Raw genomic sequence first — 72,089 nt, 5'->3', positions numbered from 1 at the left:
AGAATTCACTTTAAGGTCGAGGATGGGTGTTTGCTTTCACAAAGACAAGACCATATCGTGCAGTTTATGACGTTGCAATATTATTTGTGTTCCTGTTTTGGTCAATGTTGTAAACCTATAAAAACAAACATGGGTGCAAGCCGGTGAGCGCAGCGCTGCTGGGCAGGACACATCCTCCTTTAGGAAGGAAAGGGATTTGGCGGAGAGAGCAAACAAAGATATCAACAGTTTCTTTAACCCCACATTGAACCACAGACCTGCAGTACAATCTGGTAGGCCAACATCCCAATAACTTCCTTTTACCCCTGAGTGACATTTCGCCTCTAGACTCACCTTGTCTGTGTGCAAGAACATAGATTGCATGGCAAAAAAAGATGTCTGAAACTTTCCAACATGATATTTGCTAACATCTCCACAAAGTACCATAAAAGACAAAGTGCTCAGCAGGTCTAAGAATTATTTAGTTAATTTGTTATTTTGTTACCTTTTTGAGTCTTTAACAATCCATATCAACGAATAACAAGTAGTGTGTCATTGCAGGAGGCAGATTTTAAAGAGCAGTCTCATGTGATTCGACAGAGCTAAAACCCCTATTGAAGGATCTAGGGCAGGTTACAGCTGTCAGTAATGAATTTTTCATTTGGGCATATGATAATGTGTCGCGCATACGTTTTGACATCTGCTGGAGTATCTCCTAATAATTTAGTCAATTTAACTTATTAAAAATCATATGTATCTGCAAAAAAATTTGGTGATCGAATATATTATTTTGCACTATAAAATAATGTTTCAATGGCTAGGATGGCGTCCAGTTGTATCTGTTAAAAAAGTGCTCGAATAACACAATTAGGTGGTCAGGTAGTGATTTCCTAGTCAACACTACTATTGATCAACTCTGCAAGTGGTTGCCTATACTAAACACGAGAGAAACACTATTGGATGCTGTTGACCGCTTTCTAAAGGAAATAATAAATTGTGAATTGAAAACGCTAGTGATGTCATACACAGATTAACCAGTAAGGTTTACAATCTACATTTATTAACAGTGTGAATCATATGATCTTGTCTTTTCAATTAATTGAAAAGATGAATTTTTGTTTTAAGAAAGTAGATGATTAAATATAGAAATAAAATTTATGGAAGTGTATCTTGATCGTCCTTTAAATATATGAATAAGAAATAATCATTTCAAAAGAATATAAGACTTCCGGATTTCGTGATCTAAAGAAATTCCATTTGTTTGTAACTTCCTGTGTGTAATCTTCATTTAAAAACAATTGCAGCTGATCAAAAAAGTTTTTACGTAAAGTTTACCGTCACTAACGAAAAAACATGCAAACCAGTAGAGACCAGTAAACATGCCATTTAACCAAATTATATGGTTTCTAAGGTAAAATTGGGGATACTTAAATAAGAGATGGTTTATTTTGTACAGTGTAATTCGTTAACCTTCTAATATCCAAAACACGGGCTATATTACAATAACATTTTCTAATTTCTATTGTACGCAGGCCAATACCATTGCCAAACTCATATGGCAACATCTAATATGAATTTAATGATTATTATGCCTCTGTTGTTTTCTGTTAGTAAGTAGTTTTCATCAACTAACCAACGTCTCAGGTTGAATCTTTGTTTCTTTGGACAACATGACTAGGCTGTTATACTATTTTCTACAAACGCCTTCTGTTGTTCTGAACTTTTAGGCTACTCCAGTTTCCCCCTGACTTTTTTTGCTCTACCTGCTGATGTTTCACGCCTCAAAGTGAGGCTTGTACCCGTCAAAGCAATGCAGCGCATCGCATCTCCTGTAGCAATCCAGACGTCCTCTATTGATTTGTGTGGTCAAACTCTTCTTTAGACAGAAATCCTAATCGACAGATGCTGTTCATCCGTGAATAACAAGTGCTGGACGCTGTGTTCACTGTCTTGTGAGACTGGGTAGGATATTGCCAAGTATCCATAGCCCTTACATTTAATAAAAATTAAGGAATTATTACTAGTCAGCTGGACGGGGACGACAAGCAAGGGGCTATGCAAAAGCAGTATTTTGCATCAGTTACTTTTGCATTTCAACTGTATCTCGAAGTTTTGCATTGCCTGTTTCAACATTTCATTTAAAAACACAAGACACGCCAGTGAGCCGGACTTACTGTTAGTTGATATCTGAGATAAGCGGAGTTTTAATACGACTCGTACACCAAATGACTTCCTGGTAACCTTTACAATAGAGAGCTTTTGCAGGTCAGCACAGGTCACGCAGACCCACTAATCCAAAACGTTTTTAGTTTATTGCTTAACCAGGCTGTGCTAGATGTTTTTGTGAGTATTTATTTAGCAATTCTATAAATAAATATTATGGAAAAATTCAAGGCATTAAAACATAGAAATTATGATTTACAACACCAATACAAAACAGCCTACCTAACGAACAACTTCTCTAAATGCTCTTCTACTGAAACTTAAAAAAAATCTTTGATGTGGGCGAAAAAAATGCAATTATTCTTTATCATTCTCGAACAATAATCACTGTCATTCTCGATAAACGGAACAAAAACACGTCAAACTACAATAGCAGGGCATGTCCCATTTAAATATGCTGGTTTCGCTCGTGTAATTTTTCAGTCACTTGACTCCTTGTCAAATGAAGGACGAGGAAAAGGCTTATGTTAAACACGCCACGTTAGACAGTAGGCTATAAGAAAAGACAGGCAACATTTTGCATCAAGCACTGTGTTCACTGAACGCTTGTATGCTAAAACTTGAGCCGAACAATATTTTAAAAAATAAGAACAACGAAGATAATTTATAAAAGAAACTGGGAAATGTTTGTTGATGTGATTTATATCATTTTAATTTACGCTGGTTATTTTAGGTGAACTAGAATTGCTTGTTTCAACCTCAGCAAGTCTCTCAAGGTTTATTTCTAAACCTAATGCTACTTTCACAGTGAAGTGACAATCTGAGATGTAAGATAAACGCAATTTACACCAAAATGCCCTTATGCATAAATCAATCACCCATAACAAATTATCATAACGACAAATTAAACAGGCCTAATATCCAAGTTGTATGATGATTTAAAAATAAATAAATAAATGTAACACCTAAACATAACTAAAAGAATTTCACCTAAATAAAAAATATAAATCATGAATGACTGAGGTGGAATGAACGTAGAGATTCATGAATGGACCTGCCCTTTCAGCTTGAGCTCAACTGAAGCGGTAATAATTTGCCCTTGTTGACGATTTGCTCCAGATTCTGTTGTCTTATAAGTACAGATCCGTGACGATTAATTTAGAAATATCTGATGGTAAATAAAATGATTCGAACATTGACAGTTTACAAGCTTCTGAAATATGCCCGGCAGCGGTGTTGTATTGATAGTTGTGTCATTTTAGACCTGACACACTTAACAAAACAACGGATATGGTTACGCTTACAACGCAAAGTACGACCATAGCCCACCTGATTTAAAGACAGCAGGGTGTATGTAAATCCTCTCTAACCACGTCTTATTCCTTAAGTTCTTAAACCAATCAACCTATGCTCTATCATATAGCCTACTATTTTCATTTCAAACTATTTATTTCGATAATTCTCCGAAAATGATGTAGTAATATTTTTTAAGATGGTGTTATCCAAATATATACGCAAGAAGGTTATAAAACAAATCATTAAGTGCCAAGTTAGCAGTGCAATAATTATAAATAATTGTTATAACTAACTCAAAGACTTATTAATTAAAGTATCATAATGGTCTGCTAAAGCATGCAGCGTCACAGCACAGTTATAGTATACAAATAGTTTTTAATTATGTAATAACTAATTATTTTACTTTCTACATGTTAAAAAAAACTTTTTGACGTGCCTTTTAAGTCTAATATTGTAATGTATCTTAGGTCAGTGCTATTTTATATTTTAAACATTCAAAGCCATATAGTCTGTATAGCACAGGTCTTGTTTTGTTCGAAGACCTGACCCTTAATTCAGCCTTTGGAAGTTTTTTTTACCTAAAAATAATCTAAAAAAGCAATATGATCTTTTTCTAGCGGAGGATCATTTTTTAAATAATAAATTGTATTATCGTCATTGTTATTAACATAATTTGAAGTAGATTTTTAGAAAACAGTCAGTTAAGACATAACGTGGCGTTAATATGAATTGTGCCTTGTGGCACAGGTCATTAAACACTTGGAAAAATTGAATTTTAAATGGGGAAATGTGGGGAAAATTTTTTATGGTCAATCCTGGGTGTGCTGGGTGACTACAGTAGCCTAAATGTGGTTGTATGTCGAAGACTGGCTGGAAGCGTTATCACCCCCAGGGTAAGGATATGATGGTTTGTCTCAAGTAGCAGGTCCTGAAAGTCGATTAAAGCAAAAACATGAATACAACGTAGATTACTTTTACTATGAACATATATTGGTAATTCACCCGACCTCCCAAAATACCAGTGCACATGCTCTCTAACCACACACACCATGCGGTTTTGGCCCAAACCAAAGTTCTAAAAAAAACCGGAAGAAAGAGGGCCTGCAGTTCCAGGCGTCCGGATCCATTCACTAGCAAAACCTCCAATGGCTTCATTAGAAGTAACGAGTTGACACAAGGTAAATCTAACATTGAAGCGCCATTCACTTGGTTCTCAGAGTACCCTCATTAAATGTCGCTAACAAGCCGTGCAAATGCAGTGATTGGACAGCTCCCGTATAACTCCGCAGACTTAGCAGGATGCCCACTTAATGAGACCACACAAAAAATGGAGGGGAGGGGGCATCTCTACATTTCTTCTGTTGAAAAGTGCACGCCTATATAGCTCCTTCCCACAAAAAAAAAGGGGAAAAAGGAACATTTTAAACTTGGGTACAGGAACTCGTAACTAATAACTTATTCGCAATCCTATTACAACATTGTCGCTGTAACAATATATACATATATCTCACTAATAAGTATATTTGATATTATTTAGGCAGAGAAATAAACAAATAAAAATGACTTCATTGTGCTACCTTCATCTAACAAGTCCAGCAGAATCAAAAACAGCCGAGGTTAAGACCCAGGGCTGAGAGAGAATAGAAAGAGACATTTGCGCCCCGTTACGACGGCCCCACAACGCTGCAAGCTGCACTGCTCCCATGATTTACGGACTGGAGCAGCAGTGTCCCAGTAAAAGATGATAACTTTACAAGCGAAAAGATGGAAATATGCATGCACCTGTCTAATCGAGAGTCTTCGCTTTTATTATCTCCAACTGTAACATTCTTAAAAACCTGACCAGCTTTCTGGTGAGTCTCTTAACAAATGTTTTAAATAAAGAACTTAATTCAGACTTACAGGATGCCGAGACGTCCGCCTTTGTACACGCAAAACATAGGCTACCTCATGGTTCGTTTTGGATCCATACGAAATGCTGCGGTAGAATCAGAAACAGCAAGATTATTTCTTAACCGAAGGCAACCGAGAAAACAATTAATCAACAAGACGCTCAAAGCAAATATCTGCGAAAGAGAGAAAAGTGTAAGTAATGGGTCAAAATAGATAGAAATACATACAGTTTTACTACAATGCATAAGTGACGTAGTTAAATCTAATTGAAAGGGGAAAAGGGAAAAGACTCAAACCACAGTTCTCCCGAGAAGAGGTCTCTTGACATTAACTAAATTCCGCAGCCGTCACCGGAGACCGTTTTCCTGTTTGGCATGAAGTGAATATGTTAAAACAGAAGACGAAATAAAATAAAGTTTAACCAGAAAATACACTGTCCCCTGCCCTTTCCTCCTCAAACCTTTCTGACTCGCCGCACAATGCCAATGCACAAAATTATTCATGCATGTAGAAGCTTACTTGCTAGGGTTGGTGAGAGGATGGGAGGACACATTTTCGTGTGCTGATGATAACGAGCAAGCTTGAATAGAGAACTAAGAAATGGTACACTTGTCATCGAGTTCTTCATAATGATTCTCACATGCTGTGACGAAATGTAGGTTTATTCAAGCTATATTGCACTGGAAACTATGTGTGAAGTTTGAAACCTCTTATCACTCCTCCCAAAAGCACTAAATTATTATAGAAATACAGGTTTAAATTATTTATGTGGTGTTTGTCATAAAATCCACAGTCTAATAAAATATTGTATTATATAAACGTTCATCTGAATCTGTTAAAGAGCTGCTCCCCGCTGTTTATCCACATAAAACAGAGCAATAAAAGCTTGGGGATAAACAGGCGATTAGACCAGGTGAATGAACTTGTTTGGGATGCTAATGACATGCTTAACGAAAACAAAGGCTATGTTAAATAAAGTGATTTTACGAAATCTTTCTGTAAATTTCATCGCCCATAAGCCATTTCCACCATTACATGCAATGCCTTTTTGCAAATCATATTTGAATCATGTCATGCAGTTATGCCCCCAAAATGTGGTTCATTTAAACACGCCAGAGAACAAGCACTGCATAAAATCAAATGCTTTTTCAAACCAGCTTGACCAAAGGATTAGTAATACGGTTAAACATGAAATAACCTAGATTATTTCCAGTCCAAAAAGGAGCATTTCAAGTGCCACTTGAAATTACTTCAAGTTCCCTGCGACAGAAGAACGAACTTGATTCTAGAGACACAACCTGACCCAATACTTCTAAGATATCGTTCCTCCCCTTAACCACAACAACTTGCATTACAGTTTTCCAAATCTACTATAAGGGTGGATAGTGATAAACTAATGAGAGAGGGAAATTTCTAAAATAATTTACAAATAAATTCTCACAGAACATATTATCCTGTTAATAAGTAAAATTCTTTGAAAACATTCCTTAACATTTCTGGAATTTTTACATATTTTAAGCGGAGGCTAATTCGACTTAATTCGACATTTAATACGATTTGCTTTGGCATCTGTGACGTTGCTGTTAGGGGCGGAGTTAGGGTGGGGTTTTGTTATTGTTTTTTATGATAATCCTATGTTTTTGTACAATTCACTTCGTAGGTACGGATTATCCAGATATCAGGCTGAATATGTGTTTTCACAATATGGTTGTTCTCTACCAAGAAGGCGGGTATTTATTTTTACAAAAAAATGAATAAATCTATGCAGTATAAATTCCCTGATGCAAGTCATGAAACCCATACAAACAGTCCGAATCTCGTGACATATAGATGATGTCCTCTATTTTTGTGAAACATGCAATAGACTTTCACATTTAAAACACTTTAAATAGCTTATAATATAATGAAAACATTTGAGCAAAATTAACTTAAAGAGCATATCAATTATTATGTGCATTTACACGTCAGTTTGTCAACATTCATTGAGCAGTGGGCTATAGTCTTTAGTCTCCAAGCAAAGCTTCGCCACAGCCAGGGATGCGCGTCCACTGTTAAACCAGTAAACGGTTGTCACCATCCGTCAGACACGATAGAACCGCCTGTGCGCGCATAGCAGTCGGTTTGTAGCCAAATTTTATCGAAATGCGCCAAAAGTTGCCTTTGGGTTTCAACGTGGAATAAAAATAAACAAAACAAGTTCATCTTTTATAAATATAAATGCTACCGTTTCGAAAAATCATTTGAAAACCAGCGTAGCATCGTCTCCACAAACGTATTCTCATACGAGGAGCAAAAGGATGAAATAGCATATCTGTGCATCCTGTAGATTCCGTTTTAGGGCTTCATTTAAATGCGCATTCCCGCTTCCGTGACTGTCACTCGGAGACCCCACCCCTGCCTTCTCTCCCTACATATCTTCTTAACTTTAACGAGCCTCGTTAAGATCACAATAATATTCCACCCACTAATTGCTCATTCCATTCAACAAATAGGCGAGCCTCCGCTTCGACTTCACACGAGTCAGGGGAGGGAGAGAGGCTGCTGTTGAGATTGGAGTTCCTGATAACCCCCCGTGCGTGCAGCACAAGTGGTGAAAGCCTCTACGTACTGGCTAATGATTGGCACGCTTGACAGTGATTGGCAGGGCTGCCATGACAACCCTACAACGACACCAAGAAGACCAATAGAAAAGCGAAACAAAATATTTCAATGCTACACTCACGGTGGATTTAGGGGGAGATATTATGAGGCTGGTGTCATTAGGCGATAGCCATTGAATCATTCAATCTGAAATCGTCGTTCTTTTTCCTTCGCAAATTTCATTCTCTCTCAGGTCATTTCCATGGTTTTCAGATCGCCTTTAGAGCTTTACCCCTCTCATTTCTTCCTGCCAAACTTTGCTGATCGCTCTCTGCTCTTGGCGAGCAGCGCGCCCAGCACCAGGTCTCCTGAAGACTTGTCAATGTTTCAGCTACCGACGCTAAACTTCTCTCCAGAGCAAGTGGCGAGCGTCTGCGAGACGCTAGAGGAGACCGGGGACATCGAGCGGTTGGGTCGCTTCCTATGGTCGCTTCCAGTGGCGCCGGGCGCTTGCGAAGCGATCAACAAGCATGAATCCATTCTACGCGCCCGAGCCGTGGTTGCTTTTCATACAGGCAATTTTCGCGATCTCTACCACATTTTGGAGAACCACAAGTTTACGAAGGACTCGCACGGCAAACTACAGGCAATGTGGCTAGAGGCGCACTATCAGGAGGCCGAGAAACTACGCGGGCGTCCCCTAGGACCGGTTGATAAGTATAGGGTGCGAAAGAAGTTTCCCCTGCCTAGAACCATCTGGGACGGTGAGCAGAAAACGCATTGTTTCAAAGAGCGGACGCGGAGTCTCTTACGGGAGTGGTACCTTCAGGACCCCTACCCAAACCCTAGCAAGAAAAGGGAACTGGCGCAAGCCACTGGACTCACTCCTACACAGGTCGGAAATTGGTTTAAAAATCGGAGACAACGAGACAGGGCAGCAGCAGCAAAAAACAGGTCGGTCACGTTGGTTTATAAAATGTATAAAGAAACATAAATGCAAAAATAAATAGATTTAGGTAGAGAGCTGAAAAGCTGCAATTAATTTTAGAAAATTAAAAGAAAGGTAGGAAAGAACGACGACATTTTTTTGCCACGTGTATATCGTGTCGCAACTAGAGCATAAAATGTGTAGTTATAAGCATAATTTTATAAGCATAAGAAAAAAGAAAACAAATGTGAATATTTTTTCTAGGAAAATTGTATAGAAAAATTCTAAAATTGCTTAACAAAACATAATGTAAACAGAAGTGTATTTTGCACAGCAAAAATGTCCATTGTTTTTGTCGCCATTAACACAGCAAGTGTTACATCTTAATTTGTACTGATCATAAATTTCTAATGTTTTATTTAGATACTTAATAAAATATAGTAGCCTATAAATAACACACAACTAAAAAATTGTATGAACCCTGCATGTGTGTCATTTCTCACTGGCTATATTTAAAAATAAACAACATCCCAAAGTATTTTATCATACACGTGTTTACACCCATACAGGTTTTTACCTGTTTTTACACCCAACATGAGATTGTAAATGAAAAAAGTTATAATCCTATTCTGCTGACACACATGTAGGGAGAATAATAATTATTGTAAATTATTCTGAACACTTAAGGTGGTCAGTATTTTCTTGTAATATCATTGGAATTTATATATTGTTTGCTCACAGTGGGAAATTTTAAATTCTATTATTTCTTTTAAAAACGTTTATCCTAAGATTAATTTAGTAGTAGTTAAATAGTACCTAAATGGTGTTTCAGATCTTAAATGTATGAACCACCTAAACACTAGATAGTATTGTGTTGGTATCTAAACAACAGTAAAGTTAAAGCAAGTTAATGTAACTGACTTATTATTTCTACCCTATCTCGGATGATTTGATATCGTTGTGTCAATATCATTTTTGATCATACTGCATACTGGCGCTGTGACCATTTACTGACGTCACCTAATTTGATAATTTGATCATTTAAGTAAAAACAATGTTTTCATTACAAAATAAATATCCCCCTAGAAGTGAATCAGATATAGAGGACAGACTTTGGTCTGCAGACGTAAACATTGTAGCGATAGTGCTTTATGTACTACTTTTTTAGGAATAGCTGCAGTTTTCACTTTATATTCCTGCATATGTTATTAGCTTTAGTACATTCGTTTGGAGTTGAGTGGTTTGATAATGTCCAAAGAAGTTAAAGTGTGTTTTATAGTTAATAATACCGAGTGTGGAAATCGGACTGTATAGTCTAATAACAACATACAATTCTCTTACTGTTTTGTTATAGGCTCCAGCACCAAGCAATAGGGCAGAACGGCATGCGGTCCCTTTCAGAAACCGGCTGTACCCCACGCAGTTCGGCCGAATCGCCATCAACTGCGGCAAGTCCAACTACCAGTGTCTCCAGTATGACAGAGAGAGTCGACACGGGCACGTCAATTCTTTCAGTAACATCAAGTGACTCGGAATGCGACGTATGATACGCAAAAAGAGAAATATATACAGGGAATATGGACCTGAATAAACTTTATGAATTGTCAGGAAATGAAAAGGACCAACTGATATTACTATTATGAAAAGGAAAAACAAACAAAACAAAAAAGCACGTCTTTTTCAAGCGCTTTCAATGGACCCCACACTTTCCCTCCACCCCATGACTTGCATGACATATATATCTATATATCTATATATTTTTCTTTTTTTGTATACGGGGGAAATGTCCCACGTTTGTTGTGTCTACCAGGACCACCGCAGAGAGGGAATTACCAGAAACCGGTGTCCATCGCCTTTTTCTGTTTTAGTCCGAGAGACGACAAGCAGCCAGGATACAATCCTCTTTTCCTTTATGTTCATCAGACAATCATTTAAGTCGTAAGCACCTTTTTACTACAATTCTGTCACTGCCTGTGTGGGGTACTGGTCAAATGTGGAACTGAATCGTTATGACTGTATCAGATTTTTATTTTTATTTTGAGATTTTATATTGAATTATGTATATCTTAAATAATGCGATCATTCTTTAAGTCTGTAATATATGTGTAGAAATACGCCTGTAAATAATATTGCTCTACCGCCTTCATTCTTTTTTCTATCCCTGTTCACTTTTCTTGACTTGGTGCCCCTATACCTAACTATTCGTCCAAACGTGACTATTAAGTGCTCTAGGCGTTGTTTGTCTGTTTTTATACCATGCAAGAACGCTGCTGACCATGAATTATCAGTCGGGATTAATGCAAAAGAAAATACTGGACTTCATTATCGACTGACCAAGTCTATTTCATGTTTCTAGTTCAGCGCTTATTATTCAACGTTACTTTCTTGCGTGTTTCTGTTAATGTATACGTTTCTAAATTGAAAATACAGTATTCAATTTTGTTATAAAACTGCATTAAGTGTGTCATTTCCACAAATCATTTTCAATGCAATAACATTCAAATAATTTTCACCATCATTTGCTTCTAGCAGGAAGTAAAACATTGTAGTAAGCTATGTGACGTAAGGTCACTAAACAAAACACTTTGCAACAGTTCTGTAGGATTTCAAATTACGGTAAATCTTTTTTCTTTTCGTATATATTAGTATGAATAATATAGGGACTGCACAGTATATAAATATATTTTTTTTATAAAATAAGTGAAGGCGACTAATCATAGCGGACTCCTCCCCTGGCCCTGTGTGTCCCATTCTAACCAACGAAATAGCTTTTCATTCAAAACTGCAAGGAGAAAGCTCCCTTTAGACGAGCAACACCAGCGCATATGAACCAAAAGAAAACCATATCGTCTTAACTACTTTAAACCTTTTCAAGCTTTCTTGAACAAACATAAACAGGTTATTATTGCGATTAGATTATCAGTTAAAATTATTTTTCATAAGTTAAAGTTTCTTTAAAATGCTTTACTATTGAATTCACATTTAGTTTGAGTTGTTTTAACATTTATTTATATTGCGCTTTTTAATTTGTTATTTTATTTTTTATATATGTTATAGTGTCCGGATGACACTAGTGATTTTTTGCCAAAAATTAAAAGGAAAAAATGCTGTTGTGAATTGCATTTTGTGATTAGCCCAAGACTAAAGACAATTAGCTATATCTAAATTATATCTGGTAAACGAAAATGTATTTTATTTTTTGTTCATAGCTATTATGTTCGACGGATTACTTAAAGACTTTGGACGAGGTCTATATTTTAGGTCCCACACCCAGGATTCAGGAATACTGTTTCCTGAATAAAAGGCTAAGGCTAAAATATAAGACTGTTTATAATTTCATCTTCTTCGCTCAAAATTGTGTAGGTTTAATATGTATGCCTTGTTTGGATACTGTTGGGTCAAAATCTGTGCGACCATAAGGAAATAGTCATCGATCATACAGACACGTAACTACACTAAAATAAAGACACGACTGCGACTACATTTTACCTTTGAAATCTGCAGTGGGCATATATGGGCTATTACTGGACGATGGAGCTCTACAATAACTTCATGCTGATCTTTGTCATTATATCATTTTAGACTATCCGTGTATTAGGTACTCATCATGTTAAGGACAAAAAATTGTAATAGCCTATGCTTAAAAATGCAATACCAAAACCACTGTGTGGTGGTTAGAAGAAGATAAACAGGTGGAAAACAAATCGTTAACAATTTGAATGTAGTAGATGGAATATATTTGTGTTAATAGCACACTGCATTACATCGAACATCACTAAGAAATCCATAATTTGACAGTAACGCATCTTGAAGTTCCCAGAATTAAATATTGCCAGTAAAAATTATGGTTGAAAGAAACCCATAAAGGATATGCTACACTGTTTGTGTAGCCTACCTTATAATGATTATTAATAAATCTATATGTGCCTGACAATTTAATGACAGATATCGTAAAAAACTTATCTTTTTCTTGTATAATGTGTAAGATGAAATAGGTAACTAGTCAGTGGACAAACAACGTATAACGCATTCATGCATTTCCAGTCTCCAAGGCATGTGTGTATTATCAATCACAAGGGTGTCAAAAAGGCAGAATAGATTTTTTGTCCTGTTCCCATAACCTTAACAAATGAGTGCATTTGGACCGCAGACGGCAATAAGAAAAGATTGTACGGCCATGTTTTTTCTCTGATTTCATCGGTTAACTGAACACAACTTTTCTATTCGTGTGTATTCATGCAGTTCTCAATGAGCGTCAGTTCCCTCTGACCCGGATTGAACGCGTAGAGCCTCAGCACAGCCTGTCAGTGCAACCACTCTTGGCAAGATTGGGCCGTTTCCCCTCCCGAAACAGTCCCATTCTCACAAACAGACAGAGAGAAAGGTATAGTCGTGGCCCTAAAACTTGCAATGTAAATCCTTACACTGTTGCGATTGTGTCTCTGCATTAAGGGGAAAGTGAGTATGGAGGAAATTATAGAACTCATTAAATAACTGAAATGAATGAGCAAAATATAACTTAATAAGCCGGAAACTACTCAGTTAATGTTGATTTTCATACTATGAAATTAGTAACGGTCAACTGTTTGCATGCATATAGACCTGATACAATTATGTTCGATATGTGTAACGTCATGTCAATGTAGCCTATTGATTGACATATTATGTTTATTTAGTCATATCACATTTTTGATATCTTAAAAAAACTTTTACATTTTTCTTGTCACATTTTTAAGTTATCAGATGACTCATAATAACTTATCAATTAGGCTACTTCCACTTAGTGTATGTAAAATACACTTAGTATAAACTGACTGCAGAAGTGAGACTTTTAAAATGTTTCATTGCTGATGGTAGGCTGAAAGGTTTGTTGGACATATAAACTTTTCACCTAAAAAATATGTGACGTGACATTGGCTCAGAAATCATAATTCACAGGTAGGCCTAAATGAATGCTAGGCATAGGCTAGTCTTTTACAGCCTGCACGTTAGTTCAGTTCACTGCATAAAAGGTTAGCAAAAGCTTATGTTGGGTCGTAAAGCCGTTTAATGTATTGTTAGTAATTTCTCTTCGCTGGTGTGGCCGACACTTACTTTTCTCTAACTCTAACTTTAAGAGTGATAATGGCAACTACGCCAAGTACTGGCAGTTTTGCTGTTTTCTCCCCGTGTATTTAATGTTTAACCTGACATATCTATGGCACTTTCTTTTTAATTTAATTTTACGAAGATAGGCTAATCAGCTACCAGGATCATTGCTATTTGGACGTTCGGTTGTGGTTTACGAAGAACTGATTCTCTGTTCTTTGGACTACTGTAAAAAGTTTAAATGACTAATTACATCAAACATCTACTTGACATGTAAAACTACTTGATTTTACATGAAACATGCGTAGCCTAATTTTGTGACTGTCAAGATGTATTCGAGTTACAAATTACTTTTTTAGATCTTTTGAAAGATCAATAATTACCTATCTCATAAAGACATTGACACAGGCTGCCCTGCAAGTGTTATTCGCGTTTTGGGAAACCGGGATTAAAACAATTCTATTAAAGTAATTCAAGGGTCACAAAAGGCAATGATACAGGATCAGCAGTGTATGTGTCCGTTTGAACTTTAATTCGATTTGATATCCTGTGATTTATCAAAAATGAGTGGGGAAATGCTAAAAATATTTATGCTGCAAGGACTCGAAACGATCTCTTACTTTAATGCACACCCACTCTGGTGGTAGGTGTTGAGCGAGCAGACCTGTGCTCCTTGCACGTACCGGAGACAGACAGCTCAATGACTGCAAGGCTGGGCACCTGCATTTACTATGTTCTAACTAAAAACAAGTAGAATGATAGGTCTTAGTTCATAATAAATAAAAAATACAGAAATACATTTTAGTCATGTAATTTCTATTTAATATTACGCTGCGTGGTAAGTTATATGCAGTAAATAGACAAAGAAAATGTTGTAATATAATAATAGGCGATGGCAAATACAAGTCTTACAATTGCTATTTAATTAACACAACACAATCAATAGTGTCGTGAACAAAACACGAATAGTTTATCTTTTACAATAATAACAATAATAATAATAATAATAATAGGTATTAATAATAACTGTTGCGATCCTAAATTCATAAATCAATACTAACATGCTACGTATACGCACAAATATAAAATGATTAATATATATATTAAGTAATTATATATATATATATATATATATATATATATATATATATATATATATATATATATATATATTAATCTTTTATTGTTGACTCTTTAGTGTTGGACAAGGATCCATTTCTGAGGGAACAAGAGTGAGGTTAGGGAGAGAGAAGTTTTGGTCTCATATTTTATACATCTAACAATGTGCTCAGCTCAAAGAATTGTGCCCTGCCCCAGCTCTTCGCGCTCCCGTGCTCTACTGGCCCGCCTCGGCTCAGCCTCCTCAATTAGCGCCGCTCCTACTGAAGCCCCGCTGCGCGCCAGAGCTCGACCTCACAGCCTCCAATAGTCCTAACCGCCTCCTACGGCGATTCCGCTCAACAATCATGAAACCATTTAGCAATTGACTCATTCTGTAAATAATCTTTGACGCACTAACAAAGACACCATTCGAGAAGAGTTTATTAGCATGAAAGCATTTAAACAGATGTCATGTTAGCTGCTGGTGTCTTAGTGGCACATCATTTAGAACGACTTCAACTGGCATTTTTCATCCTCCAGTGGATTAAACCAAATTTTTTTTTTTTTTTTTTGGAAATGTTTTGTGTAGAAGCTTGAGAACTTTTTTAGTCTCGTTAGAATACCAAAATCATTTCTAAAATGTCTACCAAACTTCTGTAAAAAGACAAGGGCCATACACTTTTTATAGCATTATAGTAATTCACAAGATTTACACGAATCATACACAAATCACATTTGCTGGTACTGTTTTCTCCTGATTAAATTTGTAAAATTTTAGCTTACTTCTGAGAATTTTTGAAGAATTTCAAAATCTTCGTTTGTTTAAAAACATAGAGCTCAGATCCAAAACCCTTTGAGTGCGTCATGTTTTCATATAAATTAGCTTTCATTTATAAAACTCTTAATGGATTCTGCCAATAAACCGGTAGGCCTAGTTTTGAATGGCCTAGAGGCGGGATTAAACTGATTTGGAGCAAAATTATATTGATGATGTGTGCCAAGAGCATTCATTTAATAGCCCATCATTCTCATTTTTGACGGAGGTGGCGTTTAGCGCCTTTTGTATCTAAGCTCATATTTTCTTCATTGCATCAGTACTATAATGCTTCAATGGGATAATGTAACAGTAGTTATTTTCATAACGTTTAACAACATAACAAAATCAATAATGTGATAGAATTTCAAACTTAAAAAGCTTTGTTATATTTTACGCATAGTCTACTTATACAGTCCTACCATTTAGCCTAATCAAAAAAATGGGAGCAATAAAGTGTTTTTTGATCTTATCAATTTAACGCCTGCAGCAGTAGAAGAGAGTATACGTAAAAGCTACTCATGCAATCACAAACCACGCTCAACAGCGTCCCATATCAAATGTTCAAGAGGACGGAGTCTTTTTGCTTTTGCTTGTCTGATATGCGCGTTTCGCCATCTTGTGGATAAAGAGTGGAAGCTTTTATTGTGGCGAAAAAACAGCATCGGGAAGGCTAAACTCCATGCAGTCATTTTTTAAACTTTTTTTCCTAAAAAAATGCATGCTTGAATTATTTTTTTATATTTGTAATGTAATGTTTAGGCTTTACTTTGTGTTTTAAAAGTTTATGCTTAACACCGGGAGATGACGCTGAACAGACATTAATGTTTTATCAAATAAAAGTCAAATGATAGTTGAACACTGAACTGCATTTCCATTTGTGCTACATCTAGTTTTTTACATCACAAAAACATAATTGATTTTCAGGATATAAAAAATATTTTAATAGACCGACTGTCCAGGTTAAAGAGCTGCAAAGTTTAGTTTGTCGGTTATGTAAGTATGCCACCTACTGATGAAACACGTGAAGCAGACATTGCCACTATTATAATAAACTTATGCATGCAGCCTTCAATTTTGAGTTTTAGAATGCCCTTAAAATGGGGTTGTTAAACAAAAACAAAATTTAGCAATTTGATCACTGTTTTGAAGTTAAGATAAAGTTACATTTACACATGTCATCTTTTGATTTGTATCTTCACGGCTAGCATATGAAGGACAGGCCGCACACGCAGTAAAAACAAATGGTGCTAAATAGCACTAAAAGTGGTTCTTAATCACAGAGGAACCTTTTTAAGTGCCATATTACACCGATGAAGAAACTGTGTAGCACCTGTCTAGAACCATATATTGGTGCTGTGTAGAACCATATCTGGTTCTACAGTGGTGCTTTATGACCCCCATATGGTTTTTCATAGGTGCTTTACAGGTGCTATATAGCACTAAAAAGGTCCCTCTATGATTACGAGCCAAGAACCACTTTTAGTGCTATTTAGCACTGTTTGTTTTTAGAGTGTATTACATACATTCATCGACCTTTTGGTCTGCGTTCTTTTGTAATTGGTGCCTTTGAACCATTTCATAATAAAATTAAGATCATCATCAAATGATTTCAACAAACAGCTTTGTTGCCTGTTGTAATGATAAGTGCTAACAATTTTGAATTAAGTATTTTTCATTACATTGATGGTTTACCTTTGATTTGTTAGTAAAAGTCACATGTTAATACACTTTCTTATTGGTCTCAACGGACTTAACCTGTTTTGTTGTTGTTGTTGTTGTTGTTAATTGTCATTTTTATCAGTGTCAAATCAAAGCTGTGATCTCTAATGTCCACAAAAAGATGTCCCAAATATCCACAAAAAGACCTTTTAAACCTTGTGTTGACATTTTGTTTGTTTCCACGAGGAAATCGGTTTGTAAATCATATAGTAGCTTACTAAATAATGGTTATTAACTAGTATTTATAAATTAATATAAATGATTTGCCTACAGACAATAGTTGGGAAAATAACGTTTCGTAAATTTACTTACAACTTCTGCACATTTGCGTATATTTTACGACTTTGTAGATTGATTTGAAATAGAAAAGCTATTTCCAGTGCATTATTTGATTGATTTTTGTAGCCAATTTTGACTCGAATCTTTTGTATTGCAATTACATGTGCTTGACCAGCAGATGTCCTCGGCGTTGTGAGTTTGAAACAATCAATTTCATTGAAACATATTCCAGGTTTTACTTTTGCTAATTAAAATGTTTTAAACTAAACAAAAATGTATCATTTTGTGACGTTGTTGTATCCGTCTACTGGAAGCTGTGACCCTAAACAAATTCCTTATATGTGTAACATACTTGTTGGCAATAAAGCTCTTTCTGAGTCTGAATTATATGCGTCTCAGTTTCAATTTCCATTTTGTCAGTCATCTAACGTGGCTTATACATTATTTTAAACTAATACATGGATCCTTTATAACATTAGGAAAAAAATACATTATTTATTTATACATCATTGACGAGGCAGCAGCAGCAATTCCTTTGCCATCTGAAAAATACTTTATGAAACTTCTCTTGTTAATTTATTGTATATTCTATATACTTTATACATTCTGAGACTATGTTTGGCTGTTTCAGCAAACATTTCCCCACAGGGGATTATATCTGCCCACCTGCAACCGTCCAACCTCTTTAAGTGAGCATGTAAATACTTCTACAACACAAGGATATTCAGATAACTAATGACACGTCTTATCATCAGTTGTGTAAAGTCAGACTACATGCATATAACGTATAATGCAACGCCTTTTTAGCTTTATTTTCCACTAATACAAGTTACTGTTTATCTTTGCAGCTTTGCCCATTGAATGGAGTTGACACTGTCTACCACATGGGGGCGTAAGTCATTAAATGTTGCACAGAGTCATAAAGCTTAAACGTAGACAATTGTTTAAGATTTAATGTTAATCCCACAAGAACATAAGAGTTACATGAATGAAATTCTTTATTGTGAGTAATTCGTGTTTTACACAATAGTTTTATGATATTTTTAACGGGTTTAATTAAAAAAGTGTGTTATATTTTGCATGATAGACTACTTAAATGTAGTCACCACTGATTTAATCACCATGAATGTCTGTTTCATCATTTGTTTTTTCAGAATTTTAGGATGTTTCTGTTACAGAATGGTTCCAAAAAGCATTGTTATCATCATACACTCAAAAACGTTGGTGCTAAATAGCACAAAAAGTTTGTAATCATAGGGGAACCATTTTTAGTGCTATATAGCAGCTGTATAGCACTTATATAGCACCTATAATGAACCATACGGGGGTGATATAGCACCACATATGGTTCTACATAGCACATTATGGTTCTGCGCAGGTGCTACACAGGTACTACATAGGTGCTATATGGCCTTTTAGTGCTATTTAGCACAGTTTGTTTTTTGAGTGTATATCATGCATAAATTAATAAGAACTTACCTCTTGCAAGGTACATATTCACAGAGGGTGCATTACAGTAACAGTGACGATGGGTATATCGTTTCAAAAATACAGACTATCAGTATAAAACAAAGATTTAATATAACCATTCATTGTTCTTCGTTGGCATCGTGTTTTTTTTTTTTTTTTTGAGAATGTAAAGTATAATACTGTAGGGCCCTTAAGAACTCCTGCCCTAGATATTCATTATCACAAGTTATGAGCCATATAGAAAGGGGTTTATCTTACAATTTGTCTAAAAAATGTGATGTAGTACAAACTATACATAGTATAGTGGATGTCTGTTTTTTTCTGTCTGAAACACTTATTGTAAAATCACTGCTTTGCCTTAAATCATTGCCCAGCTTCCCTCATTATCATACCATATTCTGTCCATTCCTCTTATTTTTTTCTGTCTCTTAGATTATGCTTAAATGTGACACTGTTTATTTTGAGATTCTGATGGGTCACAATTTTTCTACCTTGTGTTTGCCTGTGAAGAACTGTGTGTTAAATCATACTTTTAACTATGTTGAGTGCTTAAACATTCTAAATAAGAATCTGGCAAACCCGTGATAGAACTGTAATATTAATTTGATGTTTTGTTAATTTCCAGGAATTTCCCATTGAGCCATTTAGAAAAGCTTTCATTTTTATTTAATTTTCTGTACACATGTATGCCACTTACATTATACTATTATAAGCGTGATGGGTCAATTCCAAGGATTTCAAGACCAACACTGATGTTGATTGATTTACAATAAAAACTTACCAATAGCATAATGATTTAGTTTTTAATTAATTTGTTATTAAAATTTTTCCTACAAGTGATTGCTTAACTTCCATGAAATGGCTCTTACTGATAATGTAGAGCAAACTGAATCACACAGTTTTGTTGAGAATTCATAAAATATAGCTATACATTCGTTTTAGCTCTCAGCTTCTCTAAAACAAACATTGTACTCATCTCTCCCGAAAGCGTCCAGTCTGTGGTCTGCTTGTGGTCTGTGAAAGCCACTCCTTCCCTGGATGCTCAGCAGTTATTCCAGTGAATGGCAAACACACTCTTAAAAATAAAGGTGCTGTAAAGGTTTTGATGCCATAGAAGACATTTTTGGTTTTGCAAAAAAATGTCTGCATGGCTGCCCGATAGTGAAGTAAAAGTGATTTCTTATGCAATATGCAATACAATAATGCTTTAACTTATAATGCATTTAAAATCAATTTAGATTTTAAAACAGCAACCCATTCTCACCAAAAGCGTACAAATGACACGCAGTGTGATTATCGTGCAATAGATACGCCAAATTCCGATTTTGCGTGCATATGATACGCCAGTCCTTCCCATTCACTTATATGGCGAATCGTTTCGTGACGTTTTATTTATTGTTTTCTCATTTGTTTTCTGTTTTTTTTTTACCATTTTCGCTTGGGTTTAGGGTTAGAACAACTTTTTGTTATATAAAAATGACATCCTAACCCAAACCCCAACTCTAACCCCAACTCCAAGCGACCATGGCTTAAATATAGATAAAAACTTAGAGAAACCTGTATATTAAATAACCTGCTTAAACAAATGTGAAATCTAACCCTAAACCCAAGCGAAAATGGTTTAAAAAACAGAAAACAAATGAGAAAACAATAAATAAAACGTCACGAAACGATTCGCCATATAAGTGAATGGGAAGGACTGGCGTATCATATGCACGCAAAATCGGAATTTGGCGTATCTATTGCACGATAATCACACTGCGTGTCATTTGTACGCATCTTGGTGAGCATAACCACCCATACATTTAACTAACATTCTCTCTTCCATGCCTCTCTGCTATCTGCATCAACCAAAAACTTTTACTATAATTTTTTGAAGTGTATTAAAATCATGCACTGCAAACCATTTTGATATACATTGTGATACACACTTTTGTAATTGAAATCTTGCAGTCCTAGTCTACAGAACCTAAACAGAAAGATTATGTAGATGTTAAAATTCTTTATAAAACCCATTGAGCCAAAAAGGAACCTTCTCCAGTTCCTCATTAATTTTTATTTATTTTATGTTGTTATTAACTTTTTGTTTTGTACTGTATGTGCTACGGAATATTATTAGAGCAACAACATTTATTTCAACTTTAAAAAAAAACAATTGGCCTTTTGCTGTGTCATTTATTTTACAGTTGATTAATATCAATCATATTTTATCAAACTGAAATATGACCTGTAATGAGCTTTTAGTTAAGTAGTATCTACGCTGATTACAATCAGAGAATCTGATTGAACCCCTGGCTCGAGCCTTTATCCCATGCAAGGTTTTTTCTCCACTACAAATACCTTATGATGATTTTGTTTCCTTGCCACAATTGCATTTGTCCTGCTCACTGAAGTCTATAGATATATATATATTTTCTTAATGTTATTTAAAATTGCTCATTGAGGAACGTAAAGACATATGCACAGTTTAAAATGCAAAATAGTACCTTTTAACATTACACTGACACTATGTTTACAGTGTACTAACAGATGAGAACTAGCTGCGCTTTTTGAATTCTTTAATAGCACTATTATTAATTATATGGAACTAATAACAATTTACAAATAAAAGCATTGTATAAATTACTACCAACCTAATAGTAATAACTACAAAAATACAACCAAAACTAAAATGAATTATTTTAAATGCAAATACTTTTCTTATGATTATTCTAAATTTATATGGTCTTGAATGAACCTATGTAACATATAGGATTATATAGTTTAGATAAACCATAATTTTATCAAATTATCTTTATCAACATGATATATAACACATATATTTGGATTTTTGACAAGAAAGATCCTAAAGTTTGTCTATTTCCTTGTTTTAACCTAAACAGGTAGCATACCATTTTATTGAGGCTGTTACTTCACTATTAATAACCGTAGGTTAAATAATAAATGAATGACACAGTCAGAAATCATCTAGTTTGTCTGTTACATTGCGTTATTTACTGTTTTAGTGAAAACAGTTTTGTCAAAAAGCCTCACTGCAACCACTAATTCAGTCACTAGAGGGTGACAATGTCTATTGCAAACACATAAGAGTTATCTACGCGTACGCAAGCACACACACACACACACACACACACACGTTTTAAGGCTTTGGCCACCTGATTTACTTACCTAGTATATAGTTATCATTCTGAGAAAACCTGGAACTAACCTGAGTGCCAGTTAGATTCAGGATGTAGAGTTTTTTTAGGATACCTGTTTAGTGTTTATGCAAAGCATTGAAGGCATTGAAGCTGCTCTTTCTTAAGGGCAACATGATAATAGGTCATTTGGAGGCTTAAAAAGGTCAACATTCACATTCATGCAATTTTGACATTGGTCAGTATGTTTCTTTCAAATGCGTTACCGTACGGAGACCTCTGAGATAAGTAAAATATATAAATAGACATTGTATAACTTCACATTCATATTTAGTGCAAGTATTTAAAAAAAATTCCATGATGGTTGCGACTACGCTAGACTATTGTAACATCAAATTCTTATGATTTTAGTTTGGTCACAACACCGTAAAAAATCTTTGGTGTAAATACATTTTAAAGTTTAATCAACTTGAACTCATTTCAACCATCTTGACTATTAAGCAGTTTCTATAAATTATTTAAAAAAATTTTTTGAATTGGGTTAAATTATTTTAACTTTATTTTTTATAATTTATAGTAACTCATCACTAGTCAAAAAAGTTTAAATTAATTGTAGTTTCCAATTGATTAAACTTAAAAATGCAACAAAAAAGTGCAACAAGCAATTTTAAAAGTGTACAACGCCATTAGCCTTATTTCGATAAATGCAATATTTTGTGATTCTTTTATGCTGAGGTTATGAACAGATATGTTCGTAAAATAAACGAAACTGTTAGTTTATGTTGCAGCATTTAATTTATAATAGATCAAATTAATACTGCATTAATAAACAGTAACAAAATTACAAAAATACAAGACGACGGATTCATGTTCTCCCATGGTCATGACATCCCGGGTGCAATTGTTCAGTCTTGTCAAAATTATAAAGCAGTTTTTAAATGCAGTCGAATAGCTTCACACAATATCTAATTCTCATTCATTAAATTACATATTTACATATAGTACCGATTTGTTGACTGTATTCTAGAATTATATGGAAAACTAAGCATATCATTTGATATCACTAAGCATAAACTTATAGGCATAGGATAAAAAGTTGATCAAATGGAATTGCATAATTACGAATAGCTGTAAAAAAGTTTTATCAAGGACATTTTTATTCAAACATCCTCCTCAATTGCAGAAATGTATGTGTGTGCAATTGAGATAGCAGTTATAAAATAATTGTAAAAATTTGTATAGTGACATGAATTTTAATTATATATGTTTATCTACATTGTACCCAATCTCTATAATTGTTCGTTGATTAAATTATTAGTGTATAAAGTGCGGACGCCGTTTGTCAGGGATGCATGCTGTGCAGCTTCTGATTTTGCCTATACCGGTTTTAATAAATATAATGATGCCCCCCAAAAAAATGTTTTTACGCCGCTTCATCCACATAGGTCCACTAAAAATAATTTTGAAGCAGGTATTAAGCTCCATCAAAAAGTTGAATGTAACACCAATGAAAACAAACAATCGGTTTTAGTCCCTTTAAACAAAACAAAAAATAATCAAGGGCAAGAACAGAGTTGTCTAATTAAAATACACACCCAGGAACAATTCACACAAAACAGACACACATGCTGTTGCATTGGCTGTTCTGTGCACACTGTTGCAGTTTTGTCGAGACTGCGGATAGAATTCAATTAATGCAGAATCGAAAGCTTGTTAACAGTCATCCACTGGTTTTGATCTGTTGAGTCATCTCCCCATTAACATGTTTTCCAGCATTAACTTAGGCTATTAGATTGCATTTATAACAAGAGAACGCTTGGACTCACTTAGAGCTTTTCTTTACATCTTATGCCCGATATTTTACGACTTCTCCGCCCCTTACAAAAGCACATTAAGACCCAATAACACATTACAGCGTTACATACAATTGTTATGATTTAGAAAATGACACCCGACAATGTTATCTGCACTTTTAAATTTACGTAGGCTTTTAAATCCTACAGTTGCCACTTTGTTTGAAGTAAGTCTTACTTTATTTAAAATAAAAAAGATTTTGATAATACAATTTTTTTTAATACATGACCACGAGGCGATTGCTATTACAAACATAATTAAAAGTACGAGATCCAAGATTTTACGCTAACAAATTTTCAAGAAAAAAACTCGATGAAATAAGAATATGCGGTAAAGCGACAAATAAAAGCTCACTTTAGATCATTTCATTACAGTGTGTGAATTTAAAACTGAATCTATTATTTATTGCACATGTGGAGCCAAACTGATATAATAAACACACTGGATGTATATGGGGCCACATCAAAACAATGGTGAAAACTGACTTCTGAATATTTCATCAAGCTAATAATAATATGCATTATAATAATACTGTTTAATAATGTTTTTATCATAATGGCACGTTAAATATGTTTAGCAAATTAAAGCACACTTTTTATTTTGTACTGTGCATTGTGTGGCAACGTTGAAACATCTTTTCTCATAGATTATAGGTCTAATAAAGTACCAGAAGTTGAAGTATAATATAAGATCAGTTACAGGCCAGTTTTTTGTTCACGCATACACTGTCAAGTTTCTTAACGGCAGAAAATAACACAAATGATAATACTGGCATCCCTTATGTTTGTGCTCTGAATTCGAATATAACAACCTAAGCAAAAATCTGGTCAAATATCATATTTCAGGTTTCGGGGGTTTAGTGGTGCCATTTCAGTGATCAAATACTTTATGACCAGTCACATGACCTCCAGTAACTTGAACCACATCCTCGCATTCGCTGTTATAATTCAATGTCCAAATGCTTAAAGTTGTAATCGATATCACAGTCTGCAATTGTTCTTAAACATTACGAGAAATATTTATCACATACCCACTCAATGAAATCAAGACACCTGCACAACAAATTATGGCAGATCAAAACCATTCAAACATTTTCTTTGCTCAGTAAATGCATCTTATTTTATTGTAAAGGGTATATGAAACTATGGTGGGTTGAGTTTATAGTTTATTACTGATCCCAAAGTTTACATGCAGTCGCTTTCCAAAAGTAAACAAATGCAAACAAATGAAAACGAAAAGATTATGTTTTATACTTGATTGAAAAATTCTGCGTTTGTAATAAAAACATTTCATAAAACGAAATCCCAAACTATTTATGGCCTCTTTAAAGAAAATGTAAACAAACGGAATATGCGACTGAGTCATGGATCAATCTAAAATAACGATTTAAAAAATGTTGATATCAACAATTAAGACGTTTGTTAGCATGTTTATTATCAATAAACCATCGCATTACATTCTAGAAAAATACCTCTCTCAAGGCCCTCCATATCAGCTTTGCATGTAGGCCTAGGTCAGCCGATAAACATCCACAACTCTTTTTGTCCATTCCTTAACTTTTCATCGCATTTTAAGTGTCTGGAGATGTTTTACGCTAATCGTCCATGTACAAGCCTCCTTTAAAGTGTCCATATGCTTAAGAGCCAAGGTCGACCAAGTTTGATGACATAGGGTTCAGTATAGTGTCGTGTAATGAGTGGTGGTGATGCACCGAATCTGCACTAGGCACTGGTATGGCGCTGGGACCAGGTGGAGGTGCGAGGCCGTGAAGGGACTGCATCCCAGGGTTTGACGTGAGGAGCAAGGCCGGACTTGACGAGGTGTGATCTGGTGTACCAGACGGCGTTTTATCGTCGTCCGAGCTTCCTAACATAGTTTTACTTCCATTCATGGATGTCAAAGGGTTGTGACTGTTTGTGTTCGAGTTTTCGTTGTTCTCCCTGTGAGAAATTATAATTAAGGGGTTAGACCAACATCTGGCAAAAATAAATAAACAAATACAAAAATGTATCATTTATGAATATCTATCTAAATATACATTTTTTGTTTTATAAATACATCTTTAAATGTATAATATTATTACTAATAATAGTATTGCATGTAGGCCTTCCTGCTACCAGTGGCTACATAAAGATAGATTTAGATGTAGTTAAATAGCAGAAAGTGTAAATAAATAAATTTATTGTAAGCTTAAATGTTTGTCCTGGTAGTTTGTCAATGTGAAATATTTAAAGTAATTACACACTGTGATTGTGTTTTAATCCAGATCTCTTAAGTGTAGGCCTGTATATAAATCATTAATACCTTCGATTCTGTTCCTGTAAAATATTATAAAAATTTGAAGGATCTATTTTTAATGTTTGTACCAATCCATTGACAAAATACGGAATTTTTATTACAACTTGCATTAAATAGATAGTAATTATATAAATAGTAAATGTTTACATCATTGTATGCCTGTACTGTGTATCCATTTCAATCGTCTCCTGTTGATTCGTGTCAACATTAAGACATTTTACTGCATATTAGCGCGTTAATAACATGCCAGAAAACATGATCCATGTAACTCTAATTATGTATATTAGTATTTTTGAAAATAGCCTAAAGTAAAAATTACTCTGTGACCGACTGCTTTCTCTGTATTTTCAATCAAAACATGTCAAGTACACGTTCTTTCATAAAGTAATAATTAAGCATAAAGTTAGGAAAACGTACGAGCTAACATAATGGTTTACACTGGTTACAGCGTGCGACTAATCTCGCCCGCGGGCAACACAAGACACACTTTTTAAAAAACACTACATTCAAATGCACATTTTTAAATATTTATGCATATAGACAACTCTTAAAAGTCATAAGACTCTCGCATTAAATGATCAGACTCCGAATTAGGGTTAAAAAGCTCTTAAAAAACGTCTGCTAAATGCCTAAATGTTCATGTAAAATAGATTTATTATTAAACGTATAGTCAAATCAGGACAGTAGTCAAAAACGGGACTATTATAAAATTTACATTAACAAAGATTTATACAAATGACAAATACAGAACTAGAAAAACATATTTGCCTATTTAATAAAAATGTCATTTCTGTGTGCGACTGGGCCCATTTGTGCTCACCTCTGACTTAACTTTGAGTACATAGTGCCATTTACTAATGCATTTCAATTTTAAACCGATAATCCATCTTGTTATTACTAGATTATAGACTTTTACCTTTCTTTAGCCTCCGCTGCTCGGTCTCGTTGACGTCTGTTTTTAAACCAGTTACTGACTTGTGTTGTTGTTAGCCCAGTTGCCTCTGCTAGTTCTCTCTTCTCCCGCGGGGAAGGGTATGGATTATGGGTGTACCATTCCCGCAGCACGCTCCTGCTTTTTTCCTTAAAGCAGTAACTGGTCTCCTCGCCGTCCCAAATGGACCGGGGCAGTGGAAACTTTCTTCGGACGCGGTACTTCCCAACAGCCCCGAGAGGGCGGCCACGGAGCTTTTCTGCCTCGATGTAATGCGCTTTGAGCCACAGCTGCTGGAGTTTCGGATGGTTGTGCGGAGAGAACTGGTGGCTCTCGAGAATCTTATAAAGCTCTCTGAAATTTCCTCTGTGAAAAGCGACCACGGCTTTTGCTTTGAGCACACTCTCGTTCTTGTGGAGATGTTCGCAGGCCGGCAGCGACCACAAAAAGCGCCCGAGACGTTCAATGTTACCACCCTGCTGAAGGACTTCACAGACGCACGCCACTTGCTCTTGAGTAAAGCCGAATGTTGGAAGCATAGACATGGTTTCTCTAGAATAAACGTCCACTTTTTGTCAATGTATAACTAACTTCACAGAAACGTACAAGTTCTTCAATGTATGTAAAGCGCTAAACGTTTTTATTTTTTAGTTGATCAAAACAAATCCCACTCCCGGTGAAGCGAAGCGTAAAACTTTAGATCCGTTCAAGCATACATAATACACCGTATATCCATCTAAAGCACACGAGAGAAAGTTGTTCCTCCTGCGCGAGTCGCTCACCACCTCTTCTATGTCGTTTCAGCATAACGCACTCCCGAAGACGGACCTCGCTTGCTTGTTTTAATAATATTATTCTAAGCTGGCAAGAAAAGCGATTATGTGAACTGTGATTGGTTGGTTATCTGACCCGGGGATGGTGAGGATAAGACAATAGTTTTAGTCAAATTATTTGCCATGGTTACGCTGTCATTCAAGGTAACCTGATATGCTTTGAGGTGGCTCCTCGGGCCGACTGACTGATTATTCCCCTTCGTTTAAAGCCCGCCCACTGACACAGAAATATAGCCTTGATTTTCCCTGTATAATACATTTTTACCCTGAGTTTGACAGACACTTCCAGCAGCCAAAGAGCGCAGATCTGTGAGGTAGTGAGGTAGCAGCAGTCGAGATGAGAGCGCTGAGCAGAAGGCGCACCAGACGCTCTCCAAACCCCAAACTCAGTGTGAGTGGCCATAAGCAAAATCCACCCTTCCTATGCAACCTAAGCAAACGTTTAACTTTGTAAATAGTTAACAGCATCAAAAAATTATATGTTTGGTAAACTTTCTGAAACTTTACACAAAGTTTTTTTTTTTACCGTAAATTGTTATTGGTGATAAAATAGTATTAGTTATGTCGGAGGTAAAACAGCTTGTGTTGCAAGTGTGTTATCTTTTAGTTTTATCTTCTTTTACAATTTAGTGGGCATTTAATCGGACCAGTTGTCCTGTGCCATGCATTATTGAGCAGTTGTTGAGAATAAACGAGGTGTATGTTTCTTCAAGCGCGCACTCCTGGAACTCATACATTTGGGCACTGGAGTGAAGCAGGGTTGGAAGTCGTTTTTAGAGGTTTCAGAGGATATTAGAATGAACGGCGATTGAGTATCACACCATAAGTAGACACAGGGACCCTACTCACTCCGAGGGACGTTTACTGCTGGTAAGACAACTCAGAGTGATTGCAGTTGATGTCAAAATAACTTCAAAATATTTTCATACTTTTTTTTGTTGTACATTTCTATACATGTAAACCTAGCCTATGTATTTCGATTAGTGTACGTTTCTTATTAAATACATAAAGCGCGCCGTTATTTTAACTAATTAGCCACGAAATAATCCATAGGGCGAACTTTATTCAGCTTCTACAGAGAAAAATAAACAATGTTATACTTTCACTCTGAGTTCAACTAAATTAATCGGAGACCACAAGAACTTCTAGGAAAAGACATTATTAAAATCATCATCAAATCTTATTCAAATAAAATTAAATAAAGTCTGACTCAGTGCCAGCTTTGTTAAGGCGTAACAAAGTTGCTTAAGATCTTGTATAGTGCAAGACAGTCCATCACTTTTTATAATTATAATGTAAAAATTTAAATAATTTATTTTTTTAAATTCTACCTCTTTGGATACAAACTATTGTATGTTTAACTAATTCTGCAATACTGTGCGTCTGTAAAACGCTATCTGATCTAAATACACCCTTATGTGTCTAAATCTTCACTACCAGAAAAAGAAGATCAATGTTTTTGACTTTGAATTATTAAAAAAGACACATTGTGACATGGCATAACTCAAATAATAAAAATCGATTAAGGATTTAATAATAATTATTATTATTATGTCTTTTTACAACTACAAACATTATGTACATTAATGCGAACTGTGTATATATTGCTCTTATGATTCATAAAATATGAATGAACAATTAATTTATCTCTTCAGCAGCTTCCCTGAAATAAGATATTGTATGTCGCCTAAATTGCTGTAAGTAAACATTTCACGGATTACTTTAATCTCTTTAATTTATTATGTTTTCCCTTGACATTAGTGATCCAGATTATATCAACAAGTATGTAATTTGCAGGATAGTTGATAACAGCGAAGGCAAGCCTACGAACTACAGCATCAATTGATTCAGATTTACATTATGATAAACTAAATGCAATTACTAAAGCAGCCAAAGGTTATATAAAGTGAGTGAATCCATTGTTAGTCGTATACCAACATACACACATTTTTTGAGCATCGTAGGACCAGTGCTGCTCGTCTGTATGGTGATTATTACAATGCTGATGAATGGGGATCGCGTTTCGTCTAATAGCCGCCCCCTGTTTTGACAACCTCCCACAGCTAACCGGAGAGCGCGCAGCCGCGACCTCCACTAATTGGACTGATTATTGCAAGATGTTTTTTCCTCTCTAAAAAGCGCAGGGTGGCGGCAGTGCGCGGCTTGCCCCATAAGACCTGATGAGTTACATTCTTGCAGGCATGTCATGTTAAGCGAGAAGTGAAAGAATTAAACCCAGACGTTTGGTGTCAATGTGTGGTTTAGTGGAAGACAAACGAGACATCGTAATTAAATATTGAGATGTACCAACATCTCCACATGAATAGGTAATACGTTGTATTTAAATGAAGTCTCCTGGTAACGACATTTGAATGATATATGAACATATAGAATACTTTTTTTTAAAATAAATTTGTTTTAGTTCCCAAATAATTTGCTAATGTATACCATGCTAATAACGAATCTCTTAATAAAAAACGATGATGCCCTTCAGACAACAAGTGCGTTTCTGAAAATCTGGGTTTGCTGGCGGTGTAACCGATTATCCGTGATGTTCAACACATTATAGGACAGATAGGACTCATGTACTTTCTGTATACCAAGCTATTAGATAAAGATCTGTTTATTGTTACGTGCTTGACTTTTGCTCTCCCAGGGGAAGGGGATTGCGCGTGACATGTAGCATGTCTGCTGTACAGTAGGCTATATTGCACTCTCAATACTGTCTGAAGGCAATATTTCTATTCTGTTATCTTGAGTTAATGTAGGCTGTAAGTCTCATACGAATCAATAGATTCAGAGATGCACATGAAGCATTAGCTCATAACGCTGCTAATGCTAAGCGTAATTCGTAAAAATAATAACTGTTGCACCAATAAACGGAGATTAAACTTTTTTTTTACTTTTCTTATAATCACGAAATCAAAATATTTAAATTCTCTATAATTATAGAGAAAAAAAATAAAAGTGAAATTTAAAAACGAAAAACTACCAAGAAATGTTAAATGCTTCATTTTAACCCAAAATTGCAGTTCTGGCATAAAAGAAAAACTAAAATACACTCTTCCTGTCAATTTCATTCAATTGGTTTGAGGCTTGAAAATAAGTTTAAATGTACAGTTAAAGTTGTAAGTATATGTGTACACAGTTAATGGACACAGAAGTTGACATCTGTTTTCCTTAGGATCATTACTATAATTGCTGTCATATGACAGTGACTAATATTAAGCCTAAAACAAACGAACATTTAACAGGTTGTGCAGATTTACTGTACAAGTGTGATCAAAACATGAATACCTTTTTAGGTCTACCAGACTGCATCAATAGTGTAATAAATAATGTGACATTAGTGTCCAGATTATGTGCGTGTTATAAACGTTTATATTAAAACTATACAATTGTTTTAGTTCAGTTAGGACATTGAAAATTAGCTTGTGCAACTATATGTTCTGTCCCAAAGGCCATCCCAGATCACAAGTGTCTTTAGCAACATTTAAAAAGCAATAATTTAACTTATAACTACAAGAAGGCGATATGAAACCACATTTTAAAGATTATGTGAATTGTTTGCATTTTAGATAGATGTGTGTATAAATGTTTACATAAATACATATTCTCAGGTTAAAGAAATATATTAACATTTCAAAATTTTAAAATGAATATTTCATACAATATTAAAATTTTAAGCTTTTAAGTTTACACATTCACATGTAATGTAAAATGGATTGTTATTAATAAGATCGACCAAAATAATTTCAAAGAAGTGTTTATTACTTATTGCATATGACTTATCAATATGTCAGCTAAGATTTGAATGGATTCAATCTTTAAAAATTGACTGCTGGTTGATTAGTTATGTTGGGAGGAGAGGCTTTTTCCACCAAGAGCTTTTTCTATTTGAACATAAATGGTTTTGAAAAGTAGGAACATGTGTTCACATTACTTGCCTTAGATTTTTTTCTTGCCTTTGCACTTCTCCAGGTCAGCATTAGTTTCCATCAACACCAAGGTGACCGAGAGCGCGAAATTTTTGATGGTTGGGCTGTTTTGCACTTGTAGACAAAATATGTCAAAGTAGTGAGAGTATTCAGACATGTATTTTGTGTATATGTGTGTTATAGCATTAGTAAAGTCTATATTTACTTCTTTTTATAGTTTCCATCTTTTCACACTACACATTTATCATCTGCTGACATGGAGGAAAAAACTGAAAAAGAAACACTATTTTTGTGAAATACAAGACCACACCTCATTAACCATTTAATTATTTTAATATATATATATATATATATATATATATATATATATATATATATATATATATATATGTACTTTAATTTAAGCAATAAAGTATATTTAATGTGCAAAACAACCTTGAAAATGTACAACTCAAGTACACAAATTGTATTTCCTTTGCAACTTTCTTATTACATTTTCTTGTCAGGAAGACACTGACTGGTTATGTAGATTTTTGATCTTTAATATTTAGTTCAAGTAAAAGCTACTCAAACATTTAAAAATGGTTAAATATGTATGTCAATAGTATTTTAAAGTGTGTTGAAATAAACATATTGTCTTTGTCTGTTAAAGTAATAGCTGAATATAATAATTAAAAATATGTAAAAAATATAAATGTTGCATGAATGACAGTATGATTGAATACAAGCTAAATTAATAGACTTTATAAATCAATATAATTTTTTTACATATGTCTGATAATGATGTTTAATAACTACAAAATTACTAAATAGTTGCAAAAGAATAAATGCCTTTCGGAATAAGAATTTAGTGTTCATATGTAAACACAAGCATGTGTTTAGGGACTAAATGAGCACAGATGAGTACTAAAGCAAGTGTGTATATGCTGATGTGCTGTGTGTTGGATGAGTGAGGATCTTTTTGGGGACAGTTGAATTACTGTCAATTGAACACAAATTGCTGTAGAGCATATTGTACATGCACACACAAATCTGATGGATGGCTGCATGTGTCCATTCCAAAGCAGAAAGTCAATCCATGATGTTTCAGTCACTACAGTTATCAGTTTACCTAAAACTGGATTTGACCAGAACTTTGTATGTCTACTATTCACAGGAAAATACTTTTACATTTACTCCTGACTGAGGCAAATTCTCTATTTTGTAATGAACATCTCTGGGCTCTCAGAGAGGGTTAATCTAACACTTTGAATAGAGGAGACTGGGCCTAACTGTCATACTTTGATTACAGACACACTGAAACTTCATCTCCGTCAAAAAAATGAGAATGATATTGACCGAATGCTCTCAGCACGTATTAGAGTATATGTTCCTCAAATACCTTCGCTTCAAATCCACTTTATTCCGACACAGGCCATTCAGAAATACAGCTTTGTTGACAAAATGCCATGACAATTTTTTCAGCAAAGATAAAGATGAATTGGATGACGGCATGTGAAACAAACAGTGGATCACATTCAAACTTCGACCCTTGTAGGGTTGCCAGGTTTAAACAGCAAAACCCGCCCAATTGCTACTCAAATATATCCCAATCACCCAAGCCCAATTGTTTGTTGTGATTGTCCAGTAATTTGTGACACGTCACGGAAACCAGTGACACAAGTCGGCAGCACAACTTTCGAGATAATGAGAAACAAAGTGTTTTTTTCCCCAAAATTTGTGATTTTTGTTTTATTGCAGAATCTGTTAGTTGAGTTAATTGAGACACTTTTCCCTGCCGGTAGAGACAATAGGGCTCATTTACATCTCATTTAGCTAAGCCATACCCCCTGTAAAGCCGTTTTGAGATACAGATGTTCTAGCATCATATGTAGTATTTTGTGACAGAAGTCCGGATGACAACATGCAAAAATAAACAGGACTTTTACCTTTGTGGGGATCACAAGTTGAATCCAGTCTGTTTCAGATGTGTGATTCATCCAATGACCATTTTTATCAACAAATATTTCCGTGAAATATAGATTTAGTCTACTGTTTACATCAGATTTCGTAATAGAATATAATATACAATCTAAGGATTATTTACATCGTAACATGTAAGGGTATATGCGATTACACTCCGGTAATTTACGTTCCGTTAAACACATGAACCCGCCTTCAAAGTATGTATTTAAAATAGGGAGGAAGTATAATAGATAATCCAAACAGTGCCGTCGAAAACGTGACGTCCTTTAGGGATGTAACCAATCTCTCGCTCGTTCCTCCATCAGCCAATGACTTAATGGAAATATTGATAGACAAAACATGTAGCCAATTATATAACAAATTCAACAATCTCTGTTTGACTTCATGCTGCGCAGCAAGAACTGAAGTACCACGAGAGCGAGTCGAAATTAAACTACTCCGTAAGATTTTTTGAAGAGCTCTCGCAGTAATTTGACGTCATCCGACTTTGATGATGTTTTTTATTACCTTTCTGGACATGGAAACCATACATAGATTTTCAATGGATGGAAAGAAAAATCTCTCGAACTAAATCTAATGTTAAAACATCTTAAACTGTGTTCCGAAGATGAACGGAGGTCTTCCGAGGTTAGAACAACATAAGGGTCAGTCATTAATGACATCATTTTCATTTTTAGGCGAACTATCCCTATTTAGTAGTCACCCTGTTCCCTTTGGGGGCGGGGGCGAAAACAAAAGCTGCTTATCCAGTATGTAAATATACATTGACGCCCCCGCTGCACGCTAGAATCTCCAGAAAAACAAGCCAATTTCAACCGCAAAATGTACGCTTTTAAATAGACAAAAACTTCTATCTCAAACATGGAGAGGCTTCTTCGTGATCTCAACTAACAGATTCTGCAATAAAACAAAAATCAAAAATTTTGAAAAAAAAAAAAAACGTTGTTTCTCATTATCTCGAAAGTTGTGCTGCCGACTTGTGTCACTGGTTTCTGTGACGGGTCACATATCACATTATTGGGTTCACTTTAACCAGCAGACACAAAAAACAGCCCACACTGCAAAATCACCAGTGTTAAATGTACTCTGCTGATGTATATATGGGTACCACCAGGTCTGGTGGTAGTCATATAAACACCAGCAGTGTACATTTAACACTGATGATTTTGCTATGCACAGCAACAGTATTAAAAGTAGCCAATCTTTTGAGTACTTGCACCTCAATACAACCTGAATGAGTCAGTGACATGGATCACAGCACCTCCTTATGTGTGGTTTATTTTTACATTCTGACTATCATCATTTGCAATGTTGCTAGGTACATCTTTAGTGATTTTGCAACTGCTTACTATGTATTATTCAAAGAAGTTAATTTATTTTTGAAGTGGAGGTTTTGGCCAAAAAAGCTTGCATGGACTTAGAGGGTTTTGCAGCAAAAAAGAGTCAAATTTGTTAAAACTAATGTTACATTTGTGAAAATAAAATAAAAAAAGGGGCTTAACAATTTCAAAACAACTGAATTACTCTATTAAAACTTGTATAAACTCTGTATAATTTGTGGGCCACTTAAATCTGTTAAACACACACATGTTTATTTCATTTAAATTGTATTACTTAATGTAATGCCTGTACAATTGATATCTCATAAACACAGACCTGCCTAAACATCTGTAGTCTGATTCATAATCAATCACATTAAAAGACACAGGGTAGCCCTTGCTGTGCGTTTTATATGTGATGGCATATATTGTCCTTGCAGGAACATGTATATACCAACATTTTATACCAAAGGCAGCACTTTTCTCTGGAAAGATAAAGTCTGAGTTATTTATGCTCCTGTATGAAGCTATGACCGGACTGGATGTATATAAAGATATGAAAGGAGACCATTTAGATATTTACTGTTGCCTAGCATGCTTACGGCTTCCTGCAGACCCCTGCCAGAACTTCACCTGAGGGAGAGTGGAATAGAGGTCAGAGTTTAGTCTGCTGGCCAGTATTGGCCCATGCTGAGAGAAAGCCATTATACTTAAGCCATATTTACATCAACTATAGTAATATTATCAATAAAAGCAGAAGGAAAAGCACCTTGCAGTAACTCAGTCCAGACAAGTGCCTCAGCAGCTGTTCGGATTCTTCCTGGAGTCTTGTGAAAGGAAGGGGGGGATTGGTCTGGAGGAGATGTACAGTTTCTCAGTCCAGTGTAAACTCTGATTAGGTTTGGATGTAGTTTACTTCGATTTAACCAATGGCAGGGTACAAATACTGTAGTGCGAGGACACTACACATCAATATTGTTCTCTAGAGAGACTATGGTTTTGATTCCAGTGCTTGTATTAAGCAATACCTCATAGAACTCATATAAGGTACACCAGTATTGGTGATATGATATGGATTTGTTTACATGCACCAATTTTTGGTCAATCCAATGATTGCAGATGACAACACCGTTGCAATCTAATTCAAATATTCAATTACATGTACATTTTATATAATCTAAAGAAAACATCTGTGCAAATGCTAGTTGGGTTGAAGAAAGTTATTCTTAAGAAGTTTTCAGAAGATATGAGCAATGGAAATGCAATTTTTGTGGCACAAGGCTCTTTTATTGTTTTATGTAATGTTATGAAAGAACACACAAACTCACCTGCAGAAAGTACAGAGCGTGCCCAATTACCTTAATAATGCGTGTTTGCTTATGTCTTGCTATTGCATGTTTTGATGAGTATTGTGTAATACATAAATACGTTCTAAATATAAGACATGACAAAACTTTCTCATTACAATTTATACAAATTTTAAGAGGTGGCTAAATCGTATCATTTCATACAACCACATTCGTACATTTTTGTATGATTTGCATCTGCCTGTGACATTGGGGTTATGGCTGGGGTTTCGTTATTGTTTTCTGTTAAGATAATTAGACCTTTTTGTACGATTCACTATGTATTAATTAAAACGAATTAGCCAACTTGTAAAATACGTACACATTTTCGTGAGATCTGGCAGGAAGTGACATAAACACAATTCCACTTTGCATCTGCATGAGGTATTTTCGGATCCGACTGAGAAAATACTATGATTTGCACATTTACATGCACCTCTTTCAATCCGCTTGAAATTTCATCTGGATCGATCACAACCGGATCAATTGAGCTGTTTACATGATGGCTTTTCAGTCTGATCCCATTACAAAGTAATTATTTTGTTGCATGTAAACATACTGTGATGTGGCGGTTGGCTTTGAATGTGATTATACAAATTATAGTTGAATATGTTTCTGTACGTCAACTGAAAATTGCATGAGCATGCCGCTAAAACACATCAGTCCTGTTCCCAAGAAATGCGTACAGATTAGACTGATAAAGCGTTTATCGGTTTGGATAAAAGCAACTGAAAAATGCATGAATATAAATGTCCAATAAGGAGAACTTTAAAGGTCACATTCTTCTTGGTCCCATTTTCTAAACCCTAGTTAGTGTGTAATGTTGCTATAATAGCATAAATAATACCTGTAAAATGATAAAGCTCAAAGTTCACTGCCAGGCGATATATTTTCTTTAACAGAATTCCTCTTTCAAAGCCTACAGCAAACGGCCGGTTTGGACTACAGCCCTATACTTCCCGGTTGAATGACATCAATAAAAGAGTTTTTGACTAAACTCCGCCCACAAGAATACATCAGTCGCCAGCTCAAACGGCTCTGCTAAGCTAAGCAGCTGTCGAATCACAACACACTAAACAAACTACACAATCAGAACCCATTATGTATTTCTGAAGGAGGGACTTCATAGAACAAGGAAGACATCAGCCCGTTTTTAGGACAGTGAAAACAGCGCTATACAGATAAGTAAATTGTGTGAAAAATACAGCGTTTTTTACATGTGAAACATGAACACGTTATATTGCAAACTGTAAACACAATCAAAGCTTTAAAAACAAAGGAAGAATGGGACCTTTAACATTCTAAGGAATTAAGTGAAAATAGCTAAAGAAAGCAACTCACCTAACTTTAAGGGCCTTTAAACCAGGATGTTCTTTTCCCAGCAATGTAGTAAAACAAAAATAGAAATTATTAAGTGTTAGTACATTCTTGTGCAGCTCGTGAAAAGTCATTTCATATTCTTTCTTAAAGTCACATAAGACAACTGCAAACTTGCTTATCGAACATATAACTATTGGCAAAAAGTAACTTTTTAGCAAAGTGCAGGCCTGCACATTAAGAGGTATAATACAGCCAGCCATATACTTGGGGCTATGCCGTTTCCCAGTTGACCTCTCCATTACAGGCCAGCTGTTTTCTACATTCTTCTTCCTCTCCAGGTCCATTCAGATATTTCCTCTCATTTTTTGTTTAAACAGTAATTTTAAAGCAAAGAGAAAATTAACATCCGGCTTCCATCAAATGACTTCCACAGTTCCCATTTTTAAACTGCACAGACAACCAACTCTATAACTTTGGCAACACTTAATAACAATATTAGTGTGGATGGGGAGGGGGCTTTGGTTCATTAACGCTCTTCTGAGTGTCCTTCTAACGGTTCCTTTGGACACCATATGTCCTTCAAGTCAGCTTAGAATCTACAGTTACAGTTCAGGTTAGTGTGAGAAAGACATGTTGTATTATAAGAGGCCTTGGGGCGTTTTAAGCAGATCTCACCGTCTTGCATTACCATCAATAAATTCAACCCTGCAAAAGTGCTGACATAAAATTAGGGGCCCTGCTCTCCTGTAACTGTACCTCCAAAGGTGTCACTGTTCAGAGTCACATTAGCAAGCCTGAAGTTCCGCAATTAAACGGCCACTGCTTCAACAAATGCCTCCTTTCCCCGGGTCACTGATAGCAAAAGGCTCTTAAACTTTATATTCCCTGATGGAGCGGAAAAGCTAGCACAACACTGGAGTTGGATGCTTTGGCAAACTCATTACAGCTCTTGTTTGGGGGCTTAAGGGTGTTTATTGCACCTGTGGGCAGTTTTAACATCAATGGTGTTTGTTCCTGGCCTGGTCTTGTTTTGCAAGCTTGTAAACACGTGTACATACCAAGGTACTAATTTGCGTTTGATATAAAGGCCACAAAAAAATGACGGTTATTCTGTATGTTCTGTATTTGTATATTCTAGCCTGTTTAAACCTGCTTAAAAAATTTGTATGTTCTCTAATGTCTCACAAATACTTTACTTGAGATGATATCTTCTCTATTACATTCACTTATGTGATTAATGTTTGTTAGTTATATCAATTACATTAATTATGTAAAATAAGAGTCCATGGCTTACAGCTGTGTCAATATCTTTGAATTTACCAGATTGTAGATAGATAGATAGATAGATAGATAGATAGATAGATAGATAGATAGATAGATAGATAGATAGATAGATAGATAGATAGATAGATAGATAGATAGATAGATAGATAAAAGCATCTGCCAAATGCATAGCATATATGCATAATATGTCTGCAGCTCTTAGCAACTTTTTTGGTGGGCTTGAAAATATTTTGACCCAGCGGGGTTAATTGTAACGCTGTGTTACAACTAACCCCTCAGCACTTACAATATGACAACCGGTAACGTTAGCGCAATTCTTGCCGTTGTTTTAAATAGGCTACACACGAATGATTGCTGGCTGGCAACAAAATAAATGTGCCTCTCTTATCAAAAATCGTGTGTCAAATGTATTTTTGTTCATATTTTTAATATTGATTGAATAAGGTCACATCAAAGATTGAAATCATAATGAATTGAATGGCTAAAATCAGACTTTGATGCTCATTATCTCAGAATTTGATAATTGTCATAATTTTCTCACATATTTAGACATTTGTATCAATTTATTATTGAACTATTGTTAGAAAAGGGCTGGGTGAATGAATACGGTGTGGATACCTGTCTATTATAGACAGATATATAAATAATATCCACTTCAAGTATATAGGCAAAATAGTATTGAAATATTTGCCTGCCAACTTCATTTTTAGCAAGTGTTACAACTAACCCCCCCTGCCTGTTACAATTGACCCCACCTATGGGGTAAGTTGTAACGTTTGCACTTCTGTCACGTTTGGTGTAATTGTCCAAGAATGGTAAGTACTAGAAACAAACTTCAAATGTTCATTTGTAGCAGAGATGTGTGTGTTGCTTGTGTAAAAATATAATTAATCAAACTCAAATATTTTTTGAGCGATTGAGCCAAAACCAAAAAGTGTTAGGTTGTGCCCCGCCCTCCCCTACTTGTGTTTCCTGGGTTCGAACCCATTCTTACATTTTATAAAGATAATCAACGCAATGTGTTTTAAAATCACAGCTAAAATGTAAAATTGCAAATAAGTCAACCTGATCTCATGAGAATTCATTCATATTTAACGAGTTGGCTAATTCGTATAAATTCATACAAAGTTAATTGTGCAAAAATGTTTTAATAAATAAAACAACAACACAACTCAACCCCTATCCCTGCCCCTAACACCAAGGCAAATCGTACAAAACTTAAGAATGTGGTTGTATGATTTAATAAAAATTAGCCAACTCATAAAATATGTAAGAATTCTTGTGAGATAGCATTGCAGCCGCATATATCTGCATTTTTTTATTATTGTTAAAAAAAAGGAGAAATAATACAAAAAATTAAAAACCCAACATGTTTGCTTCCTGGTAATAAGCACTTTTCTTTTGCATCAGCAGATTTGCAGTTTTTGTTCAGCCTAATCCATTCGCTAATTCAATCATTCAAAACTACTTGAACTGGGGAAAGGAAGACATTGACTTAGCTCAGAAAAGCGTAAATGGAAGGTTATGTAAGTCAATACTAATTTAATGAAGACAGCCCTTCACCTGTTTTCACCTTTAAGATTTGCCACAGCTTTCAATGCTGCATTTATTAAATACAGAATCCATTTTGTTTCCTCGATTGGCACTTTTTAAAAGACAACATTTAGCGAGACTCTGCATACACAGGGGCTTGTTTTGTGGGGCTTGTTCTGTGAGTCGAGAGAGGCCTCGGCGCTGGTTAGACAGAGTGAGAACCGGCCTTTGAGTGAGCGTTCCAAGAGAAATAAAAAAACACTCACTCCTCATGTTTTCGGTCAAACACAAGTTCATTCGGAGAGTAGATTTATCCGGCCAGAGCTTGTGCACCTCACTCGGAAAGGTTATCAGATGTGACCGCCGCGCCGAACGGCTGGGCACGAGAATGGCCAGATGTGTAGGGTGGGAAAGTGAGAAACGTGGAGCTGTTCTCACACAAAGGTCAGAGAGAGATCGGAGGAACAGGAAATGACACCAGATCTTCTTTGCGAGCATCTGTATTTTTTTCAGTGGCTGCAACCAAAGCTTTGAGGCCTTTCCGTTGAGTGACGGGCGGGCAGAGGAGAGCTGACATTGTTGAAGTATGAATTTCACCGTTTGTGTTTTTTGCAAAACACTAAGTCGGATCAGTCCATCTTGATTGGCAAGAGGGGCTTGTCCTGCAGTCGACCCGCAGGCAGAGGAGGGGGGTTTTATTGGCGAGTCAAGTTCAATTTATGAAAGCTGTTCGACTTAATTCATAGGACCTCATTCCATAAACATGCATTGTGATGAGGTTAGTATACTTTAAAAAAGCTTGTCACATTAAGTGTTATGTTATTATTGTAACCACTCGCATGTATAAAACAGAGTTTATACAAACTAGCAAGCATTTATGTGTATGGAAGGGTTTAAAAATAGTACAGTAATACGAGGTACATTTAACATTAGATGGGAGCAAGGGAAAAATGTGAAGGACTGTAAAAGAGATGTTCTGTGTCTGGTCTTGATACTGGCCTAAAAGAGTTCCTCCTGCCCTTATGAGCGAACTGAAGAGCTCAGAGCTGTTGTGACATTTCATTGATTGATGGGTAAAACGAGACCATCCTGTAATAAAAGCAAACTGCATGCAACAAAAAGCCAGGATTTTTAAATCCTCAGTCGATACAGAACATCGATCCCACTAGAGGGTAAAGAGAGGATAAAAACTCAAGAAAAGAAAGAATTACCCATAAAAGAAAGAATGAAGTATTGTGTGAATATTCAGTTTATGTGAGTTGGTCATCTGGATAATAGACAGGGTACGGGCAAATGGTGCTGACCAGATATTCTATAACCCTAGGACTATAAAATCCAGGTCTGGAATCAATCTGTGATTTTATAGCTGCTCTGTTTCAGCTCTCCGTTGTTTTATCAGTGAAGGGATGATACATTTTTGTACTGTACCTGCTCAAAGGCACTTTACCAGAGTGCTGAAATGCTACAGCAGTAATAAATAGTGGTTGTAGGTTCAGGCCCTGTCATCATTCCCTGGAAGTTCACTGGTTCATAACTTCTTTTGACCACTCTTAAGATGTATCATAAAACAAGTCTGATTTCCACCCATATAGCAGACTACATAGGGACCTAAGCCTAGACTTGTGTTCTTTCACAGACTGTTTTGGCCTACGAATTGTGAATCATGTCTCGACAACTTTGTTAAACAAGTTCTATGACACCTACATCGGCTGGGAATCTATGTAGCGCCAGCATCCGATCACTGGAGCAGACCTGCTCCTGGCTGAATTTTGCAACCGCAGACTCACAAAAGCACACATGCACGTACCCACACAGATGTCTCATTGTTCCTTAGTGGCTTACTTAGTGTGCTTAATTAAAGCCCAACTGCAGGAACGTCCCCTCGACTGCAGCAACAGCGCTGTACAGCGCTTCCACCCTCTGCTCTCCTGGTTTCTGTCTTTTATCAACTTGCTCAGAAAATCAAGTCTCTCCCTTAGTACTTCAATAGCACGCAACAAATAAATTGTAGACAAAGACCAGCACATTTTCACTCTCTTTTATACACACACACATACAGTATGTCATGTTGTATGTATCCAAATGTCTTCATGATTTTTGGCAGTGCAAACCAGTGTGAAAGGTGACAATAGCCAATTATGTGTGAATAATGGAAAACACAGAAATTCTGTCCATGTGGATGCTGAACAGGCCAATCAATTTGGTTTTAATTAATGCTATTTTATTTGTCATTTAACTCTCTATCTCCAAGCTATATCTCATGAGAATTCGTACATATTTTAGGAATTCGTATTAATTCATATGAGCACATTCATAAGTTTTAGTACGATTTGCCTTGACCCCTGTGACATTGGGGTTTGGGGTTCGTTTTTTTCATGAGAATCGTATGATTTTGCACGCTTAATTTCTTATAAATTGACATAAATTAGCCAACTCGTAACATATGTATGATTTTTTTGTGAGATCAGGCTGCTATATCCTTTTTCATTATTTATTTCAATCCAAAGCGACTTACAAATAAGAAAGCATTTAAGATCTCTATATCTTAATCTCTCACAGTCTCCGTATGACCATCTCCTTTTACCACTGTTGCTCTGGTTCATTCAACACCAGGGTCAACCTACAACTTGTCTGGTGGTAAAGGTTATCTTATCGGCTCATGTTCATTTTGAGTGACCACCGAAGTGGGTGGACTGAGGTATCTGTAAGGTGATCAGAACAGAAGAGTTCTAGTTCACAGAGATAACAGACCATCTGCTGCTCATTCATTGTGCCACATGAGTCATCTGAAGCTTTAACTACCCATCTCATCCATAACAAAGATTAGATATATATACATATATATAACAATATATCAAACCGGCCTGGCTCAAACAGGTGTTTTGATCTCACGTGTAGCATGCATTAATAAATATGACCGTTTTTCCATATTGCAAGACACAATTCTATATTGCATCTTGTATAATTCATTTTACAAACCTTTGACCAAGATATTTTAAGTCTACAGTTAATAATAATTTAATTCAAATGTTGCCTTCATATGGGGTACATTTAGCCTGGTCCAACCAGACTCTCGTACATTCATTTCATTTGTACAGAGAGACTGGCCACGCTCCATTGCAAAGCGTTACTTCCGTTAAGGAGGGTCCTCTGTTGAAGTTTAAAACTATTGGATCTGCGCAGAGTCACTCAGGATCTGCCATACGCAGTTGCTAACGTGTGGTCGTGACGTATATCATGCGCCGAAACCGGCCGGAAACAACAAGTACGAATAATCAGACCAACAAAACTTAGCAAACCTGGTTCTTGCTCCGGCTTTAACTTCTGTATATTCGGCAGCTTTGCAACAACGGACCGAATAGCTTTTCTCACGTCTTTCTCCGCTGCCATTACTGAACTACAACTCAAACTGACGCACAACCTCAACGTCATCGTTTTTAGCCACCCCCCTCTGAAAACGAAACTCTACAGAGCAGTCCCAGACGTACTTTCATTTACTTTCAACGAAAATTAAGCGGAAGCACGTAGGAGGGCGGAGCCAGGCTAGGGTACAATGGCATCAGATACACAAAAATCATGAACAATTATTACATGCTGTGTTATTTATTAAAAACAACCTGACTTTTGACCTTTCTATAGTGATAGCATACAATACTATAATTAGTAACAAAACAGGTACTGTAAAAATGTCAATTATTCAACACACACGTGTAGTTTTGTGCTTTCAGTATTGTTTTAAGAAAATAGAGAATCATTTAAAGGAAAGTTTATTTATTCATGCAAAATGTGTTTGGATGTGATCCGAATAAAACTGTATAGATCTTTTCATCGGACGCACACGTTGTCGAAGCTACGCCTCTGGCCTGAATTTCACTTCTAGTCTCTGTTTGTTTAATGGTCTGGCTAGTGGCTAAACTGACCTCTGGAACAAATAATGTTTGGTTACCTAAAGACGAGGTGAGACTATGACCATGGATCACTGCTATGTGAAGGGATCTGCAGTTAACACTGTATACATACATTTTACACAGTAATGTTAGCTCAGTGTACTGGTTGATATGCTTTATCTATAATTTAAATTAAGGTCATTTACTTCTTATTTATTTTGCTTGTAATCTACTCTAGAAGGACTCTGGCCGTTTCTCAATTGGAAGGCTGCATTCTTTGTAGGTTGCATTTGTAGGCTGCATACGTCATAAAGACTGTCTTAATTCAGAATATTAACAATTATAAAGTTTACTTTTAAACTTAGTTAATTGCAAATTGTTGTAATATGCTTATGACTTGTGAATGTAATGCTCAGTGTACTGAAATAAACCAGGCTTGAAGATGTATGCAGCCTGCATATGCGACCTCCGGAGGATGCAGCCATCGGTTTGAGAAAGGCGGAAGTCTGCCGGAAGTGAAGTTTGATCACAAAAGCCATTTGATTATATTGTTGCGGCTGAAAACAACTATAGTAGGTTATGTTTTTGAGTCCTATTGTTAAGTTTAAACTCTTAAAATAGAACAAAAGATCCTACAAAAGGTTCCTCACAGCAATGCCATAGAACAGGGGTTCTCAAAGTCCGGACTCCGGTCCGGATCCGGACCCGACGGGAACTTGATCCGGACCCGCGTCCACTTCATATTACAAGTGCATTAATTTCTATGTGATTGATTACTTTACAAATGCATATTAAACTTGTAAACCATTCGTTTAGTTTTTTTTTTCTTTTTAGATTTAAGAGTATTCCTGATCCGAAAATAAAACGAGTTATTTAAAAATTTCCTGTGTGACGCTGTAGCCGTCACACCCAGATATATGCACAGCTACTTTATGTACTACGGCTTTTGATCAGATCTGAAATCACTGTTGGTTTGAGTCGTTTAAAACATGCATTTGAAAAAGCTACACTCGTCAAACATAATCATTATACATATTCTTTATTATCATGAAAATACCTGAAAAGGTTTGAAGAACAGCAATATAAAAATATCCTTAAGACATTTCCTGGAGCTGTGTTCTTCGTCTGCAGCGCATATTAAGTTTCTGCCGGATGTAGCGGCATTTCACCGTAATTCATTGAGAAGCATAGCAAGCATCATCAGCCAATTTATAGGTGCACTCCTAATTTTGTTCAGTTTCTCTGCCTACCAACCACACTTTTTTTGCCATGGTTTATGCATCTGATGGAGAACAAACTGTGCCATTTCTCTAATTAGGTTGCTCTGTATTTTGCACCTAGTTACTTTTGGCATATTTCTTGTGTTTATGTTTAAAAAAATTGTTTTACTTTAAATGCAAAATACACTTAACTATTTGTGTTGATTTGTTATATAAACAAATGATTTACATAAAGTTTTTCCGGACCTATGAAAATGATGAGAATTCAGATTTGGACCTTTGAATGTAAACTTTGAGAACCCCTGCCATAGAAGAACCATTTTTGGTTCCCAAGGATCCAAAAATTCCTTAAAGAACTATTTTTTCCTTACGGTTTTATAGTCTAAAAAAAACTTCTGGTTCTTTTGATGTTCAAGGTTCTTTATAGAACCACAGCAAAAATTGTGTAGCACCATTTTTTAAAGTGTATGTCTTGACTTTAATTTTAAAGTTTTGTAATGGTTATGTCCTTTCTAAGTTCATCCGTCCAGTCCCCTTGTTTCCAAGAGTGTCTTGTAAATGGTTCTTAATGTTAGAGTCATTTTACTAATAGAATTAACTTCAGTATCCAAAATAAAGAAAAAAAAACCTAATATGCATACTATTAATCTACAATGCACATAAATCTTAAAAAGCGTAAGTAGTAGGTCATGGACACCGTCTCTTCATCTCTTCATAATAGCACAACATACCAGCCAGCATCTGTTCAGGCCCTGCAAAGCTGGTGCTATTGAAACTCTTATTAAAGTGGACATTAACAAGGGCGGCGTACCAGCCAAATGCCTTATAACTTGGACGAGCAAGGTGTCGAGATCATTAATTTTAACGAGAAGAGCCGATAATAATCTCATTGGAGCACTTATCTTACTGACATTGCTCTCCTGGGCTAGACCATTGACAAGAAAAAACTTCAACTTATCAAAGCAACACAGCTTGGACTGGTTATGTATCTGTATTCGTTTAAGCAGTGTGCAGTATGTGGATTCCCAAAACTCCTTAACGTGTCAGCTGCTGGAATTTTAATTGTCTAAGACAAAGGTGGTTTTAATTTTTCTCCAACCTATCTATCTTTCCCCCTCACCTTCCTCATCTCCCCCTTATGCTTCCATGGTACAATAAAATCATCTGGGTTTAAGTTATGGCAAGTTTTTGAAGTGCTAGAGGGGCCCCGTAAATTTGGCGGGCACCTTTGGGACTCGACGTAGCGGTGCCATTATTTCATAGCCTGGATGATTTGTGATTTTCTATGTCCTTCTCACAGAGGCCCTGTAAATCTAAACTCACGCTGCCGTCATTAGGGAGCGATAAGCAGGGGCCACTTCACATGGAGTAACGCTTTTGGTCATTTCACTACTCTTCACGTTTCATCTGGGTTATCGTACCACAGCCAGACCGAATTTGCTGAGTGTGACCCAAGAGCTGTCACACTGCCTTTGCCCACGCACACGTCTGGCCTTGGCTTTTCAGAACCAGCAGCAGCTGTCCTACAAGCTCGTAAAAATCATATTCCTATTAAGTTATAAAAAGGTTTTGCAACAAATGCACCATTTCATAGGCTTGAAAGAGAAGGAAATGTCAGTGGGAGAATAAAGCTGAGTTATTGCTTCCAGTTTAACAAAAAGAGCAACAAGTATCTGATAGAATATAAGAGAAGCAGAAGAACGGTAAAATGAAAGTATGAGAAGGATAAGAGCAGGTAGAGAGAAAGCCCAGGAGGGGTGTGCATGGTTATTGTCCATTTTTTACACAAGCTCCTGGGCTCCTTGTTGTAGACACCTGTGCACGTCTAATGTTTCAGGCAGTCTCTGAAAAACAAACGCACAGCTCCGATCTCTTAATCCGCGTGGCTCCGTGGAGCGTGGTCACATGATACGGCTAGGTTGCCGACGATGATGATGGTGGGCCATGGTGGTAGGGGTGCAAGCTTAATCTTTTTTAATTCAAATCAAGGAGGTCCCTGGTGGGACACAGGGATGATACCCTATCCGCTGCAATCAGGCTGACCTCCACTTCGGGCGCGCTCTAAATGATTAATGGAGCTGCCTTCCCACTGGTTTCCACGGCAACGGGTAACCCGATAGCCCACAGGAATTCGGCTGCCCGCCCAAGTGAGCGCCAAGGGAGGAGGTAGAGAGGGAGAGTGAGAGAGAGCGAGAGGAAAAAGAGAAATGAAGCGGCGGTACAGTCTGTAAGAGGGAGCTGATGAGAGGGATGGGGGTTGAGAAGGATAGTCCCTGTTCCAGAACATTTCCAGGGAGAGAATGAAAACAGACACTTCCGTGAAGATGTGGGGGAGAAACTGTAAACTATTCGAGACCGAAGTTACATTTGTTTCTAATATTTTAATCAGGTAGAACATCACCTATATATTTAATTTAGCAACCACTATTCAATCTCAGCACAAGAGAATGTGTGGCTAACCTTAAATTTACATTATGTTTCTACAGCGTTTTTTTACAATTTGGCATATAAAGCAGCTACAGTAAATACATATTAGTACAGAAAGTATAAGGCTTATGAAATGTATAGAAAACATGGTATTATGCAAAATACATACATTAGCAATACCAACTGTGAAAACAATAGTCTGTAAGTTTGCAAAAGAATCAATACATTCATATTAGTGATATCCAATTAACGTGCATCAAAGTTTTCACAAGATGTTCATATTAGCCATACTAACTGTAAAAATAGTCACCTGTAGTTCGTAGGGCTGGGTATCGATTCAGATGTTCCAGATCGATTCGATTTCGATTCGCAAGCTATCAAAACGATTCGATTTCGATGCTCGGTTCAATTTTCGATTCTGGTTCTCGGGTCGTTTTTTATACTCGATTCACGATTCAACTCAATGAATCAACAGCAGTTTACAAGTGGGTAATTAATAAAAAGAAATTAAAAGCTAAAACACTATTGTCGTCATCTTGCTTGCGAAATCTAAAAATCTAAAACTTTTTATGTAAAGGTGGCATCAACGTCGATGAAGCACCTGAAACCATTTTAAGCACTGAATGAATGAATGACAGGCTCGCCTCTCGCTCCTTGGTAACATCGCGCAAGGCAAAAAAGAGGGTGACATCTAGTGAAGAAGACTCGTAATAAGATTAACGTTAATCTTTCTTTCAATGTTTTACGAAAATAATTATGAAAAAAAATTGATTTTGCTCTTTGAGAATCGATTTTTAAAGGCACACCATGAAACTTTTTGGCCACTAGGGGGTGCTAGACATGTATTTTTCACTTCTAGCGCCCCTAGAGCCCACAAGCGCCGCAGCACTGTCGCAAAGGAAAGGAACTGGCCAACCTTAAAACTAAACTAAAAACTAAACATTTAAAACGCTAAACGATCAACATTTTGAGACAACAGGGAGAAACGCAGTCATGTTACAACTTTCTGATGAGGAACTCGTCGTGGCAGAAGCCATGTCTCAATCTGATGGTTGCAGCCTCCAGATGTCGTATTTCTAAGCTGCATACGTCATCAAGACTGTCTTATTTCACAATATTAACTAGGGATGCATCGATACCGATACTGGTATCGGGTATCGGCCTCGATACCACATTTTCTAAAGTACTCGTACTCGTTAAAAGTCCCCCGATACCAGGGATCGATACCACGGTCTGAGAAATGTCTATGTTTGAGTGGCGTGTAAGGGGTTAATGCCTCTTGTGTTGTCCAAAGAGGCAGAGTTTACAACAAACTGGAAAACTAGTCACTTGTTTTTTTGTTAAATTATATGACTAAAGCTGTTACCTGTAAATTTGAATCATGTTTTTTATTAAGTACTCAGTATCGGTATCGGCAAGTACTGAAATGCAAGTACTCGTACTCGTACTCGTATTCCAAAAAAGTGGTATCGGCGCATCCCTAATATTAACAATTACAAAGTTGACTATTATACTTAGTTAATCGTAAATTGTTGCAGTATGCTTATGACTTGCGAATGTAATGCTCAGTTTACCTTAATAAACCAGGCTTGATGACGCATGCAGCCTGCATATTTGACCTCCGGAGGCTGCAGCCTTCCAATTGAGAAACGACCAGAAGTATTTCCTTGCCTTTTTCCAAACAAATATTGTTGCATCGTCTCTCTCTCTCCCTCGCCACCAGGATTTTCCGCAATGGCGCTCGTTTTTCCTCTCTTTTGTGTGAAAATTGTCGCTCCAAATCCAAGTAAACCGATGTGGTCCAAGCAGACCTAAAGGCTGCCGCTTTGTAATACGTCACGCGAGTGACAGCGGAACGCAGCAAATGAGGAAGAGAGAAGAGAGAAACGCTCGGATCTGATTGGTGAATGAATAGGGTTTGGTTTTACACTGTGTGAGTTTGAGCAAGTTTGACTGCTATTGCATCCTGGATTGTAATGTAAATATCATAGACACAGTCAAAGAAAGGTAAAAACGCGAACACCGCATGTGAATACAGGGAACTATATGCAAGATAATCGCCGTCATTTATAAAGAACATCGCATTTATGTATGAATCAAGAGTTTATATAAAAAAATTGCCTTAAAGGGGAATCGAACCCGGGTCGCCCGTGTCATAGGTCCGTGACACTAAAGACTGTGCCACAGAGTCACACAATAGAAGCTGGTCTCTACATTCCTTAAGTAAGCCTCCAGCAAAATTCACGTTAAAAACAAATCGTCGAATTTTGTAGTTTTTTTTGTGCTCTGGTTACTACCAGAAACCCTAAGTTTTAAAATACGAGTAAAAGTGATACAGACCCCATCAGGCTATGGTAGACATGTCATTCAACCTATTTAAAGTCGATGTACTATCACAAGGGTCTTGAAAATGTATTATGAAGGTTGAAAAATTACATGGTGTCACTTTAATTGATCAAGGTAAAAAAAACGATTAATCGAAAAATAAATTTTTTTGCCCAGCCCTAGTTACATAAATAATGCTATTAAAGGGAAAACAATTATTTATACATTTATATATTATTATATATGCATTTCTGGGGCACCATTGGGGCACTTCTATAATATAAATTTTTCCTAATGAAAGTCAGTAGTGCCCCAGATCTGTTTGGTTACAAACGCTGTTCAAAATATCTTCATTTGTGTTCAGCATAGCTAAGAAATGTATGCTTAGTTTAGAACAACACAAATGATGACTAAATGATGACAGAATTTTCATTTTTGGGTGAACTATCCCTTTATGCAAATATGCATATCGTCTGTCCTTCCGAAACCGTGTATTTCCATATTTTGTGAATTTAAATTTTTTTGGTCATAACTCATTAATATTGGTCACTCTTCATGTTTGTCAGTGGGTTTTGCAAATATTCCATCAATAAAAAGTTTTAAAAGTGCTTGTCAACTTAGACAACACAGTGTGTAATCATTAAAAAATACAGTGTTTATTCTGTTTCTTGAAAAAGAGTGAATTTGGACATACAAGCCTTCTGAATGACAGCGACAATATCAAAGTTTACATGAGCTATACATAAGCAATACGAATTATTCACTTTGCAAGTGATAGACCGATATATCGGGCCGATATTTGCGAGTTTTATGTGTATCGGCATCGGCCAATATTTGGCTGCTGTGTTCTGCGATTTTTTCCGGCATTATTTACAGACAGAGTGCTGAAAGCTGCAAGGGATTGCAGGTCATGTGACTAAAAACAACCAACCTTTCCATGACAACATCGAAAGCTCGGCCTAACAGCTGATCGTAGCTGCACAAAGCGAGTTTTTTTTTCTCATCTCTCTATATATTTGTAGTAGTAAAGTGCTAGAAATCAATATCCTTTGCTGATGGTTCCTCGTCATTGTGGAGAGTGCAGTTCATGGTTCCATAGCACCCTCACCTGTTTTTACTTTTTGTTAAATGTAGTTTTTTTTTAAGTTCAATAAATGTAACTTTTTTAAATTGAGACTTGTAACATTTGGCATCATCGTGTCATTTTTATAATGCTCACACTTTGACTGAGCAAAAGCAGTATCGGCTCCAAATATCGGCTCAAGAAAATCAGCAGTCTGTATCGGCTAAGGCTGATGAAACAAAAATCGCATCGGCACTAAAAAATCCATATCGGTCGACCCTACTTTGCACCATCCTTAAAGTACTGCCACTGTTACGTCTTTGTCTCACCACACACAGCACATCTACCACTAGTGTTTTACAGCGCTTTAAATAGCTGCCAAGTCCACTGTCCATCCGCCCAGAGGGCGATTGATAATGGTGTCCGTGTTAACTGGATGGGACCTCTTGTTCTTAAGTAGCCTTTACCGGGTAAGAGGCTACATGGGGATTGATATTGATAGAAACTCAAGGTGTAAACTGATCTGCCCATCAGGTTCACAGCGAGATGGTGGTGAAGCTTCAAAAGTCATGATTACCAGATCATAATATACTAATGAATGCCTTAATATAATGCAACAAGCAGTTCAAAGGCTTTGGGTTTGATTTCCAGAAAACATGCTGTTAAAATATATATATAAAAACAGCTGCTAAATGCATACATGTACATTTAAGATAATAAATGATTTAGCAACCTAAGGGCTCAGCCACAACTGTCAAGAGATAATCATATTAACTATTGACCTGCATTTTGATGGAACGCTGATGCATATGTTAAAAATTGGAAATACCCTGGTATTTCCATAAGACTGCATTACTGATAAACCTATATTCACTGCGCTCTTTTGGTATGTGTGTGTTTGTGCACGTGTATGCTGGGGAATATCTAGTGTCAGGCCTATTGTTGTGGTTGAAATCAGCTGCTTGGCTTTCACAGGAAACCACACAGACAGAAAAACACTCCACACTGCTTAGTTTGTGTATTGAAATACCATCCCTAGTGTTTTGTGGGGTTGTGTATATGAGCATGTACATTGAAATGTATTCACAGTGTCACCAGAGGTATCTGTGTACATGTTGTTGCTTCCGCCACAACATCCTGTCACTCATCAATACGGCCACAGTTTAGGATTCAATTTCTCCAAAATGCTTGCCTCCGATGACAACATGCACATAAAGGCAGCTTACCAAATCAGGAAGCGGCAGCTTTTTCATATTGTGCCATAATTTAAATCCAAATGCATTTACACAGAATGGGTGTTAATAGGCATAGGCAATAGGCGATCTGGATAAACTGCATAAATTTGCAAGTCGGTGTGGGTGTGTGTGTGTAGTTATACACGTTGCTGACTGACTGATGCAGTGGGGGTATCACTGACAGACTGACAGCCCAGTAAACCCAATCTGACCTGTTCCTCGTTGCTCCACTGTGGCCTCCATTTCCCAGTGTCCCTTAGACTCCAGTTTCCTCTGTTTCCTGTGCATTCTCCCAAGCCTTCATAAAGCTGCTGCTAGTCACTTATACAGGCAGTCTAAACCCGCAGAGAGTATGACAGTGTTGACCTCACCCAAATTCAGCTCTCTTGTTTTTGACCAGTCCATCCATCTTCTGTTACTTAACTCTGTCACCAGTCTGTAGCATGAGAATGATGACAGAACATTAGATGGATGCGTTTACATGACCATTTCAACACCCTGTTACAAACAGGTTATATATTTACACAGCTGATAAATGAATAAAAAAATGTACAAAACAACAACAACAATTTGGATCAAAAGGACTTTAAAATCATAAAAACCATAAGGTGGGTTCAGATGCAAAAAAGTGCATCTGCCATGCTTTTTCATAAATAAGCATTTTTATGTTTAGGTTCAGTAATTTCACTTGAATGCCAATGAAAAGGCTAAAAAATGACTTAATTCCACAAACTTTACTTTAGTAAGTCACTTTAGTCATGGCACTGGTATTTAACAAATTCGACCGTCTTTTGCTGCAAAGCCCTCTAAGTGCATGCAAGCTTAGGACATAGTTAACAGTTGCATTACCATTAAAGATGCAACTAACATTGCACATAATGAAAGTCAGAATTTAAACATAAGAAAGAAGAAACTGAACCACACATTTGGGGGAGCTGTGATGCATGTGACTGCCACATTCATGTTGTATTCCGGTCTAAGTACTCACAAGGGGCCCAAGTTTGAATGTGATACACGGTCATTTCCCAATTCCACCCTTTCCCCAGAAATTCTTCACTGTATTTTTTTGAATGAAGGTAAAAGGCTCGAAAACTGAAATCCGACTCATATGCACACAATCGTTCATCCAGTTCTTCTTCCATGCACTTCCATAAACAAGTTGTTTTAACTTCATGGTGCATTTTTTTACAGTGATTTCTTAAGTGAAATATCTTGTTTAGGTAAAGTAAAAACAAAGCTTAATTTCTAAAAATGTCTCTTCTTTTTTCAGCATTTTTCAGGCTTCATGTAAACTTTTGATCGCCACTGTATATTCAGTCAACTGGGACAGCATATTCATTGTCTTTTCATGGTTTTGATATTAAAGTTTTGCTTTGGTAAAACAGATTTTTGTCATTCGAAACCTTAAGGCTTAATTCACTACCACTTTTTGTAAACGACTGTAGTTTTCTGTATGAGTTAGTTTGTGGAACACATTACATATTTTATTCTGTCCTGCGTGGTACCATCCTGTTGGTATTATATATAATGATCATGCCCTGTGTCTGCAAGGCACAGTGTTTACTTTTATAAACAAGTCTATAAGACAAATTGAGGAATTCAAACTGTGTATGGAAGCAGAAATGTTTAGTCACAGTGGAATATCTGACACATGTGACTACTGAGGACTGAGGGCTGCTGGGTAAGAGAGCAGGGGAGCGAGTGTGGGTGGCTGAAAATACACAAATGACAAACAGTTAGAATTCATGAGCTGAGGACCAAGTTTGACATTATGAGAGAAAATCTCCACTCACGTGCATTAAAGTTGTGTGCATGTTTGTGTGTCATGGTTGTCAACAGACGGTCCTTTGATGTACAAACCACAGGAATTTGTCTGAGACAGATGTTGTTTACAACAACCTTTGTACCTGTAGGTGAGGTTTGGTCCTGTACTGTTGACTTGATTCACTCGTTTGTGCTTAATTGATATAAAAAAAAGAAATATAAAAGCTTGTATGTTAAAGTCAGACATTACCACATACATAAATGAATGCATAAAACTTTAAATCTTTAAGTAAATCCTTACAAGAACAACCAACAGTTAGGATTAGCCGATAGGCACAAAACTAAGAGTCAATGCAAGCAGTGTGAAAGGGGTTGAACAGTAGATTTACCCTCTGTGTCAGAGACCGAGGGGGCCGTCTAACTGTGTTTCATGATTAATGAGAGAGGGAAATGGGGTCATGTTATATTAAGAAAATGTGTGTTTAAACCCAAAACCGGCACAGAGCTCTAGACTAATGCATCAGTTATCGACTGGACACCTGAGAGCTATAGGCTGTTACAATAGTCCCAACGGCTTGGAGGCCCATCCATCCACACCAAGCCCTTTCTCTCCATTTCTCCGTCTCACTCTCTCTTTTGCGCACTTTCCATTTTTGTCTTTTTACTTCCCTCCGTTTTTAACATTTCCTTTTTCTAGCTAACTTTATCCTATTGTCAATACGTTCTTTTCTTATCTCTGCATTTATTTCTCTAATGCCAATATAGATGAAGGCAAATTTTTCTTCAAACTTCGGTTACTAGCAAAACCTGGTGCTTTTACAAAACAATTCATATTTTAAAGACAGCAAGGTTGTATGAATTTAATTCAGACCTGTTTTTGGTTTGCTCAAGTGAACCATCATTTTGATGCAGAGTTCATATTGCAAAATTTGGTTGTGAAACAAATATGGAGGGTAGATAGCCACTAAACAAACAACGACTGATTTAGAAACATCTCTCATCCTCAGTGAAGGCCCAAACAAATGAAATAATTGTTGCACAGTGTGTACAGAGATACCCAACAGGCAATGAAAGAAAAACAATAATGCAGAATCACGACATGAGAAATATGTGCAACGGGGACTCCTGAAATGAAAACCTGGCATTTGTAAAACCAGATTTCCGAACTGTCTTTTCATCAATATGACAATTATCATAAATGGGTTATGAAGAGTGAATTTTTCTGGTTTTAATATACTGCTTTTCCTCTCGACGGAAACTTCTGCTGTAAGGTACAATCAGTATATTTATCCCATAATTAAGTTTGACTAGGACTTCAACAAAGAAAAAGATGATGATAACTTGCAGGGGTTTGAAAATCAGATTGTTTATCTTAACTTATGTGCCTTCAACCCCACTATCATTATTTCCTATGTTTCTAACAAACAACATTTTTAAAACTGTTCAAGACCTGCTGGACCAGAGTAGACAAAATCCTACTGTCATTATATTTTACAATCATGTTTTCATTTTTTTAGGAACCAAATGAAATGACTTCATGCCTTCATCAGAGATCATAGCAATTGGAACAGAAAGTAAAAGGTTTATTATTGAACCTTCGGCCATTATGACCACTTTGAAACCTACATTCTATGATCTTTTATTTATTAACTTTTTTCATTGCCCTATAGTGTTATAATGACCGGTCTTAGACGGCAAACATTTGTTAATTTACAGTAAGTTTATACAATAAACTATATTTTAATGTTGAGAACAATGCCCTGGGTTAAATGGAACCCAGCGTTGGGTCAAGAAGGGTCAAGCCCAGCATTTGGGTTAAATTAACCCAGAAAACGATTATATTTAACCCAACAAAACAACGTAGCATTTTGGGTTTAAACAACCCCGCATAGGTTAAATTACAACCCAACGGGCTAGGTTTGTCCCTTTTTGACCCAACACGGGGTTGAAAATAACCCAGCATTTTTTGTGTCTTATAAATTAGGCAGCACAGGGTGAGCAAGCACTGAGGTGAGGTGAAGCTAAAGTATACAGTATCATATTGATTTGCTCATTGCTGGCTTGCTCTTAGACAGATGATACCGTTTTATTGGATCATTTCCTCATGATAGCTCTTCATTAGGAGTCAGACACGATCAAGAGCAAACACAGAGAAAGGTCATTCTAATCCTACGGCATGCACAGAATATACAAAATATTATTTGGCAACATTTGATACAAATGTATTTGAAAATGTTACAATTTATAATAACTGAAAAGCATATAAAAGTAAATTAAGCTGTAAAGAGAAAGCTACATTTATGCTGTATTGCACCAGACAGATTAATATGTTTGTATGGCCTCGCATATAACACTGTCAAAAATAAAGGTACAAAGCTGTCACTGGGGCAGTACCCTTTAAAAAGGTCCTAATATGTACAATTTAGGTACAAATATGTATTTTGGACTACCAATTTGAACCTTTTAAGTACTAATATGAACTCTTTGGGTACATTTTTGAAAGGGTACTGTATATTTTTAAATAATATTTTTGGAGTAATATTTATTTAGGGACAAACAACATACATATTGTAAATATTCAAGCAGCAACTGGTTAAAATGGATGTGGCTCTCCACGCATACACATGCACACATACATACACAAACTTCCATTACTGTCATCACTGCCGTTAGGTCAGAGGTCAAGTGATTCATCACAACATTTCCTGTAAGAAAGTCACATAAAGGAGTCCTGTCAGGATTACAGAAGAAAAACGCTCTGCTTTATTTCTAACCGTAAAACCACAACATTACATTAAACTTGCTGTTCCCTATAGTGAATCCATTGGCAATTTCATTAATTCTGCTTTGGCCACCATGTTTTTTCTGTGTGCACCGGTCCTGCTGGTTACATTAACTGATGTTTGGACATCTGCTGGGGTTTGGCTTAAAGAGTGGGCCTGTCAACATAAGCTTTAGAAAATTGAGCAAATTGCACAAACACAGGGCTGTGCAGTAATAAAAACAAGCTCCCGCTAGCTGCATTAGTCCTACATTAGCCCGACTGTGCGGCCTCTAGTGATGCATCGATGCTGTTAGGGATATCTTTGGTCACAGATGACATTTTAAATGCTTCCTGGATGAAGCAATGTGACTTTTTCCTCTTCAGCCTTTTTTATTCTTTAATGTCAGGCGGCTAAATTATGGCGTGTGGTCTAATAAAACAAAGTTTGTATATGTTTGATGAAAAGGACGTTTAGTTTTACAGCTTTTAATAAAGTGCATAAAAGCAAGGAGTGAACTAGAGAAACAATAAAGAGTGATGGGGCAATCTTAGCTGCTCTCAGTTGGAGAGTACTACAGTAGACTCCGTTTACTTTAAAGTCTCTTTTTCAGACCACGACTCTGTGGTGAAATGATACAGACTGATGTTTTGTCACATGTAAAATACGAGCCGCTTCACAATATTGTGAAATAGCATAAACTGTGAAATGACCCTTGTAGTAATAACCATTCCTCACCACTGGCTGATAGGATCCTGATAAGATGTCTTTCTGGGTTTTCCCCCTCCACACTAGACTTCGAGGGAAAGCTAAATTAGCAAACTAAATGGATAATTGCTTTAGAGGAAGATATGAATAAAGGGGAAGAAATCTGAGCTCCTGGGTGGTTTATTGCTTCCCATGTCTTTCGTGTGCTCTCTGCTTCTTCCTCACCAACAAGGCAACCATTGATGCCTTTGATTGATGTTTGGTCAAGCAAGTTTTTATCTATTGAAAGTAATTCATGAAATACATACTTTTCTCCACTGCACTTGTTTAAATAAATCTAAAAATAAATGTGTTCAATTAAAATGGTTTACTTGACCTGAAAGCCTTTAATATAATTTAATAAATGTGCATGCTTTTACTGAAACTAAAGTATACTGTAACCTAAAATTCGCCTTAGTAAAAAAAAAACTCTCATATTATTTATTTTTATTTTGACAAATTTTCCATAACTTCCAAAGTCCAAGCATTTTTTGTTGTATATTTATATATTAAAAATATGTACCCCAATATGCTAAAAGAAATTAAAAGTAATTTTAGAATTTTAAAGCTCATAAAAATAATTAAAAGAAGCTTATTAAAAATAATTAAATTGCTCAGATGAGATAATGAAATTAACTAAATGGGTGATTCTCAAGAAACCATTGAAACACCACGGCACTACTGATTTTAGCTATAAAATGTGTAATATAGTAATATTAAAAAGCATCAGAATTAACACAATACTGTGTTCTACCTTGCAAAATGTGTGATTTCAACATAAGAATTTATAATTTGTCAATTTTATCTCATTTTCTGCTGAAATTCTCATTACCGCAATGCGTCCGGCTATGTTTGAACATGCGTTATGTTGTAATTTAATCAAATTAACACAAAAATATTTAGAAAAAAATAAATGGATGTTTTGCTACTTTAGATGACAGAAAAAAATATTTACTGAATATTCATGTTTAATAATAATGAAGAAAAATTAGGAAAATGATGTGTCCATGCCTGATGTTCTCATCCTCCACAACACTTTTTGAGAACAGTTTAATCACACATACAGAATTTTAATAAAGTTTGGTTTTGAGTGACCAAGCACATGGACCAGTTACTTCAAGATGGCTACCAGGTAAGATCATTATTTTTTCAGTTAATTTGAAATATTGTCTTATCAGATTGCTTACCTGACATTTTGATTATCATTACCGCAAAAGATGCTTATTAAATGTTAATTTAATTAATAGAAGCATAATACTTTGATTTTAAATGCATGTGCAGAATCTCTAAATTATGTTCTTTCAGGTTTGTCATGTCATTTTGAAAATATGTCAGTGTTGATGTTTTCTGACTGTTGCGGTAATGAGATTTTTTAGGACTAATTTTTTAAATTATATTAAAAAAAAGTGTTAAATGATAAGTAAAAGTGTTTAAATTAATGTTCCCATTTCCTCCAGACTTTGTTTTTCAATGTCTGGTGGGAAAAAAGTAAATTTAAGCAATTTTTACATTTTCATGCTTGACATTTTTAAAACCACGTTTTTGTGAGAATCACCCAAATGCTCTTGGCACATATTATATGAAATACTTTCATTTCAAATGTGTTTAATTTAGGCCTCATGCCATTAAGAAATACACACTTTGTTGGCAAAATCCAAATTTCCAAAAAGTACCAACTTGTGCAAAATGTGCATGGAAGACGAACTGGATGAACAATGGCGCACATATCAAGCTGCAAGGTGCAAGGAGGTTTACCATGTATATTATAAAATAAAATATTATTAACTATTAAAAATTTTATTTATGTTAATTTCTAGCACTTAAGAATCTAAATAACTTTACAAAATGAACTCATAGACATTATAATTATTGCAAAATACTTTATGATACTTTAGGGCAAAATTGGCACTTATATACCCTAATGTGATTAGAAAAAAATCCATGTGTCCTGACTTAAATCTGTTTGTGCTCTGTGTACTTAAAAACCCAAAACCTACAGCCTTAAAAATATCAAATTTTAGTCAACAGCAATGAGAGGTAGACGAGTGTGTTGGTCTGAAGTGAAACATTTACACGGCTAATTTAGTTTCATCAGAATATTGTTTACGTCTCTGTGGAATAGACAGAACAGCATGCTGATATTTGAGCCAAATCATTTATCAGTGCCGTTGTGACAAGGGCACTGCAAGACTCCTCAGAAGGACATGAGCTTCCGAGGCCCAATTTAGGTGTTAATATGCCGATAAATTTATGCTTATTTATCGCAGATACTTAATAATAGCCTAAAAATTTGTACAAGAATTGGAACAAAAGAAAATAATACTGATGCAAGTGCAAAATACAAAGGCCTACAATTAAATAATTCATACATGGCCTTCAATCTTAACTTAATGGCTTCTTTAGGGGCACAGGTGAACTTTAGTTAGTTAACACGGGTTTTAATGTTCAGGTTCATTGCAAGGATATAATCCAAACCTCCTGGAATCAGACACTATGTGCATTGACCCAGGGTGGGAATTCCCCAGGTTCCTCATTGAGGCCTCCAAAGCCCAGTGACAGTTTGTTGTTACCATATTGTGTAACCGATACCCTCGAGGAGAGTTTTGTCACTCACTCACCTTGTCTACTTGTAAGCCAATAAGGACAGTAATTGACAGCTACACTTCTACAGTAAATGATTTAAGCTCTTTCAGGCCAAGTGTGGACTTGAACGTTTTTTTTATGTTTTCTTCTACACGTGTCAAAATTCTGCTCTAAATGTTACGTAATGTTTTTGTATTTACGTTGGATGTGGCTCAGTTAAGGTAGCAACACGTGAATTTGCTAAACACTATTTGAAATAATACCTTAGTCTTCAAGCTGAGTATAGCGAGTGACTGGGTACCTTGCAGACCCAGCACCTATCTGTGAGCAGCACAATCAGATCCAGATGGTGTGGGTTACAACCTCTACAGGAGCAGACTAGTTGATCTACTGTCACTGAGTTCCTGCATCTGCGTGTGTTGAAAAGAAAAGATAGGGTGGGTGTACATTAGTGTAAAAGGAGTACTTTAATTGCCACTCCCCTGATATTTGCCCTAATGACAGATCTGTCAGCTAATAATCATAAAGTAAATATGATACTCTATAATGCCTGTCTGTGGTTGAGCAACAAATACACAAGGCGATTTTGCAATGTGTGAACACGCTTCAGGGACGTAACTTGTGTTTGTTTTGAGAAGATGAACTTTACACACATGTTAAATAATAATTCTTGATGTTTGATAAATAACGACTGTTCATACTTGGAACATCTTTTCGGTTTCCCAGCATCATGTGTTTATCGGCAAAAGTGACCTGTAATGTGAATCATAAGTAGCATATGGTAAAGAGCTGCCACTGATATATTAAGTGTACATACAAATGGAAAATAAAGACAGTGTTACAGTTAGGAAGAGATACAGAGTGGGATGTATTTTAGGTAAGAGGAGTAAAAAAGTGTCTGTGGTGAAGTACCATTTCTTTCTTTCGGATCAGGTTTCTCCTTTTGCCCATCAGCTCAATAGGTGGGGCTTGATCAATGGTAGGAAACTAAAGGATCAAATGGTAATATATCAGTATGAGACTGGGCCACAGTCTGCAGTCAGCCACACACACAACACTAGACTGAGCCCAACGTGACCACAGAAACAGTAACCTCTCAATACACGGACACAAAGAGTCTGTAACCTTCATATGATCTGTACAAGACCATGGAGACCACAAATGAAGGATCTCTATCACAGAAACACCCTATCGTGTCTCCTCACTCTTAATAGCATTAACAAACAACTGCCAGTGGTTATGCAAAGTATTATCATAAATGATAGTATTTTTGCTTAAATGTACTATACGTAAGGAGTGTTTAGTATTCATTCATTTTAATTTACCCTGAGGATATGTGCGAAGACTGGTGGGAATTTGCTTAATAATCTATAGGAATTATTTGTAACTCTGTACCACAGATGTGAAGTAATAAAACCACATTATTTTGCTCTCCAGTCACGGAGGACTTGGCAAGACTAATTATCTCCTGAATTACTGAACACTAATCTAGAGATTTAATGATGATTAATTCAATCAGGATATTGCCCACACATATTAAACTTGATTTATTTACTTATTGCAATCTTTGTAATAAAATGTACTTTATTTATTTTATGTTGCTTTTTTCCTTTTATTTTCCGACATGACTACAGTAGATTGATATCACCTTGGTGTTATCTTTCAAGGCCCGTGAACAATGTGTGCATTATATATCTTAAATCCGTCTTAATGTCGGTGGGTTGGTGTTAAATTGCAAAACAAGCTAAATCTAAAGACATTACTTTCGATGATTGTTTTCACCTCAATGCATTATATAGACAGATTCTGAAATAATAAGCATGTGAGAATATGGCCCACACTCAGATGAGCCCATTTGTGTTCAGACTCTGCAATATCTATTAGCAGATGCTACTGCGATGCAACCCTACACCGGCTTTTAGCTCAAGTGGACACATTATGCCATCGGTTTAGCTTAATGTTGAAGCAGCTTGAATTGATGATTGAGTGAATGCGGAATAGCTGCATCCCGCTGCTGGCTGGCTATAAATCAGCAACCACCTCAAATAAGTATGTGACCATATGAGATATACAATCCACAAAACTTCCCTATAATCAAATTGGAGGTTGCAGGAAATTTGGATATGGCAAAAAGTGTTTTTCTTACATAAACAGTATTATTATTGTTATTATTATGATGATGATTATTATTAATATATTGTTTGAGTATTTTTTTTAATTATTAATTTTTACTGTAGACTCTTTACTACTGGTATCAGTATATTGTTGCTGTACAATATGACGTTGGTATGTTCCTGTTATCACCGAGCATCCTTGGTCAAATTGCACCCTTAAAGGACACTTCACGAAGGGTACTCCGCATAAACAGTCGCTCTAAATAAAGAGGAAAATTGCGCTGTTTTCCATCGGCGTATTCGCAAAGTGTATTTAATCGACCACAATATGAGACATATTCGCGCAAATCATTCTAGGGTTTACACATCAAGGGTTAATAACTTTGAAGAGAATGGGCAATGATGATCACTTCCGACTGCAATTCGTACATTTTCTCAGTTTCAGATTTAAATTCGATTTTGACATTTTGCTTTTAATTTAATCCACAAAGTACATTATTTCAAGGAAAACATTCCCCACTGAAAATATGCGCAATAGACAATATTGCGTTGCTTTTTGCATTAAACGACCACATATTAGTTTTATTAGGAGCAAAGCTCATGTTTTCGTGTTTCTTTATAGGATACCCAAGTACAGATGGTTAATACGCTGTTTTGAGAAGCAGACGACAGAAATAATTGTTTGTTGAATTTCTCTCTGGTGCATAAAGCCGCGTCCGCTAATTATATCCAAGGTTTTGATTTGATAAATCCGCGTCCGCTAATTATATCCAAGGTTTTGATTTGATAAAGCCGCGTCCGCTGATTATATACCCAAGGTTTTGATTTGTAACAATCAGGACGGTTACATATCTTAAATCCAGGTTTAAAATGAAATGGTTCCGCTTTAGGAGCTACAGCACCAAGTGCCACTGTAACCGGGACCTGCATGTTGCAAAACCTATCAGTTACGAGGGGCAATTACTTCCCATATTGAATGGAGACTGGAATCAGTCTGTAGAGATTAGATGGGTGGACACGCACTTGTTTAGAGGGATTGTGTCTTCCTGGAACATTGGAAAGCGGAATCCGTGGTATGCAAAGGATTCTTGCATAGACAAACTGACATAATGAGACAGCTTGTACGAAAGTTGAAGGGCATAACAGATGTTTAAAAGTGGTGTGCAATATCGACTAACGCACATATGCATAAATATATATCCAAATATTGTGAAATATTGAAAAATATGTTTTTAAAAAACTGTGTGCGCTAAATCATCAGCGCACAAAAACAAAGTATTGCAGTATTCATATATTGCATATTTACTATAGTAAACAGTAGTAAATTGTAACGTTTTGTGGTACAATATAGTAATTCCTACACTTTTTTAATGTATACTATAATATTCTGCAGTGTTATTAGTACATTTACCAATTTCACTGCAAACAAAATGTTCAAATGAAATTAGGACAGTCTGATTTTAAATGTTAAAATTCTTCCCCAATAAAAGAAAGAAAAATATCATAACACTGGCTGGTGTAAATTAGCGTGAAGTGTCGTGCACAAAGCACGTTCAGGGAGTTTATGATTATGATGGTGGTAATGATGATGATGATTATGATGATTGGTTAATTACAGTGGACTGTGCCTGTTGAAGGTGGCTGGATTTCTGCATGGACCCCAGGCTGCAGTGAGAGGGTGTAAGGCGTGTAATATATTTAACTATGGTAAAGTAGTGTTTTGAGAATTGGTAATTGCTCACATCCTTCTCTGGCCACGGGGACACTGTCCAGATCTCATCGTGCGCACACGTGTGCGGAGCTCTGGGGCGCGCGCTTTGAGGTCTCCATGGCGCAGCCACGCGCGTCTCTCAAGCTGATTTCCCGACAAGAGGAGCAAGCTGACTGATTGGAAAAACAGTAGCGTGGGATAATAACAACAATTACCTGATTGATAAGCCCCAAATATCGCGGCTTATGCTGTGAGCAACATCAGCACTTTTAAACTCCTCAAAGGAGATTGAAGCAACTTCACACTAGAGCCTTTCGCACTCAAGAACGTGTCTGCAGTCATAATATTGACTTTGATAATGTTTTCACGACATGGCAACTCCGAAGCGGGGATATGTGAACTGTCTAAATATGACAGACAGTCCATGCGATTTGGTGTGCGCAATGAATAAGGGTCCTTTTACCCTCTCCTGAATAAACACGAAACTCGGGTCAGGTCCTTTCAATGTGTGATCTACTTTGTAGACCGGTGGTTAAGCGTGACATGCTTGGCCCTTAAAATGTAAAATTTTTGTGTGAGGGAAACGAATAGAAAAATATACAGAATTCTCTGTAATTATGTATAAAGGTTTATTTGACTTTGAAGCCAATATAAGGAGAACTGGATCTGCATGGCCAATACGGGTTTCACGTTGTCTGGAGTAATCTAGTTTTGTGACTGGTTTGAATTTGCTGCCCCGCGACAGCAAAATTGTCATAATCACAAAGTAAACAGATATTTCCTGTGCTATCAGAGCCAGTCGACAGAGTTAGCGGGCGAAGCAACTTTCACTGTTAATTGTTGTTTTCCCTCGTACGCGGATTTAACAACACCAGCACAATTATGTGCAAGTGCTACTTTAATTTTATAATTTGGTTTGATAGGGGCTTAAGGTGTTTCAGCAAATTATTCACTTAGGTGTAGTTGTTCTTGCATTTCCTTATATCATAATCAAATATCTGACGAAATGATGTATATGAATTCGTACTGATAACTCAAGGTTAATATTTTGTATTTTTAGTAGTGGTGGTCTGATTTGAGATGTTGTAGAAAAATCACTTTATTTTTAAAGATATTGAATTACACAACGAGAAAGACACTTCTGGTCTTCATCTTATCTTCTATTTTAACCCATATTCATCCAACCAATCCTATTTGTTGTGCACACACACACACACACACACACACGTATACTTTCTCACTACCTTTTTTTACAAAGCTTGGGTTATATTTTAAGCACTTTGACTTATAACAACAAATTAAAAGAGCATTCACATGATACTGTATTATGCAAACAGTCGTTTAATGTTTTGCTATTTAGTCCAGTGCATGTATGTTTTTTTCGACTCTCTGGAGCCTCTGTATTATTGTGAAACAATATGATCACAAGTGGAACAGAAGCAGTATTATCAAATGGGTTTTAAAATAGCCATACTATACTTTAACAAATGTAATTTTGTTAATGCAATTGTGCCCTCTTCTCTGAGTACTTAAGTGTAACATAATATTTGGTATCTGCCTGATAAGTATTATAAGAGATCTTACTTTTTTTAACAAGCCTATCTATAGTGTTTCAGTGGGAAATATCAATATAGATTTCAAAACATTATTTTCCCTTAACTGTAATAAGCAAGTGAAATTTTTGTATGAGCAAGGAGTCTTACAATAGACAACTGCCCACACAGAGATCTGATCTCACCAGATAAATCTGAGATTACATGAAGAGAGGAAAAAACCACACAGTCTATGTCTATAAGAACTCTGGCAACATCTCAAAGATGGAACAACCTAACTGCAAAGCAAAGGGCAAGTTATCTTGTATTTTTGTGTTTTTATGTTCTAATTTTATCAATTATTACTTAAACAATATTTAATCAATTCAATTGTTTGATCATTTTGTCTGCTATAATAGCAATACTAGAATTTGTATAATATATGCATACATAGATTGACTTAAATATAAGTAAATATTTCTCAGTGTTTATAGGTATATTTTTAAGTGGGAAAAATAACCCTCCTTTACTTGTTTTCCAAAACAGTACTTTTTCAAAAAAAAAAAAAAAAAATATATATATATATATATATATATAATGTACATTATTAAATTGTCACAGAAATCTGGTTACAAATGATTAATTGATCATAAAAGGATTTACATGATTTAAATTAGAAGGATAAAGCTGCATAAGAAGCAAGTGATCAAGGGCCACTTAGGTTAATATACTGTAGAACAATATTCAACATATTCAACCTAAATTTTCCAAACTTTTGTCACTATTACTGTAAATACCTGTACATTAAAGTCATATTTGAAGTACAAAAAACGTACAAATGACCAGAAGAAGGTATATATTTAAAGAGTAGCATATACTGTACCTATGATAATGTGTATTACAACACCAATGTTTCTGTACAATAATAATTCCTCTCCATAGAAACAAAAAAGTCCAGACCACATTACGGTACCTACAGTGTGCTGCATACAAGAATATCTGATGATACTGCCATATTCCTCTTTACTAAATCCAGTGTTTTTCATTTGACGAGGTCATTACACTTTAAAATGAGACTGTATTTTCTACATTTATTGTCTATATAGTATTTTTTTCTATATTTATTATGTGATATGGGCGTATTTATTTTGGAAATTTGCTAAAAGATTCAGAAAAATGTGATTATTAAATAATAAATACTGTATTACGAGTTAAGTGTGAGACAGTGTGACTTTGTTACTTGTTTCTATCTGGACAAACACATACTGCATGATATTCAACATGTCTTGTGCATATTACATGCCTTTTTAATAGATAGAGTACCTGAACTAAATGTTTTTGTAGGATCAGATTGTTTCCCACGTGAAGTATTTTGAAAATAGGTAAAGGATTCTGTGAAATGTTAATTTACATGAACTGAAATGTATAAATTATTAAGACACATATAAATTAATTAACATAAAATATCACTAACCTCAATTTCCTGCATTCCTTGTGTTCCTTTGTATCTATATTTTTAATGTCTCTCCCTTTTTCTCTTTTTCCAGTCATAAAATGGTGTCGGGCACATAAAGGCAGGGGCCATGAAACCGTACCCTCATCATCAGACTGTACAGTAGAGAAGCAGATCCATGATCCCGCTGCAAGCAGGGCATAAAATCACTACTGCATGATAAGGAGCTGCACCGGGACTTTGAACCTTTTACTAGTATCTATAAAAGAGGCACAGGACGGAGGACACAATGTCTATAAAGCCCTAATGGAGGATCAATTAAGATGGTTGGGCTGCAGAAAGAGGCTTTTACAGTGTGGGGTTTTAACACTAACCTTGTCTTAACCACTAACACTAAAACCACGAGTCTGGAAATGTCAGCCTAGTTTTAATTCCAGTGCATCACCAACATCTTCTGATGGTATAAAGAGTGAATGGTCTATAGGTCAAATCACATGTGTGTGTTTGTATGCAAGATGTGACGAATTCTTAGTCAGCACAGGAAAAAAATTATAGCAAAAGTGTTAACATTTATTTATTATTTGAATGTGTTACCAGGAAATATATTAAATATGTTATCAAAATAAAACTGTCTGGAATAAACAAATATTTTGCAGGCAAAAATAAAGTCAATAAATTGTTTTTAATTATTTTGGCAGAGCCCTGGTATATTATGCAAATTAACATTTTCTCTAAAATATTGCATGTGGATATTATAATATAACATAATATAATTGTGGTTACTGTTTATATCTGTATTATGCAGCACATTACAGCAAAATAAACCTACAGTGATATTGAAAATAAAGGAATGGGGAAATAATTTTAATCTCTATTTAAACAGATGTATGTTTACCGTGATTAATAATCAGATTATTATATAATTTATTGCATATTTAAGTTTTTTTCTGAAGGTATACGTACCCAAACCTACCTAATTTACAAAGTTCACAATATTGGTCAGAACTAATAAGCCCTTATTAATTCCTGCTTCTTCCATACCTTCCCCCACCTCTCTGTCGGGACATAGCATGACAAATCGAATTACGTTTCGAACACGCGACTGGCTATCTATCAAAAACAAGCAAAGAAATTTTCTCTTTGCATGTTTATGAAAGACATTTCTAAACTCTTCCTGACCTGAAATGTTTATATGTGGAGTTTACGTTGTGAACATTTTAGATGTCATCAAAACCACCTTGCTCCAGGGGTATAAATTGATTCCATTTGTAGCCTGCCCAAGTGGCCTGCCTCGGCCGCAGGAGCCATGCATGGAGGAAACCGAGAAGCTGAAGAAATCAGCTCAGAGGGGAGACACTGTGGACTTTCAGAGGGCTTCGTGATGAGCGAAAATCAGGGATGGGGTTCGGTGGGAAATCGCATGCCATGCCTCAATCAGCAGCATATCCCAACAACCGGGGAGGCATGTGTCAATCAAACCAGTGTGGGTTTGTGGGGAACCAGTGAATCAGCAGTGAGGGTTATAAGCCATCATTAATGCAAACTGAAAGATGCTCAAATGTTAGCGATGTTGGTATCATATTTTCAATAATAACTTAAGACACGTACTAACAACAGTTTCACATTGAAGCGTTTTGTGTTTTAGGTAAGCCTACTTTAAAATATTCTGCTCTAAACAAGGATATCAAAATGTACAAAAATCCCACCCACTGTGATAACTGATCTTAAAGCAAAGGGCCATACAGGACAGTGCTGAAGTTGTATAAACTCCACACAGGAAGTAACGCTAACAAATGTCAGATCTCGTCGTAGCTCATGTGCTTAGTGAGAGGATATAGTACGTTATCTGTTCATCTAAAACACTCTAATTCAAAATGGTGCCAAACCGTATCAACACGATGTCACTGAGAACCTGTTTATGTGTGTGAGTAATGGTGTGTGCCTTTTACAGTAGAAGGAGCATTAGCAGCACTTACGTACTTAAATTTGCGCATACGAATGAGTTTGAGAGCAAATTTTCGGTACAATTTATAAACATGAATAAAATGTGTTTCTATTTCATCCAAACCAGTCGAATATTTTGTGAATATACACGTACGGCAGAATTGTGCATGTGTGTGTGCGGGTGTGTTCTGCAATGTCTATCCGTGTTCACCCTCCACGCTCAGACAGAAAGCAGATGTCGGGAATGTGTTAAAGGACAGCCTTGTTGATAATCAACCTGCTATTAGTGAGGTATGTGGCAGTGGTGCTGCTGGGCTGTGAAAGATTACATTACTCAATCCCTCTAGAGGACAAGTGGCTGCCTTCCTCGAAGTGGACGTCCAGTGCAGAGTGCTGCACACACACATACACAAAAGCATAACAAATGAGTTCACACCATTTTGGAGCATCTTCCCAGTTTTGCTTTATCCTAACTCTAGTGTGTGAGAGTCTCTCTGGAGTGCGTTATGGTCAGAAATGGCTCTCCGGTTTCCCCCGTGGCTCGGTAGGTCCTGTAAACATGGGCTAAAGTAATGCACCTTATTCGATTTCCACCACGCGAGAATCTTCTCTGCAGTTTTTTCAATAAACAAATGAAACCGAAGAACCACAGATGAGGTAATAGCGCCGTATGGTTTACAGGTTGGAGGAGACGGGAATTTTGGGGGGTCCAAAAATGTGAAAGCTGAAATGATTAAGAAAGCGTCATATGATAGAGCGGCACGTAAGGAGAGACTCCGAAACAGAATAATGAAGAGACGGTGGAAAGGAGTCAATCAGTGCTCTTTCTCCATTGACCAGCGGCCAAGCGGTGAGACTCACTGTGGCCGAGCTCCTCGGAGACAGCTGCAACGTTTCAGGGCTCCAACTCAGCAAATTTCCATCAGCTGCTTCTGCCAGAGACCACAAAACGCTTTCAAACAACGACTCGCTTCAAAAATTCTTGTCTCTGGGAGGAAAGAGAGAGAGAGAGAGAGAGAAGCTGAAAAAAGACGGCTGGAGAAATGCATCACAGTGTAGCTGGATGTGCATTAGTTTAGCAGATTAATGCAAACGGTGCCCTGGCAGAGGAGTCTGATTGGCCTTTCACTGCAAAATTGCTTGCAGGTTTGGACAGAGGTGGAGAAAGTGTGTCACGTATGCGTGTCTGCGTGGTAGAACGAGGACGCCGGAGTGTTTCGTGTCAAACGCCAAAGCCTCTTCAACATACATTAACACTTGTCAAGGATGCCCGTTAGGGCTAAATCCAGCGCAGAAAATTTAATTACCAAACCATTTATTTCATTGTTAGGAAAATAAACCAATGAAACTCCAGAATGCATTAGGCTGGCTGGTGGCCTCTCATTTTTTCACCTTCTATGTTGATAACACCCAGGACCCTGCCCAAGAATTGGCCCAGTGCACTGAAATAATGCTTCTCTTATACACCACAAGCCACTCAGCTCTATTAAAACCAGCTGGCCGGCATAAGTCATTCTTTATTTAAGTTCAATTAAGAGAACAACTGATTTAATGAAGGAAGCTATTTATACACAAGGGTTACTCATCCGTGCCGTCCATCGGCTGAGTGCCTCACAGGCTGAGGAGAGACCTGTCTCAATAAACTAGAACATTTACTCAGGGTGCTTGTAAAAACAAGTGGTCCCAATCCACTCGTGACCGAACGCAAGGGACTACAGGCTGCCTTTGTCATGGAGGGACTTAGGAAAGGAGCCTTATTAAAGGGTTTGATTTGCTGTTTGCTGATTAGATTTGGGAACAGAAATTATGTGGAAATTATTTTCAAAATATATTACAATTAAATTAGACAGTATAAAAATGTGTTATTTACTTTTATAAAATGATTAGTTCCAGTCCTTGATTCTGATTGGCCAATAGGTGTTTTATTTTTGATAAAACAGAAAAAATAAAGAAACCCCAATGTCACTGGGGCTGATACGGATTAGTACTAAAAAATACAAATAAGAATGAATTAGCCACTTCATAAAGTAGGTACTTGTAATATGTAGTGGAAAACATTTTCATGGTAAACCCTAAAGACTTAATGGAATACTTCACTTTCTTAAAAAAATCCGGATAATTTACTCACCCCCAAGTCTTTCTTTGTTCAGTCGAGAAAAAATTTATTTTTTTAAGAAAAACATTCCAGGATTTTCCTTGATTTAATAGAATTTATTGGACCTCAACCGTTTACAGTTTCAATGCAGTTTAA

General features: G+C 36.2%; 2 protein-coding genes and 1 long non-coding RNA gene across 4 annotated transcripts; 2 read left to right on the top strand and 1 right to left on the bottom strand.

Moving 5' to 3' along the window:
* The first annotated feature begins 7,881 nt into the window (after positions 1-7,881).
* On the top strand, positions 7,882-11,708 carry six3a (SIX homeobox 3a). Its single transcript, XM_065297552.2, has 2 exons — positions 7,882-8,865; positions 10,194-11,708. The coding sequence occupies exons 1-2, from the start codon at positions 8,174-8,176 to the stop codon at positions 10,384-10,386; spliced, it is 885 nt and encodes a 294-aa protein (XP_065153624.1). The 5' UTR covers positions 7,882-8,173; the 3' UTR covers positions 10,387-11,708.
* A 13,824-nt stretch (positions 11,709-25,532) lies between these two features.
* six2a (SIX homeobox 2a) lies at positions 25,533-28,340 on the bottom strand. Its single transcript, XM_065296975.2, has 2 exons — positions 27,519-28,340; positions 25,533-26,244 (listed from the first exon to the last, which is right to left on the bottom strand). Exons 1-2 carry the CDS (start codon positions 28,076-28,078, stop codon positions 25,941-25,943), a joined length of 864 nt encoding a protein of 287 aa, XP_065153047.1. The 5' UTR covers positions 28,079-28,340; the 3' UTR covers positions 25,533-25,940.
* A 241-nt stretch (positions 28,341-28,581) lies between these two features.
* On the top strand, positions 28,582-68,370 carry LOC135787178 (uncharacterized). Of its 2 annotated transcripts, none has more exons than XR_010547043.2 (3): positions 28,582-28,757; positions 29,080-29,236; positions 67,989-68,370. It is a non-coding gene; the product is annotated as an uncharacterized lncRNA (long non-coding RNA). The 2 variants fall into 2 exon arrangements; XR_010547044.2 differs by lacking the exon at positions 67,989-68,370 and adding an exon at positions 32,522-32,619.
* Positions 68,371-72,089: the final 3,719 nt, after the last annotated feature.

This window comes from Paramisgurnus dabryanus, chromosome 20, assembly GCF_030506205.2.
Source record: "Paramisgurnus dabryanus chromosome 20, PD_genome_1.1, whole genome shotgun sequence".
In the NCBI taxonomy this organism is placed as follows: Eukaryota; Metazoa; Chordata; class Actinopteri; order Cypriniformes; family Cobitidae; genus Paramisgurnus; species Paramisgurnus dabryanus.
Note: the sequence above shows the minus strand (reverse complement) of the source record. Positions and strands in the feature narration are given on the sequence as shown.

Coding starts and splice junctions, on each gene's coding strand:
- six3a (XM_065297552.2), top strand. CDS start 8,174: ATGGTTTTCAGATCGCCTTTAGAGCTTTACCCCTCTCATTTCTTCCTG. Junction 8,866..10,193: donor GCAGCAGCAGCAAAAAACAG/GTCGGTCACGTT, acceptor GTTTTGTTATAG/GCTCCAGCACCAAGCAATAG.
- six2a (XM_065296975.2), bottom strand. CDS start 28,078: ATGTCTATGCTTCCAACATTCGGCTTTACTCAAGAGCAAGTGGCGTGC. Junction 26,245..27,518: donor GCAGCGGAGGCTAAAGAAAG/GTAAAAGTCTAT, acceptor AATTTCTCACAG/GGAGAACAACGAAAACTCGA.